Raw genomic sequence first — 61881 nt, 5'->3', positions numbered from 1 at the left:
TTTATAATACATTCATACAGTCAGTCTTGATATGGGTTTCTTGGCAGACTTCTCTGCTTTAATCTTTCCAATTATCAATCACAATATATGCATTCTCAATGAGGATATATAGGAACTAGTGCTGAACAGAAGGATCTTCAGGGTTCTGACTTTTAGAATAGTCAGGAAATACATCACTTGGGTCCTCTGAACCATGTTTCCCATTGATCAGCCAGCCAGTTATACAGTAACAGAGCCCAAAGCTTTCTCAATCCTTTGAAGCTTAGTCATTTTCTTTTTTTTTTTTTTTTTTTTTTTTTTTTTTTTGCATTTTTCTGAAGCTGGAAACAGGGAGAGACAGTCAGACAGACTCCCGCATGCGCCCGACCGGGATCCACCCGGCACGCCCACCATGGGGCGAAGCTCTGCCCACCAGGGGGCGATGCTTTGCCCATCCTGGGGGTCGCCATGTTGCGACCAGAGCCACTCTAGCGCCTGGGGCAGAGGCTACAGAGCCATCCCCAGCGCCCGGGCCATCTTTGCTCCAATGGAGCCTTGGCTGCGGGAGGGGAAGAGAGAGACAGAGAGGAAGGTGCTGCGGAGGGGTGGAGAAGCAAATGGGCGCTTCTCCTATGTGCCCTGGCCGGGAATCAAACCCGGGTCCTCCGCATGCTAGGCCGACGCTCTACCGCTGAGCCAACCGGCCAGGGCATTTTCTGAATCTTAGAAAATGGCCACATTTGATGGTGCTAGCAGAGTGCAGAGTGCCCAAACCTCCCGGCCTCATAGAAAGAACCTCTCTACAAACCTCCCATCATAGGTGGGCGACCAGAGGAGCCAGATCAATACCAGTCACCATGGCTGGTGTTCTCAGGTGCTGCCCCTAGGTGCTCAGGATGATTCACTCTGACCTTCCACTCAGCTCAGTAGACCTTGTGTCTTCTCCAGGGCCTTGCACAGAACTGCCACTCAGAAAAGAGCTGCTGAATGAATTGTGGTTGCAGGATGTTTTAAAGCCCTTTGAACATAAAAATAAATAAATAAAATGACTCTTCTGTGGGTAAAACTTTTATCATCCTCCCATTCGTTTGATGAGAAAGATCTAGAACAATGAGATTAAAATCTAAAACTTTTGGAAGAATTATTCACATTCTCTATGGTTTTATAAGATTGCTTCTTGTCCCCTAGAAATAACATGTTCCAGTGGATGTGGTTGGCCTAAAACCAGCCTTGATTCTCTAAAATTTGGTGGTGTTCCAAATGCATACTAAACACTAGCTATGCATTATGCAATATAGAGAGAAAACAGAAATCATCTAAATCAGCATGTTCTAGATATGTCTTTCAGAACCAGTAAGAGAATACATGATCTATTTTCTTTCTCAAGTTGCAATATAGAAGAAAAGAAAAACAGTTATACTGGCTCAAAGAAGTTTTATAAGAAGAAAACCTGCGTACTTTGATTAACCCCTTCATATTTCAAACTCTTTGAATGCAGAACACTTTTCTTTGTGGAATGCCACATGCCCTGTGTATTAGTAAGCTGCTGCAACAAGGAGACCCAACTATATAATGGCATAAGTTGATTTCTATCTCAGGTAACTGTCCAGGGCAGGGAGAAAAACTGCTCTGATCCATACTGTTGGTTGGAATTCCCATTCCCATCTGGTTTCTTCACCACCCCTATAACATCATCTTTATCTGTCTGGTCAAAACTGGGTCACAGGCCTATAGCCAATAATATGTATTGCATACTTGAAAGCTGCTGGCCCTGGCTGGTTTGCCCAGTGGATAGAGCAGTGACCTTATATACAGATGTCCTGGGTTTAATTCTCAGCCAGGGCACTCAAGAGAAGTGACCATCTACTTCTCTTCTCCTACCTCTCCCCTTCTCTTTTTCTTCCCCTTCCACAGCCAGTTGCTCGATTGGTTTGAATGTCAGTCTCAGGCATTGAGGGTTGGTCTGTGCATAAGCTTCAGGCACTAAAAATAGCTCTGTTGATTTGAGCATTGGCCCAAGACAGGGGTTGCTGGGTGGATCCTGGTCAAGCACATGCAAGAATCTGTCTCACTATCTCCCTTCCTCTTACTTAAAAAAAAAAAAAAGAAGAAAGAAAGAAAGAAAGAAAGAAAGAAAGAAAGAAAGAAAGAGAAGTAAATGAGGGAGATAAGGATGGAGGGAGGAAGAGAAAGAAAGTTGTTGAGAGTAAATTGTGCATTTTATACTTTAAATACATGCAATTATACTTGTCAGTCATTCTTCAATAAACTTTGAAAAACTATAGTTCTACTAAAAGAAACAAAACAAAACAGAAAACCTCCTCCCCCAAAAAACTGGGTCACAAGCTTATATACATTCCAGTTCACAAGTAGAGAAGAAATAGAAGGATCACATGTGCAATATTTTAAGACTCAGTCTGCAAGTAGCACGTATCACCTTCTGTCAAATACTATTGGTGAAAACTTTGTCATATGGTAACTCCTAGTTTCAAGAATGGGTAGAAATTCTAGACCAGGGGTCCCCATACTACAGCCCATGGGCTGCATGTGGCCCCCTGAGTCCACTTATCTGGCCCCCACCACACTTCCGGAAGGGGCACCTCTTTCATTGGTGGTCAGCGGTGTTGCTCACATACAGTACTACTTCCATTTTGTTTTTTTTACTTTAAAATAAGATATGTGCAGTGTGCATAGAGATTTGTTCATAGTTTTTTTTTATAGTCTGGCCCTCCAATGTTCTGAGGGACAGTGAACTGGCCCGCTGTGTAAAAAGTTTGGGGACCCCTGTTCTAGACCCTAAAAATGGAGGCCATTTCCCATCTATCAATCCATTAATATGTATCATAGTCAACCAACCAGCTTGCAGTAAAGCAAGGACTAGAACCCAGCTCTTCCAGCCCCTGGCCCAGAGTTCCCATTGCCACACCAGCATTTCTTAGCCAATGCACATGGAGTCCTCCTGTATGCCAGGCTCCATATCAAAGTACAAAGATAGAAGAAAGTTTTTTAAAACACAGTCTCATAGTTACATATTTACTCTGGCTTTATAAGTGGATAAACTTTCAGATGTCACTTTAATGGTCATATCTTATAACTTGGCATGATACTGCTTTCAGTAGTTCACTGATGAACACTTGGGCTGTTTCCAGATCTTTGCTATTGTGAACAATGCTGCCATAAACATGGGGGTGCATTTCTTTTTTTGAATCAGTAATATGGTGTTCTTGGGGTATATTCCTAAAAGTGGGATGGCTCAGTCAAAAGGCAGTTGCATTTTTAATTTTTTGAAGAATCTCCATACTGTTTTCCATAGTGGCTGCAACAGTCTGGATTCCCACCAGCAGTGCAAGAGAGTTCCCCTTTCTCCACATCCTTGCCAGTACCTATCTTGTGTTGTTTTGTTAATGAGAGCCATTCTGACAGGTGCATGGTGGTATCTCATTGTGGTTTTAATTTGCATTTCTCTAATGATTAGTGATGTTGAACAGTTTTTCATCTGTCTATTGGCCATCTGTATGTCCTCTTTGGAGAAGGGTCTATTCATTTCTTTTGCCATTTTTAATTGGATTATTTGTCTTCCTGGTGCTGAGTTTTACAAGTTCTTCATAAATTTTGGTTATTAATTTCCTATCAGACATATTGTCGAATATGTTCTCCCATTGTGTGGTTTGTCTTTTTATTCTGTTCATATTGTCTTTAGCTGTGCAAAATGTTTTTAGTTTGATGTAGTCCCATTTGTTTATCCTGTCTTTTATTTCACTTGCCTATGGAGATAAATCAGCAAATATATTGCTGCGAGAGATGTCGAAGAGCTTACTGCTTATGTTTTCTTCTAAGATGCTTATGGTTTCACGACTTACATTTAAGTCTTTTATCCATTTTGAGTTTATTTTTGTGAATGGTGTAAGTTGGTGGTCTAGTTTCATTTTTTTGCAGGTAGCTGTTCCAATTTTCACAACACAATTTGTTGAAGAGGCTGTCTTTACTCCATTGTATGTTCTTACCTCCTTTGTCAAATATCAGTTGTCCATAAAGGTGTGGGTTTACTTCTGGGTTCTCTGTTCCGTTCCATTGATCTATATGCCTGTTCTTATGCCAGTATCAAGCTGTTTTGAATACAATGGCCTTGTAGTATAATTTGATATTAGGAAGTGTGATACCTCCCACTTTATTCTTTCTTTTCAAGGTTGCTGAGGCGATTTGTGTTCTTTTTTGGTTCCATATAAATTTTTGGAATATGTGTTCTATATCTTTGAAGTATGTGATTGGTATTTTAATTGATATTGCATTAAATTTATAAATTGCTTTGGGTAGCATAGACATTTTGATGATGTTTATTCTTCCTAACCATGAGCATGGGATATGCTTCCACTTGTTTGTATCTTCCTTGATTTCTTTTATCAATGTTTTGTAGTTTTCCGAGTACAAGCCTTTAACCTCCTTGTTTAAATTTACTCCTAGGTACTTTATTTTTTGTTGCAATAGTGAAGAGGATTGTTTCCTTAATTTCTCTTTCTGACAGTTCATTTTTGGTGTATAAAAATGCCTCTGATTTCTGTGTAGTAATTTTATACCCTCTCACCTTGCTGAATTCATTTATCAGGTACAGTAATTTTTGACTGAGACTTTAGCATTTTCTATATACAGTATCTGCAAATAATGATAGTTTTACTTCTTCTTTTCCAATTTGGATGCTTTTTATTTCTTCTTCATGTCTGATTACTGTATCTAGGACTTCCAGTACTATGTTGAATAAGATTGGTGAAAGGGGGCACCTCTGTCTAGTTCCTGACCTTAGGGGATTGCTTTTAATTTTTGCCCATTAATTATAATGTTGGTTTTGGGTTTGTCATAGATGACCTTTATCACGTTGAGGTATGTTCCCTGTATTCCTACTTTGCTGAGAGTTTTGATCATAAATGGGTGCTGGATTTATTCAAATATTTCTTCTGCATCTATTGAAATTATGTGGTTTTTTTCCTTCCTTTTGTTTATGTGATGAATCACACTGATTGATTTACGAATATTGTACCATCCTTGCCTCCCCAGAATAAATCCCACTTGGTCATGGTGTATGATTTTTTTCATATATTGCTGGATCTGGTTTGCTAATATTTTGTTGAGGATTTTAGCATCTAAATTCATCAGGAATATTGGCCTATAATTTTCTTTCTTTTTGTTGTCTTTGCCTGGTTTTGGAATCAGAATTATGCTCGCCTCATAAAAGGAGCTTGGAAGTGTTCCTTCCTCTTGAATTTTTTGAAATAGCTTGAGAAGGATAGGCATTAGTTCTTCTTTGAATCTTTGGTAGAAGTCACCAGTGAAGCCATCTGGCCCAGGGCTTTTGTTTGTTGGGAGTTTTTTTGATGACTTTTCAATCTCATTTATTGTATTCGATCTGTTTAGGTTTTCTGATTCTTCTAGGTTGATTTTTGAAAGATTATATGTTTCAAGAAATTTGTCCATTTCACCTAGGTTGTTTAATTTTTTGGCATACAGTTCTTCATAGTATTTTCTTACAATATTTTGTATTTCTGTTGTGTCAGTTGTTATTTCTCCACTCTCATTTCTAATTTTATTTATTTGAGTTCGCTCTATTTTTTTCTTGGTGAGTCTGGTTAAAGGTTCATCAATTTGCTTATCCTTTCAAAGAATCAGCTCTTGGTTTCATTGATCCTCTATATTGTACCTTTAGCCTCATGTCATTCATTTCCACTGTGATTTTTTTTTAAAATTAATTTTAATGGGGTGATGTTGATAAATCAGGGTACATATGTTCAGAGAAAACATCTCTAGGTTATTTTGACATTTGCTTATGCTGCAGTCCCATCACCCAAAGTCCGATTGTCTTCCATCACGTTCTAACTGGTTTTCTTTGTGCCCCTCCCCTCCCCCAAACTCCTCCCTCTCTTCACCCACCCCATAACCCCCACACTCTTGTCCATGTCTCTGAGTCTCATTTTTATGTCCCACCTCTGTATGCAATCATATACTTCTTAGTTTTTTCTGATTTACTTATTTCAGTCAGTATAATGTTATCAAGGTCCATTCACATTGTTGTAGATGATCCGATGTCATCATTTCTTATGGCTGAGTAGTATTCCATAGTATATATGTACCAAAGCTTTTTAATCCATTAGTCTACTGATGGACACTTAGGCTGTTTCCAGATCTTTGCTATTGTGAACAATGCTGCCATAAACATGAGGGTGCATTTCTTCTTTTCAAACAGTGCTATGGTGGTCTTGGGGTATATTCCTAAAAATGGTATAGCTGGGTCAAAAGGCAGTTTGATTTTTAACTTCTTGAGGAATCTCCAAGGTGTTTTTCACAATGGCTGCACCAGTCTGCATTCCCACCAGCAGTGCAGGAGGGTTCCCTTTTCTCCACATCCTCGCTAGCTCTTATTCTGTGTTGTTTTGATGATGAGCGCCGTTCTGACTGGTGTGAGGTGATATCTCATTGTGGTTTTAATTTGCATTTCTCTAATGATTAGTGATCTTGAGCATTTTTTATATGCCTATTGGCCATCTGTATGTCCTCTTTGGAGAAGTGTCTATTCATTTCTTTTGTCCATTTTTTGATTGGATTGTTTGTCTTCCTGGTATTGAGTTTTACAAGTTCTTAATAAATTTTGATTATTAACCCCTTATCAGACACATTGTCAAATATTCTCCCATTGTGTAGTTTGTCTTTTTATTCTGTTCTGATTATCTTTAGCTGTGCAAAAGCTTTTTAATTTGATATAGTCTCATTTGTTTATCCTGTCTTTTATTTCACTTGCCTGTGGAGATAAATCGGCAAATATATTGCTGCGAGAGATGTCAGAGAATGTACTGCCTATGTTTTCTTCTAAGATGCTTATGGTTTCATGGCTTACATTTAAGTCTTTTATCCATTTTGAGTTTATTTTTGTGAATGGTGTAAGTTGGTGGTCTAGTTTCATTTTTTTGCAGGTAGCTGTTCAATTTTCCCAACACCATTTATTAAAGAGGCTGTCTTTACTCCATTGTATGCTCTTACCTACTTTGTCAAATATCAGTTGTCCATAGAGCTGTGGGTTTATTTCTGGGTTCTCTGTTCTGTTCCATTGATCTATATGCTTGTTCTATGCCAGTACCAGGCTGTTCTGAGTACAATGGCCTTAGAGTATAACTTGATATCCGGACGTGTGATACCTCCTGCTTTATTCTTCCTTTTCAAGATTGCTGAGGCTATTTGTGTTCTCTTTTGATTCCATATAAATTTTTGGAATATGTGTTCTATATCTTTGAAGTAAGTCATTGGTATTTTAATTGGTATTGCATTGAATTTATAAATTGCTTTGGGTAATATAGACATTTTAATGATGTTTATTCTTCCTAACCATGAGCATGATATATACCTGCATTTGTTTTTATCTTCCCTGATTTCTTTTATCAATGTTTTATAATTTTTTGAGGTCAAGTCTATAATCTCCCTGGTTAAATTTATTTCTAGGTACTTTATTTTTTTTGGTTGCAATGGTAAAGGGGATTGCTTCCTTAATTTCTCTTTCTGACAGTTCATTGTTGGTGTATAAAAATGCCTCTGATTTCTGAGTATTAGTTTTATATTCTGCCACCTTGCTGAATTCATTTATTAGGTCTAGTAGTTTTTTGACTGAGACTTTAGGGTTTCTATATACAATATCATATCATCTGCAAATTTTACTTCTTCTTTCCCAATTTGAATGCCTTTACTTCTTTTTCTTGTCTGATTGCTGTGGCTAGGACTTCCAGAACTATGTTGAGTAAGAGTGGTGAAAAGGGGCACCCCTGCCTTGTTCCTGATCTTCAGGTGATTGTTTTTAATTTTTGCCCATTGAGTATAATGTTGGCTGTGGGTTTGTTGTAGATGGCCTTTATCATGTTAGGTATCTTTCCTGTATTCCCACTTTGCTGAGAGCTTTGATCATGAATGGGTGCTGGACTTTATCAAATGCTTTTTCTGCACCTATTGAAATTATCATGTGGTTTTTCTCCTTCCTTTTGTTTATATGATGAATCACATTGATTGATTTGTGAATATTGTACCAGCCTTGCCTCCCAAGAATAAATCCCACTTGATCATGGTGTATGACTTTTTTTTATATATTGCTGGATCTGGTTTGCTAATATTTTGTTGAGAATTTTAGCATCTAAATTCATCAGGGATATTGGCCTATAATTTTCTTTCTTTGTTTTGTCTTTGCCTGGTTTTGGAATCAGAATTATGCTCGCCTCATAAAAGGAGCTTGGAAGTCTTCCTTCCTCTTGAATTTTTTGAAATAGCTTGAGAAGGATAGGAGTTAGTTCTTCTTTGAATATTTGGTAGAAATCACTTGTGAAGCCATTAGGCCCAGGATTTTTCTTTTTGGAGAGTTTCTTGGTAACTGTTTCAATCTCATTTGTTGTAATCAGTCTGTTTAGGTTTTATGATTCTTCCAGATTAATTTTTGGAAGATTATTTGTTTCAAGGAATTTGTCCATTTCATTTAGGTTGTCTAGTTTTTTGGCATACAGTTTTTCATAGTATGTTCTTACAATATTTTGTATTTCTGTTGTGTCAGTTGTTATTTCTCCACTCTCATTTCTAATTTTATTTATTTGAGTTTGCTCTCTTTTTTTCTTGGTGAGTCTGGTTAAAGGTTCATCGATCTTGTTTATTCTTTCAAAGTACCAGCTCTTGGTTTCATTGATCCTTTGTATTGTATCTTTAGCCTCATGTCATTTATTTCCACTGTGATCTTTATTATTTTCTTGCGTCTACTACCTCTGGGCTTTACTTGCTGTTCTTTTTCTAGTTCTTTTAGATGCAGGGTTAGGTTGTTTATTTGAGCCTTTTCTAGCTTTTTAAGGTATGCCTGTAGGGCTATGAACTTCCCTCTCACTACTGCTTTTGCTGTGTCCCATAAATTCTGAGTTATTGTATGCTCATTATCATTCATTTCTAGAAAATTTTAAATTTCTTCTTTGATCTCATTGTTAAACCATTCATATTTAATAACATGGTATTTAATTTCCAAGTGTTAGAGTATTTTTCAGTTTTTCTGTTTTGGTTGATTTCTAGTATCATGCCATTGTGATCAGAGAAAATGATTGATATGATTTCAATCTTCTTAAATTTGTTGAGACCTCTTTTGTGCCCTAACCTGTGGTCTATCCTAGAAAATGTACCGTGTGCACTTGAAAAGAATGTATATTCTACTGCTTTAGGGTGAAAGGTTCTGAAGATATCTATTGAATAGAGTTGATCTAGTGTGTCCTTTAAGTCTGCTGTTCTTTGTTAATTTTCTTTCTTAAGGATCTATCTAGTGATGTTAGTGAGGTATTGAAATTCCCTACTATTTTAGTATTGCTAAATGCTTGCCCTTTATGTCCATCGAAGTCTGCTTTATGTATTTAGGTGCTCCTATATTAAGTGCATAGATATTTATAATGATTATATCTTCCTATTTGATTGCTCCCTTTATCATTATGTAGTGACCTTCTTTATCGCTTACTATAGCCTTTGTTTGAAAGTCCATTTTGTCTGATATAAGTATTGCAACCCCAGCTTTTTTTTTCATTTCCATTTGCATGAAATATTTTTTTCCATCCTTTTATCTTCAGTCTGTGTGCATCTTTTGATTTAAGGTGTGTGTTTTGTAGACAGCATATGTATGGGTCCTGTTTTCTTATCCACACAGCTACCCTATGTCTCTTGATTGGATCATTTAATCCATTAACATTTAAGATTATTATTGATATGTAGTTGTTTTTTGCCATTTTATTCTTTAAAGCTATCTTCCTTTTTTACTATATTCTTTTTCCCCTTTGTTTTATATACAACAGGCCCCTTAACATTTCTTGCAACATTGGTTTGGTTGTAATGAATTCCTTGAGGGTTTTTTTTGTTTGTTTGTTTTTTGGTGTTTTTTTTTTTTTTTTTTTTTTTTTGTCTGGGAAGCTTTTTATTTCTCCTTCAACTTTAAATGATATCCTTGCTGGATAAAGTAGTCTTGGTTGTACGCTCTTGTTCTGAGTTATTTTGAATTTTTCTTGCCATTGCCTTCTGGCCTCAAATGTTTCTGTTGAGAAGTCGAATGTCATCCTTATGGGGACTCCTTTGTAGGTGATAGCCTTTTTTTCTTTAGCAGCTTTTAATATTTTCTATTTATCTCTTAGCTTTGCTTTTTAATTATAATATGTCTTGGTGTGGATTTCTTTGGGTTTCTCTTTAATGGAATTCTCTGTGCTTCTTGAACTTGTGTGACTTTTCCTGCATCAATTTAAGGAAGTTTTCAGCTATGATTTGATTGAACAAGGTTTCTATTTCTTGTTCTTTCTCTTCTTCTTCAGAGACCCCTATGATGCAGATGTTATTTCCTTTCATGTTGTCAAAGAGGTTTCTTAGAGTTTCCTCAAACTTTTTGTTTCTCTTTTCTTTTTGCTGTTCTGCTTCTGTGCCTTAGTTTATCTTGTCCTCTAACTCACTGATTCGACCCTTAGCTTCATCCATCCTGCTTTTAATTCCTTCCATTGTGGTATTCATTTCTGATATTGTATTTGTCATTTCTGACTGATTCTTTTTTATTATTTCAATGTTCTTTTTTTATATTTGCTATCTCTTTATTTAGGTGCTCATTATTTTCATCTATTGCTGTTCTAATATCTTTGAGCATCCTAACAATCATTATTTTAAACTCTGCATCCCATAATTTGTTTATATCTGACTCATTCAAGTCCTTTTCTGGGGATTTCTCTTGATTCATTTGGGTTGCATTTCTCTGCCTTCCCATTCTGTCTGTGTATAAGAAGGGTGTGGCCACAGGAATTCAATGGTTGTGGCCTCTGTGTTCGCTAGGTGTGGTCTGTCCACAGGCTCACCACCCCTCTGCTGCTACCTCAGGCATTCGGGTATGGGTGTTGCTGGTGCTGGCCTGCTGTGACAGTCACTGTGGTTTCTGCCTCTCCTCCAGGGGTGGAGCTGTGTTCATGTGCCTGGGCTACAAGCCCTGGTGGGCCTCAGCCTTTACCCTACCCCCTCGGGTGGGGCTGCGCTTGTGCGCCAGGCCACAAACCCTGGCTCCCAGGCTCCCAGATGGGTCTGCACACCCCTGCTCAACTGTGGCTCTTTGCCGGTTCTCTGGCTTTTGCCTTGCCCCTGCAGGTGGGATTGCAGGCAGGACTGCTCTGACTCATCCAGCCTGCAACAGGGTCGGACCACTTTTGTGCGCTACTTCCTCCCCCACTGGGTGGGACCGAGCTCATGGTGGGCCTCAGTTGTGGCTGGCCTAGCTTCCTCCCCTGCTGATGGGACTGCACTTCCATGTCCCGCCACTGCCCACCCTCCAGCGAGCCCTCAGCAGTGTGGGTGGGGACGCTGCTGCTCAGACCTTAGCACTCAATACTGTATTCCTGATGGCTCCCTCCTTCTAAGCAACTCTTCTCTGAGTGCCATGGGGGAGCTTGTTTGGCTGGTATCCTACTTCCCTTTGCTGGTATTGGTGGCTCCAGGGAAAGTTTCACTTTAGATTTGGGAAGTGACTCAACCCAGGAGTTAGGGTGGCTGTCCCTCAAAGTGTTTCTCCCTGTGCCTCCTAGATTACTCTCTCTTCCTGCTACTCCAGTCCTCTCATCTCTCCCCATCTCACGTGACTGGTTGTGAAAGAAGTTTCCTGCGCAGACCCTTTAAGATGAATCCTGGGTCTGAGAAATCTGTCTCTTTCTCACAAACAGTATCCTTGCTTGTTTTGCAACTAAATACTGTCCATATGCCTCTTCTAGTCCCTGGGGCTGTAGGCTGGTGCTTTGGTCTTGGGGCCCAGGACCCTCCCCTCTCTGCTAAACTCACTTCCCGCCACACAAGTCCCTCCAGGCTGCTGTTTGCATCCAGGAGCTGGGCAGCCCTTTCTGCATTTCTGCTTTTCCAACCAGTTTCAGTGTGGCTTCTTCAGTGTTCCTTGGTTAAAGAGTCCTCTTAGTTTAGTCCAAAGTTGATTTTTTCCAGATGATGGTTCTTAAAATTAAGTTGTAATCCACTTTGGTTCTGGGAGGTGGAAGTTGGTATATCCACCTACTCCATCACCATCTTGCCACCCAGAATTAAACATTTCTTTGTGAACTCATTCTTGTCTAGTTGTTCCTTGCATTCTGTGGTCAGAGAGCAGTTAATGAATGGGAGGGTGTAACTGAAACAGTTGTGGCAATCTTCTTCATACCTGTGAAGCAGCCAGATCCCCATGGTGGAGAAGTTCTTACAGTACTTGTCCCATTGGTCCATCAGTCTAACCATGCTGGGCTGCAATAATGGGATTCTTATGCTCTGTTCCCAGTGTGCTTCATCTTGTTGAATGTTGTATGTGTTGTGTTGACTTCCTATCATATTCCCTAAGAAATATCCCTTGGGTTGGTCTTAGAAGGAATGAACATTTTTTGCCCATTGGTAATGAATAGAAGATGCTAACAGTTACTTCCTTCAGCTTCCTTGAGTCCATGTTTCGCCAGCAGAGGGAGTAGCATTGCAACACTGATGCTGCAGATGTATTTCCTAAGTAGTTGAATTAATTCCAGATTTTCTTTCAGTTGAAGCAGGAAAACCTATATGACCTTACTCAGTCAGGAAAACTGCCACTAAGGTACCACCAGCAGACAGTGAGCCAAAGACTGCCAAATGTACTTGAAAGCCAATTAGAAAGCCTCTCTCACTTCCAAAATTTCCACCCTACTAGAATTAGAAAATTCCACTGTAAAAGAATACTCACCAAAGACTGTTGTAGAGCTCCCTCTTTCCAGCCCATAAAATTCACTCTCCTTCTAACCCACTTTCAGCCTCCACTGGAATAAAAGTGATGGCAGTGACTCCCTTACAATTGTTAGCTTTGAATAAGTAGCATTTGATTAACTCTACAGGTAGTCTTTGCTCTTTTGACAAAATGATTACAAGTTGGTCAAACAGTGAATTGAAATAAAATGAAATCACAAACATTTTAGAAGAAAACATTTTCTTTTTTAAAATTTAATTTATTGATTTTAGAGGGAGAGGCAGGGAGAGAGAGAGAGAGAGAGACAGAAAGATTGACCTATTCCTGTATGTGCCCTGACTGGGAATTGAACCCGCAACTTTTGCATATCTGGATGACATTAACCAAATGAGCTACCCAGCCCATGCAAGTAGAAGAAAAAATTAAAAAAATATCTTTGGCCCTGGCTGGATAGCTTAGTTAAGAGCATTGTCCAGAAGCACAGAGATTGCTTGTTCGATCCCCAGTCAGGGCACCTACAGGAACAGCTCAATGTTCCTGTCTCTCTCTCCCCCTGCCTCTCTCATCTAAAATCAATTTAAAAAAAAAATAATAACTTTGGAATGGAAGGAATCTTTCAGGCAAAACACAAAATCCAAAAGCCAAAAAGAAAATGGTAAAAAATTAAACAGGAGACAAAATATTTTTGTATAAAATATTGTTAAAAGTAAAAGATAAATTTTCCAAACATATAACAAAAGATAACTTCCTCAATATACAAAAAACTTTTAAAAATTAATAAAAATTACTCAATAAAAATGGACAAAGGAAGTAAACACACATCATAGGAAAAAGGAAAATAAATAAATACAAATGACCAATATATATGAAAAGAAGCTTATCTTCACACATAATCAAAGAGTTACAATTAAAATGAGATATTTTAAAAAATCTGTTAGAATGTCAAATATTTCAATGTTTGACAGTATGCAATATTGGTAAAGGTATAAGGGAACAGGTACTCTCATACAACAATGGGAGCAAGATAAATTACTATTAAATTTTTGAAAGTCAATTTACAACAACTATCAAAATTTAAGATGTGCATATGCCTTGATCTTGTAATTATACTTTTAAGAATTTATTTTATGAGTGAAGAGATATATGAACAGGGATATTCAGGTTTTTATGTGTAGGGTTTTGTTTGGACATAGTTTTTATTTTGGGGGAATAAATGCTCAGGAGTATGACTGCTGTTTATTTTTTTAAAGAAACTGCCAAACTAGACCCTGGCCAGTTGGCTCAGTGGTAGAGCGTCGGCCTGGCATGTGGAAGTCCCAGGTTTGATTCCTGGCTGGGCACACAGGAGAAGTGCCCATCTGCTTCTCCACCCTTCCCCTTCTCCTTTCTCTTTATCTCTTTCTTTTCCTCCCCCAAACATGGCTCCATTGGCGGAAAGTAGGCCCGGGCACTGAGGATGGCTTCATGACCTCCATCTCAGGCACTAGAATGGTTCTAGTCGCAAAGGAACAATGCTCCAGATAGGCAAAGTATCGCCCCAAGTGGACATGCTGGGTCAATCCTGGTTGGGCTCATGTGAGAGTCTGTCTCTCTGCCTCCCTACTTCTCACTTCAGAAAAATACAAAAAAATAAAGAAAAGAAAAGAAAAAGAAAAGGAAACTGCCAAACTATTTTCCAGAGTGGTTACACTATTTTTTATTCCCACTGGCAAATGATCAATAATCCATTTTCATTGTGTCATTTCCCAATTTAGTATTCTCAATGATGTCTTGATTTTAAAAAACTTTGTGCTCGCCTGACCAGGTGGTAGTGCAATGGATAGAGCGTCGGTCTGGGAAGCAGAGGACCCAGGTTCGTGACCCTGAGGTCGCCAGCTTGAACGCGGGCTCATCTGGTTTGAGCAAAAGCTCACCAGCTTGAACCCAATGTCGCTGGCTCCAGCAAGGGGTTACTCAGTCTGCTGAAGGACCGCGGTCAAAGCACATATGAGAAAGCAATCAATGAACAACTAATGTGTTGCAACGTGCAATGGAAAACTAGTGATTGATGCTTCTCATCTCTCTCCGTTCCTGTCTGTCTGTCCCTGTCTATCCTTCTCTCTGACTACTCCCTGTCTCTGTAAAAAATAAATAAATAAATAAATAAAATTAAAAACAAAAAACAAAAAACTTTGTGCTCTCTATTTTCCCTACCTTTTAAGAAAATCATTCAAAGTCCATAGTTTATGTTAGAATTCACTCTTAGTGTTGTATATTCTATGGGATTTGATAAATGTGTGACACGTACTCACCATTATATTGTTTCTTACTTTTTCCAATTTTAGCCATTCTAGTAGATATGTAGTGGCATTTCATTTGTAATTTTATTTTATTTTTTTATTAAGTGAGAGGCAGGGAGGCAGACAGACAGGTTCCTGCATGCACCCTGACCAAGATCCACCTGGCAAGCCCCCTACAGGGCAATGCTCTGCCCATCTGGGGCTGCTGCTCTGTTGCTCAGCAACAGAAGCTATTGTGGTGCATGAGGCAAGGCCATGGAGCCATCTTCAGTGCCTAGGGCCAACTTGCTCAAACCATTTGAGTCATAGCTGCAGGAGAGAAAGAAAGGGGGGGGGAGGAGTGGAGAAGCAGATGGTTGCTTCTCCTGTGTGCCCTGACTGGGAATTGAACCCAGGACTTCCAGCATCAGGCTAATGTTCTACCACTGAGGAAACCAACCAGGGTCTCATTTTTGTTTTTGTTTTTTTTAATTTAATGAGAAGATGGGGAGGCAAAGACAGACTCCCTCATGTGCCCCAACCAAGATCCACTCAGAAAGCCCACTAGGCGGCAATGTTCTGCCCATGTGGGGTGTTGCTTTGTTGTTCAGCAACTGAGTTCTTAGTGCCTGAGGTGAGGCCATGGAGCCATCCTCAGTGCCCAGGGCCAACTTACTCCAGTTAAGCCATGGCTGTAGAAAGGGAGGAGAAGAAAAAGAGAGAGAAAGAGAAAAAGAAGTCAGGGGGAGAAGTGGATAAGCAGATGGGCGCTTCTTCTGTGTGCCCTGACCAGAAATTGAACCCGGGACATCCACACACCAGGTTGACACTCTATCACTGAGATGAACCAGATAGGGCTAAATTTGTGGTTTTAACCCTTTGAATAGTATGAACATTTATGTACATCCTCGTGCCTCCTGACCATCAAGAGCAGGGGTCTCAAACTCGCGAACAATTTTGTGCGGCCCGCAGACTAATCCACGAAGTTCAAAATATTTTGGATAAAATTAAGTAAGCCTAGGGGCCTACTTGTATTTTTCATTTTTCTAGCATCCTAGCTAGATATTAGCTTAGTTAACAGCAGTTGTGATGCGAACTACAGTTTCTGGTCGTTTTGTGACACTGAGTAAACTGCACGTACGATTGTGCTTGTTGTACTGATTTTTTTTGTTTGTTTTCAACTGCAGTGAGAAAAGTGTTGTGTAACAGTTGCCTTTTGTAGACCTAGTGCAGCCCGCCCAACGGCTGTGATCTTGCTCTGCGGCCCACATGCTGAGTTTGAGACCCCTGATCAAGAGTATGATCAATTTATTTTAAAATTGTGTAAGGCAGCATTAAAAACGGCAAATGTATGTTCTTGTTTCCATAAATTGGTTATCAAATAAACATAATTTTAAGTTAATAAAACTGTAACTGTAACTAATTTCATTTTTTTAAAAAAACACACCTCACTCCCAGGGGTCAGCAAGCATAAAAAAAATCATTACTTGTGAAAAAAAATCATTACTCAAAGAGTTAATTTGCATTTCCCTAATGGCTAATGATGTTGAACATCTTTTCAAGTGCTTATTTGCCATCAGTATATCATATTTCATAAAATATCTTTTATGTCTGTTGCCCATATCCTAATTGGTTTAATTTTTACTGTTTAGTTTTGAGAGTTCTTTATATAATCTAGATACAAATAATTTGTCAGACATATGATTTACAAATATTTCTTCCACCCTGTAGCTTTCTTTTAATCTTCTAAAAGGGTCTTTCACAGAACAAAACTTTTAATTTTGATGAAGTCTCATTTACCACATTTTCTCTTTAATGGATCCTGCCTTTGGTGTCATATGTAGAACTCTTCTCCAACTCTACTTCCCTATATTAGTTTCCTGGGGTTGCCATAATAAATCACCATAAATATTGTGACTTAAAGAAGAGAAAATTATTTTCACTTCTTACTGTGGCAGAATCTTCATTAAGTATTATTTTAAAAATATATTTTTTTTATTGTTTTTTTTTGTTTGTTTGGGGGTTTTTTTTGTTTTTTTACAGAGACAGACAGAGAGAGTCAGAGAGAGGGATAGACAGGGACAGACAGACAGGAATGAAGAGATGAGAAGCATCAATTATTAGTTTTTCATTGCACGTTGCAACTCCTTAGTTGTTCATTGATTGCTTTCTTGTATGTGCCTTGACCGTGGGCCTTCAACAGACCAAGTAACCCCTTGCTCGAGCCAGCGACCTTGGGCTCAAGCTAGTAAGTTTTTGCTCAAGCCAGATGAGCCCACGCTCAAGCTGGCGACCTCGGGGTCTCGAACCTGGGCCTTCTGTATCCCAGTCTGATGCCTTATGCACTGCGCCATCGCCTGGTCAGGTTTAATATATTTTTTAATTTTTTTAAACTTTATTTATTTATTCATTTTAGAGAGGAGAGAGAGAGAAGGGAGGAGCAGAAAGCATCAACTCTCATATGTGACTTGACCAGGCAAGCCCAGGGTTTTGAACCAGCAACCTCAGAGTTCCAGGTCGAAGCTTTATCCACTGTGCCACCACAGGTCAGGCTAAGTATTTTTTTAATAAATAAATTTTTATTAATTTTAATGGGGTGACATCAATAAATTGGGGTACATATATTCAAAGAAAACATGTCCAGGTTATCTTGTCATTCAATTATGTTGCATCACCCAAAGTCAGATTGTCCTCTGTCACCTTCTATCTAGTTTTCTTTCTGCCTCTGCCTCTCTCCCTCCCCCTCTCCCTCCTTTCCTCCCCTTGCCCCCCATAACCACCACACTCTTGTCCATGTCTCTTAGTTTCATTTATATGTTTCACCAATGTGTGGAATCCTGCAGTTCTTGTTTTTTTCTGACTTACTTATTTCACTCCATATAATGTTATCAAGATCCCACCATTTGTTGTAAGTGATCCGATGTCATCATTTCTTATGGCAGAATAGTATACCATGGTGTATATGTGACACATCTTCTTTATCCCCAGTCTTCTATTTTTTTTTTTACAGTGATTAAAGCCTTTAAGCAAACTCTTGGCCAATACAGCAAGAATCCATAAAAGAGTATGCTCCAATGTATGCTCTTACCTCCTTTGTCAAATATCAGTTGTCCATAAAAGTGTGGGTTTATTTCTGGGTTCTCAGTTCGGTTCCATTGATCTATATGCCTGTTCTTATGCCAGTACCAGGCTGTTTTGAGTACAATGGTCTTAGAGTATAACTTGATATCCGGAAGTGTGATACCTCCTGCTTTATTCTTCCTTTTCAAGATTGCTGAGGCTATTCGTGTTCTCTTTTGGTTCCATATAAATTTTTGGAATATGTGTTCTATATCTTTGAAGTAAGTCATTGGTATTTTAATCAGCATTGCATTGAATTTATAAATTGCTTTGGGTGATATAGACATTTTGATGATGTTTATTCTTCCTAACCATGAGCACGGTATATGCCTGCACTTGTTTGTATCTTCCCTGATTTCTTTTATCAATGTTTTATAATTTTCTGAATATAAGTCTTTAATCTTTCTGGTTAAATTTCTTCCTAGGTACTTTATTTTTTTGGTTGCAATGGTAAAGGGATTGATTTCTTAATTTCTCTTTCTGACAGTTCATTGTTAGTGTATAAAAATGCCTCTGATTTCTGAGTATTAATTTTATATTCTGCCACCTTGCTGAATTCATTTATCAGATCTAGTAGTTTTTTGACTGCGACTTTAGGATTCTCTATATACAATATCATCTGCAAATAATGATAGTTTTACTTCTCTTTTCCAATTTGGATGCCTTTTATTTCTTTTTCTTGTCTGATTGCTGTGGCTAGAACTTCCAGAACTATGGTGAATAAGAGTGGTGAAAGGGGGCACCCCTTCCTTGTTCCTGATCTTAAGGGGATTGCTTTTAATTTTTGCCCATTGAGTATGATATTGGCTGTGGGTTTGTCATAGATGGCTTTTATCATGTTGAGGTATGTTCCCTGTATTCCCACTTTGCTGAGAGTTTTGATCATAAATGGGTGCTGGATTTTATCAAATGCTTTTTCTGCATCTATTGAAATTATCATGTGGTTTTTCTCCTTCCTTTTGTTTATGTGATGAATCACATTGATTGATTTGCGAATATTGTACCAGCCTTGCCTCCCAAAAATAAGTCCCACTTGATCATGCTGTATGATTTTTTTCATATATTGCTGGATCTGGTTTGCTAATATTTTGTTGAGGATTTTTGCATCTAAATTCATTATGGATATTGGCCTATAATTTCCCTTTTTTGTGTTGTCTTTGCCTGGTTTTGGAATCAGAATTACGCTCGCCTCATAAAAGGAGCTTGGAAGTCTTCCTTCCTCTTGAATTTTTTGAAATAGCTTGAGAAGGATAGGCGTTAGTTCTTCTTTGAATATTTGGTAGAATTCACTTGTGAAGCCATTAGGCCCAGGACTTTTCTTTTTTGGCAGTTTTTTTTTTTTTTTCATTTTTCCAAAGCTGAAAACAGGGAGGCAGTCAGACAGACTCCCGCATGTGCCCAACTGGGATCCACACGGCATGCCCACCAGGGGGCGATGCTCTGCCCCTCTGGGGCATTGCTCTGTTGCATCCAGAGCCATTCTAGTGCCTGAGGCAGAGGCCATAGAGCCATCCCCAGCACCCGGGCCATCTTTGCTCCAATGGAGCCTCGCTGCAGGAGGGGAAGAGAGAGACAGAGAGGAAAGAGAGGGGGAGGGGTGGAGAAGCAAATGGGCGCCTCTCCTGTGTGCCCTGGCCGGGAATTGAACCTGGGACTCCTGCACGCCAGGCCAGCGCTCTACCACTGAGCCAACCGGCCAGGGCCGGGAGTTTTTTGATAACTGTTTTAATCTCATTTGTTGTAATTGGTCTGTTTAGGTTTTCTGATTCTTCCAGATTAATTTTTGGAAGATTATATGTTTCAAGGAATTTGTCCATTTCATCTAGGTTGTCTAGTTTTTTAGCGTACAATTCTTCATAGTATTTTCTTACAATATTTTGTATTTCTGTTGTGTCAGTTGTTATTTCTCCACTTTGTTTCTAATTTTATTTATTTGAGTCCTCTCTCTTTTTTTCTTGGTGAGTCTGGTTAAAGGTTCATCAATCTCGTTTACCTTTTCAGAGAACCAGCTCCTGGTTTCATTGATTCTCTGTATTGTTTCTTTAGCGTCTATGTCATTTATTTCTGCTCTGATCTTTATTATTTCCTTCCTTCTACTACCTCTGGGCTTTACTTGCTGTTCTTTTTCTAGTTCTTTTAGATGTAGGGTCAAGTTTTTTATTTGAGCTTTTTCTAGCTTCTTGAGGTATGCCTGTAATGCTGTAAACTTTCCTCTCAGGACTGCTTTTGCTGTGTCCCATAAATTTTTTTTTTCTTTTTTTTTCTGGAGCTGGAAATGGGGAGAGACAGTCAGACAGACTCCCGCATGTGCCCGACCGGGATCCACCCAGCACGCCCACCAGGGACAATGCTCTGCCCACCAGGGGGCAATGCTCTGCCCCTCCGGGGCATTGCTCTTCCGTGACCAGAGCCACTCTAGTGCCTGGGGCAGAGGCCAAGGAGCCATCCCCAGTGCCCGGGCCATCTTTGCTCCAATGGAGCCTTGGCTGCGGGAGGGGAAGAGAGAGACAGAGAGGAAGGAGGGGGGGTGTGGAGAAGCAAATGGGCGCTTCTCCTATGTGCCCTGGCCGGGAATCGAACCCGGGTCCCCCGCACGCCAGGCCGATGCTCTACCGCTGAGCCAACCGGCCAGGGCGTGTCCCATAAATTTTGAGTTGATGTATGCTCATTATTGTTTGTTTCTAGGAATTTTTAAATTTCTTCTTTGATCTCATGGTTTACCCACTCGTTATTTAATAACATGCTATTTAGTTTTCAAATGTTTGAGTATTTTTCAGTTTTTCTGTTGTGGTTGATTTTTAGTTTCATGCCATTGTGATCAGAGAAAGTTCTTTTTTTTTTTTGTATTTTTCTGAAGCTGGAAATGGGGAGAGACAGTCAGACAGACTCCCGCATGCGCCCGACCGGGATCCACCCGGCACGCCCACCAGGGGCGATGCTCTGCCCCTCCAGGGTGTCGCTCTGCCATGACCAGAGCCACTGTAGCGCCTGGGGCAGAGGCCAAGGAGCCATCCCCAGAGCCCAGGCCATCTTTGCTCCAACGGAGCCTTGGCTGCAGGAGGGGAAGAGAGAGACAGAGAGGAAGGGGGGGTGGAGAAGCAAATGGGCGCTTCTCCTATGTGCCTTGGCCAGGAATCGAACCCTGGTCCCCCACACACCAGGCCGATGCTCTACCGCTGAGCCAACCGGCCAGGGCCCAGAGAAAGTTCTGGATATGATTTCAATCCTCTTAAATTTGTTGAGACTGCTTTTGTGCCCTAACATGTGGTCTATTCTAGAGAATGTACCATGAGCACCTGAAAAGAATGTATATTCTGTGGCACATATACACTATGAAATACTACTCAGCCATAAGAAATGATGACATCGGATCATTTACAGCAAAGTGGTGGGATCTTGATAACATGATACAAAGCGAAATAAGTAAATCAGAAAAAACCAGGAACTGCATTATTCCATATGTAGGTGGGACATAAAAGTGAAACTAAGAGACATTTATAAGAGTGTGGTGGTTACGGGGGGAGGGGAGAAAGAGAGAGGGAAAGGGGGGAGGGGGAGGGGCACAAAGAAAACTAGATAGAAGGTGACAGAGGACAATCTGACTTTGGGTGATGGGTATGCAACATAATTAAACGACAAGATAACCTGGACTTGTTATCTTTGAATATATGTATCCTGATTTATTGATGTCTTCCCATTAAAAAAAATAAAATTGTTAAAAAAAAAGAATGTATATTCTGCTGTTTTAGGGTGAAAGGTTCTGAAGATATCTATTAAATTGAGTTGATCTCATATGTCCTTAAAGTCTGCTGTTTCTTTGTTAATTTTTTTTCTTGAGGATCTATCTAATGATGTTAATGGGATTTTGAAATCCCCTACTATTATAGTATTGCTGTTGATCTCACTCTTTAAATCCATCAAAGTCTGCTTTATATATTTAGGCACTCCTATATTAGGTGCATAGATATTGATAATGGCTATATCTTCCATTTGGATTGCTCCCTTTATCATTATATAGTGACCTTCTTTATCTCTAAGTATAGTCTTTGTTTTAAAGTCCATTTTGTCTGATATAAGTATTGCTACCCCAGCTTTTTTTTTCATTTCCATTTGCGTGAAATATTTTTTTCCATCCCTTTATCTTCAGTCTATGTGTATCTTTTGATTTAAGGTGTGTCTCTTTTAGACAGCATATGTATGGGTCCTGTTTTCTTATCCATGCAGCTACCCTATGTCTTTTAATTGGATCATTTAATCCATTTACATTTAAGGTTATTATTGATATGTAATTGTTTATTGCTATTTTATTCTTTAAAACTGTATTCCTCTTTTGCTATATTCTTTTTCTCCTTTGATCTGTTTACAGCAGGTCCCTTAGCATTTCTTGCAGCCTTGGTTTGGTTGTAGTGAATTCCTTGAGTTTTTCTTTTTTCTGTAAAGCTTTTTATTTCTCCTTCAATTTTAAATGATAGCCTTGCTGGATAAAGTAGTCTTGGTTGTAGGCTCTTGTTCTGCGTTACTTTGAATATTTCTGGCCATTCCCTTCTGGCCTCAAGTGTTTCTGTTTAGAAGTCAGAAGTCATCCTTATGGGGGCTCCTTTGTAGGTGATAGTCTTTTTTTTGTCTAGCAGCTTTTAATATTTTCTCTTTATCACTTAGCTTTGGTATTTTAATCATGATGTGTCTTGGTGTTGATTTCTTTGGATTTCTCCTTAATGGAGTTCTCTGTGCTTCCTGAACATTTGAGATGTTTTTCTGCCTTAATTGAGGGAAGTTTTCAGCTATGATATGCTTGAACAAATCTCTATCTCTTGTTCTTTCTCTTCTTCTTCAGGAACCCCTATGATGCAGATGTTATTTCTCTTCATGTTGTCACAGAGCTCTCTTAGAGTTTCCTCGGACTTTTTGAGTCTCTTCTTTTTTCTGCTCTGCTTCTGTGCCTTTATTTATTGTGTCCTCTAACTCGCTGATTTGATTCTCCGCTTCATCCATTCTGCTTTTAATTTCTTCCATTGTGTTCTTTATTTCAGATACTGTATTTGTCATTTCTGACTGATTCTTTTTATTATTTCAATGTCTTTTTTTATATTTGCTATCTCTTTATTTAGGTGTTCATAATGACCATCTATTGTTGTTCTAATATCTTTGAGCATCCTAACAATCATTATTTTAAACTCTGTATCTGGTAATTTGGTTATATCTGATTCATTCAGGTTCTTTCCTGGGGATTTCTCTTGGTTTATTTGTGTTGTGTTTCTTTGCCTTCGCATTTTCTCTGTGTAAAGGAAGGTTTTGGCCACTGGAGTTCACTTATTATGGCCTCTGTTTCCTAGGTATTGTCTGTCTTCAGGCCTACCACCCCCTCTTCTGTTGCTGCTGGGGCTTTTGGGTTTGGGCGTTGCCGGTGCCTGCCCACTGGGGCTGTTTCTTTGGTTTCCACCTCTCCTTCACGGTAGTGGCTGTGATCACGTGCTTGGGTGCACAAGCCTTGGTGGCCTTGGCCTTTGCCCCACCCCTGTGAGTGGCGTTATGCTTGGCCCTGAGGGCAATGGCAAGCACCTTTGCTCTGCTGTGGGTTTCTGCCTGTTTCTGGGATTTTGCCCCGCCCTTGCAGGACGAGCCCACTCATGGAATGGCTGCTAGCCTTGGCTCTACCGGCCAGGCAGGACTGTATGCCCATGCTCAGCTCAGTAGCGAAACTCTGCCTGTTCTGGGCTTTTGGCTCCACCCCCATGGGAGGAGCTGGCTCCCAAGTCAGACCACAAGCCTCAGTTGCATGGGCAGGGCAAGGCTGTGCTCCTGTGTCCTTGCTCAAGGGCTGGTCTCTACTCCTTCTGGGGTTCCCACCCTTCTCCTGCAGGTTGGATTACAGGCTGCTGGCAGCTGGTCTTGACCGCTTTTGCACGCCTACTTCTCCCCAGCCAGGCAAGACTGAGTTCACACGTGAGCCCAGTGGCGGCCAGCAGGCTTCCGCCCCTGCCAATAGAACTACGCATCCATGTCCTGCCACCGCCCACCCTCCGGCGAGCCCTCAGCCATGTGGGGTATGGGTGCTGCAGCTCAGACCCTAACACTCACTGCTGTAGACCTGAAAGCTCCCTCCTTCTAAGCAACTCTGCTCTGAGTGCCGCGGGAGAGCTTGTTTGGCTGGTGTCCTGCTTCCCTTTGCTGGTATTGCTGTTTCCGGGGAAATATTCACTTCAGATATGGGGAGTGACTTGTCCCAGGGGTTAGGGTGGCTGTCTCCCAAAATGTTTCTCCCTGTGCCTCCTAGATTACACTCTCTTCCTGCTACTCTGGTCCTCTCCTCTCTCCCCGTTCCCCAGAGCCCTGGGTGAGTAGTTGTGAAAGAGGTTTTCTGTGCGGCCCCTTTAAGAAGAATCCTGGGTCTGAGAAATCAGACTCTTTCTCACAAACAGTATCCTGACTTGTTTCCAGCTAAATACTGTCCTTACACCTATTCTAGGCTCTGGGGCTGCAGGCTGGGGCTTTGTTCCTGGGACTCAGGACCCTCCCCTTTCTGCTAAACTCACTTCCCACCACGTGAGTCTCTCCCAGCTGCCGTTCACTCTGGGGAGCTGGGCAGCCCTCTCCGCATTTCCTCTTTTCTTACCAGTCTTGGTGTGGCTTCTTCAGTGTTCCTTGATTGAAGAGTCCTCTTAGTTTAGTCCAAAGTTGGTTTTTCCAGATGATAGTTCTTAAAATTATTTTGTAATCACTTTGGTTCTGGGAGGTGGATGCTGGTACGTCCGCCTACTCCAGCACCATCTTGTCTTCCTTAAGTATTTTAATGTATACTATTTCTGTCCTCTCTCTAAATATAATAATTATTCTGAAGCTGTGCCCTCCCCTTTTTTACTATTAGCTTTGTTTCCTTGGGTTTAAATTCTTCTCTTTGTTGAAGTTGTGGCCTATGTCAGATCATGTCTGTTGGTACTTAACCCTACACAAACTTTGCTGTAATCCCTTTTGTATTCCTGAAGCTGGGTGTCTGAAATGACATATCCTATGCTCCCTTGCTAGATGAGTACTAGTTATGGAAGACAGTCATGCAAGATTGAAGGTGCTTCAGGTGGGGGTCCTGGCATTGACAGTGGCCCTTCTGCTGTTCAGTGCATTGTGGAACCTCTAGCAGGGGTAGTCAAACTTTTTATAAAAACCACCCGCTTTGCCTGACCAGGCGGTGGCACAGTGGATAGAGTGTCAGACTGGGATGCAGAGGACCCAGGTTCGAGACCCCGAGGTCTCCAACTTGAGCGCAGGCTCATCTGGTTTGACCAAAATTTCACTAGCTTGAGCCCAAGGTCGCTGGCTCCAGCAAGGGGTTACTCGGTCTGCTGAAGGCCCGTGGTCAAGGCACATATGAGAAGGCAATCAATGAACAACTAAGGTGTTGCGACACGCAATGAAAAACTAATGATTGATGCTTCTCATCTCTCTCCATTCCTGTCTGTCTGTCCCTGTCTATCCCTCTCTCTGACTCACTCTCTGTCTCTGTAAAAAATGAATAAATTAAAAAACAAAACAAAAAACTGCTTGCTTTTTGCAGTACTGGTCAACCTAGTCCCTACCGCCCACTAGTGGGCGTTTCAGCTTCCATGGTGGGTGGTAGCAGAGCAACCAAATGGTGCCGTGATTGGCCCACCATGAAAACTGGAACTCCCACTAGTGGGCGGTGGGGACCAGGTTGACCAGCACTGCAAAAGTAAGCAGTTTTTATAAAAAGTTTGACTACCCTACAAGCAATGAGTCCAGACTCATGGGCTACCGCTTGGGGGCAGTAGCTGCTTCCTGATCTTTGGGCAACACTATTTCCCTTCCTTTACTTCTTACGCCTTTCCAAAACTATTGTAGCAAGTTCCTTGACTAATACAGTATTTTGATATTGGGAGTAGGCCAAGGAGACAGGCTATCATAGATATAAATAAAGGTTGCTTATCTGAACTTGTCTCCTTGCCAGTAGTAGTGAGTCACCCTCAGTCTAAAGCATGAGTGACAAAATAGATACTTCAATTAGTGTCTGAGGTTGCCTTGAATGAAGTGCAATTATAGCCAAATCTCTGGAAAAGATAAAGGAATATTTTCCTTTCTTGACATTTCTAGAGATTCGGAGCCTGGAATGGAAGACTTCAAGTTATGTATGTTCTGCTGTCTTGCTTCAATCTTTTGTATTATTTTTCAAAACAGTAATTATACTTATTATTAAATTAAGACTGTGTTCTAAAAACCACAATAAGAAAAAATATATGGCCTGACCAGGTGGTGGCGCAGTGGATAGAGCATCAGACTGGGATTCTGAGGACCCAGGTTCAAGACCCCGAGGTCGCCAGCTTGAGCGTGAGCTCCTCTGGTTTGAGCAAGAGCCCACGAGCTTGAACCCAAAGTCACTGGCTCCAGCAAGGGGTTACTCGGTCTGCTGAAGGCCCACGGTCAAGGCACATATGAGAGGGCAATCAATGAACAACTAAGGTGTTGCAGCGTGCAATGAAAAACTAATGATTGATGCTTCTCATTTCTCTCCATTCCTGTCTGTCTGTCCCTGTCTATCCCTCTCTCTGACTCACTCTCTGTCTCTGAGAAAAAATAAAAATAAAAAATAAATAAATAAATAAAAATAAAAAATATATGGCAATATTTAACCATACTTAATGGAAGCTTAGGCATGTGGCTTGCTATTTTAGCATTCTAATTCACATGCTGAAGGAGGTTGATCAGTAGCCACAATCCCAAGGAGGAAATGATCACTTAAAAATTTTATTTTTTATTTTTAAATTGAATTTATTGGGGGTGACATTGGTTAATAAAATTATATAAGTTTCAGCTGTACCATTCTATAATACATCTTCTGTATATTGTATTATGTATTCACCACCCCAAGTCAAGTCTCCTTCCATCACTATTTATTCCCCTTTACCTTCTTCTACCTCCTCTACCCCCTTTCCTTCTGGTAATCACCATAATGTTGTCTGTGTCTATGAGCATTTTTTTGTGTGGCAGAAACAGAGAGAGAGTTGGAAAGAGGGACAGACAGACAAGAAGGGAGGGAGATGAGAAACATCAATTTTTCATTGCTGTTTCTTAGTTGTTCATTGATTGATTTCTCATATGTGCCTTGATGGGGGGGAGCTACAGCAGACCGAGTGACCCCTTGTTCGAGCCAGCAACCTTGGGCTCAAGCTGGTGAGCCTTGCTCAAACCAGATGAGCCCACACTCAAGCTGGTGACCTCAGGGTTTCGAACCTGGGTCCTCCACATCCCAGTCTGATGCTCTATCCACTGTGCCACCGCCTGGTCAGGCTGTGTCTATGAGCTTTTTAAAAAATTTGTTTAATTCCTTCACTTTTTTCACCCAGCTCCCAACCCCCTTCTCTTATAACAGCTGTCATTTAGTTCTCTGTATCTGAGTCTGCTTCTATTCACATTTTTAAATTATTTCATTCTAGTAACAGTTCTGTCTTGGGAAAAAGACTAGCCTCAAGGCATTTCTGGCTGAATCTTTTCCAGTTACAGTCTCTAAACCAGTATACCACAGAATTGCTTCTTTCCACATGATGGCCTTTGTGGTAGGTGGCAGATTTCCCTGAGACTTCAAAATAGCAGGCTTTCACAATGTCCGTGGCTGACAGCCAGACCCAGCACAGTCTTGGTGTGATTTTTAGGGCTAAAGTTATTGCACCTTGTGCAATAGCTAAAGCCTGCAATAACTAGCTGAAATCCTTAAGGTTGGTCAAAAATACTTTTCATGCCAACCTGAAAGCTATCCTAAAATACATGCATGAATCTTAAAGTCTCAGAGTATACCTGGAGGGGTAAAGAACATGAAGTATTAGAAAGCATATGAAACAGGGCTTCTGTCATGAGTGTCACACATAGGGGACAGCCTGATTGCTCTACATGCAGAATTAACATCGAGATTTTGGAAGCATAATATTTTGGTGATCGGTGGTCCTGGCACCTGTGAAAGAAAGAAAGAAAGAGAGAAAGAGAGAGAGAGAGAAGGAAGGAAGGAAGGAAGGAAGGAAGGAAGGAAGGAAGGAAGGGGAAAGAGAGAGAGAGAGAGAGAGAGAGAGAAAGAAAGAAAGAAAGAGGGAAAGAATACAGACTTTATAGTCAGATGGGTCTGATTTCAAATCCTGAATCTGTGCCTTGGACAAGTCACTTACCCTCATTGAACTCCAGATACTTTTTTTTGTAAAATGGGAAACAATCTTAGCTATTTGCTAGGGAAGATGATAGCCATCCACTTATTCTTTGATTCAACATTTATAATTGCCTACCTTGTACCAGATCTTATTCTGAGACCTAAGTAGCACAATATTGAACAGGCAAAGTGAAATTTACATTCTAGTAAGGAGAGAAAGATAGTAACACGACCAAAAAATAAATTTAAAATGTTACAGTAAAATTGAAACAGGGATGAAACTGAGAGTTGTTACAGTTTCTGTGTGTCTTCTCCTTGGTTCAATCTACCTGGTAAACTGTATAGATTCTAATTTTTACAGGCCCCTTAGGAAGCATCTCATGACTAATTTTAATGGCCTAATGTGACTTTTCTGGAAATATATGCATTCAGCAAGTTGTGAAATAACATTGTTTCATTCAGTGTTCTGTTGTAACATTGATGAGATGCTGTACTGTAGGAACTTAACTTTTGCTTATATCAATTAGACCAGTGGTAGTCAACCTGGTCTCTACCGCCCACTAGTGGGCGTTCCAGCTTTCATGGTGGGCGGTAGCAGAGCAACCAAAGAATAAATAAAAAGATAGATTTAACTATAGTAAGTTGTTTTATAAAGATTTATTCTGCCAAACTTAGCAAAAATCCAACATAAAGTACTTGGTAAGTAATTATTATTATATGCTTTAATTTGTTGTAACTCTGCTTTATAAATTTTATAAAGTAAAGTTACTTCCCTACTTTATAAATCACCATTACTGTGGAGGCGTTGGACGGTTAGAAAATTTTACTATTAACAGATATACAAAAGTGGGCGGTAGGTATAAAAAGGTTGACTACCCCTGAATTAGACTATAGTAAAATTGGTTTTGTTTCACTTCACTTCACTTAAGGTTGCAGAACCTATCGATGAGGTTAAGTGAGGACTTCTGTTAAGTATCAGCAGAAGAACAAGGCCACAGGTCATACTTTTACTTTACTGTGCTGGTGGATTTAAGGCTCAGTGTAGCAGAGGGGGTGGTATGTGGGACAGGCAGATACTTACCTGCCCAGCCTCTGCCTGAGAACGTTGTGTTTCTGAATGTCTTATAGAAGTTATTCCTGGGATCTTAAGCCCTTACTGGGATCATGATTTAATGCATAAGAATTTGTGGCTTACAAGAACCAACTTTGATCCTGCCCTTCAAAAATATAACACGAGTTTGCTAAGAAAGAGTCCAAGGTGATGGATGTTGCTATTTTAAGCTTAAGCCTTCTAGGAACACCAATGTAAGTGGCAGCCTTGGTCCTCAGGCTGCCACAGCCCAGAGCTGGGTTCCCTAATAGGGGGATAAGGCACATGTGTAAGGTACTGGCTGGTAAAAGACAATGTACATGAGGTTGCCGGTTCAAAGCTCTGGGCTTGCCTGGTCAAGGCATATATGGGAGTTGATGCTTCCTGCTCCTCCCCCCTTCTCTCTCTCTCTCTCTCTCTCCTTTCTAAAATGAATTAAAAATATATATTTAAAATAAAAAAAGACAATGTACACACACATGAAAAGTTAGCTTTCAAAGCCTTATTTAGAATTTTGGAAAACCATATTCTTTTTTTTTTTTTTTTTTTTTGTATTTTTTCTGAAGCTGGAAACGGGGAGAGACAGTCAGACAGACTCCCGCATGCGCCCGACCAGGATCCACCTGGCACGCCCACCAGGGGGCGATGCTCTGCCCCTCCGGGGTGTCACTCTGCTGCGACCAGAGCCACTCTAGCGCCTGGGGCAGAGGCCAAGGAGTCATCCCCAGCGCCCGGGCCATCTTTGCTCCAATGGAGCCTTGGCTGCGGGAGGGGAAGAGAGAGACAGAGAGGAAGGAGGGGGGGTGGAGAAGCAAATGGGCGCTTCTCCTATGTGCCCTGGCTGGGAATCGAACCCGGGTCCCCCACACGCCAGGCCGACGCTCTACCGCTGAGCCAACTGGCCAGGGCCTGGAAAACCATATTCTAACGTCACATTTTCTGAAGGTGTTCTGTTATATTGAATGTGAGTCGCATAAGGATGGGGGCTCTATAATCTTTTAGAATTTGGGGTCTTATGGGGCATAACCTGGCCCTGCTCCACAGCACTCAGAAACTTCCCCGCACCTCAGTGCTCAGAATTAACACACAAAATCTCTCACAAATCTAGGGGTCCAGGCCAGAGTATTACTCTATTGCAGCCTGCTTTGACTATTTCCATTTCTGTGGCCTATGGCCACACATTTTCACACTTCATCATGTACAATGACCAGGAATATGCTGGTGGTAATTGGTACCTCTGACTTTTAGGGTGTATCTATGGGGAGAGGGAGATCTCCTGGGCCACTGGTGGATCATTTTACATAAAGAAGTTTCTCCTGCAAAGTAAATACACTGCTTACAAAAATTAGGGAATCAGAGAACGTGCAGATACTCCAGTACTTTCAGCCTTTTGTACAGTACATTTTCACCAATGAAATGAAGTTGGTTTTGCACCGCATTTGCATAATCAAACAACTTTCTTTGACTTGTCATTTGCTTTTCTGATGTTCTTGTTTAATAAAAAAAATCAAATGCTTCTTTTTTTTATTGCTTCATATTCATTTTGAAATATCCCCTAATTTTTGTGAACAGTATATATTGTTTTCCTGCTTCTGGTCTTGACCCTTAGCCCATCTTCTGTTGCTGTTATAAGAAGCAAAAATAAGGGCCAAGGTCTAGGAATGTGAGTGTTTGACTGAAGTTCCACTTGGCATCCCAAGGCCAAGCTGAGATGACCCATTTCCCTGGAGTAGAGACCTGGGCCAGCTGCCATGGTCAAAGCGCTGGCACATTGGTTTCTGGCCCTCACTGGGTTGACCAATAGGAAAGGAGAACTGTGAGGTGGGGACTGTCTGCCTTCATGAGTATCAGGCTGCTGGAAACAATCATCTCCTTCTCATTTCCGTTCTGACTGTCGCCTGTGGGTCTGATCCCACACCTGAAGGTAAGAACAATTCGATCCAAGTTTGAGGCTGGGAGTGGGCATGACTTCTCTGCAGCGGGGCCCCTGGCTGCAGTGCGCCCACACTCTCCTGTGGCAGAGGGCGGTGGTGGATACAGCCACACTCCAGCCAGGTGGTGGATACAGCCACACTCCAGCCAGGGCAGCTTCCTCAGTTCTCTCACAACTCCAAGAGAAAGGGGACTGTTTCTCTAGTCAAAGTGTCTGAGACACTCTGGGATTTTCCCCAGTTGACTCTGTGGCAAGATGCCTACCCAGAGAAAAACTTAGGGTCAGTGAGGTAGGAGGGATGGTCCAGTGATAGAGTCCAATTAGATAAGAGGAAAAGGGGATCAATCACTTCTCACAGAAAGAAGCACAAGAATAGGCAGCTGAGGAAAAGCCTGAGCCCCAGCCTCAGACTGAGTGTGAAATCTACCTCTACCAGGTGATTCTACTCTGCAAGTATTACTGAGCAGATCCTCGAGGCCAGACACTAGGTCGGATTCACAAGATACAAAGATGAATGAGACATCGTTGTTGCCTACGGATCTGGGGTATCTGTCAATATGAGAATATCTACACAGATGTGGGGATCTCTCACAGGGTAATTGAGAGTTTCAAATAAGACAAAGTGAGCAAAGGGCCTGGCATATACTGAGAGCTTATGAAACATTTTTAACAGACATTTTCTGACAGTAACAACTGGCCTTTGCAAAGCTCGGTTCTGCTCATCATCCCAGGGGGCACAGTGTCCAAGGCATCCTGGTTGTTTTCAGTTGTAGACACAGAGGTCAGAGTGTACAGGAGGCATTTTAGAAACCAGGCTCATCCTCTTGCATCAGAGGATGGGTTCCTGGTCTGGGAAGGATAGGGTTCTCAATTCAAGCCTTGCCAAGGGTGCAGCCACCTTACTGCTGGTGACTTTTTTTTTTAAGTAAGAGAGGAGATATAGAGACAGATTCCCACATGCACCCCCATGGATCCACCCGGGAACCCCATCTGGGGCCAATGTTCTGCTCATCTGGGGCTGTTCACAACAGAGCCATTTTTTTTTATCTCCTGAGGCAGAGGCTTGACAGAGCCATCCTCAGGGTCCTGGCTGATGTGCTTGAATCAATCAAGCCATGGCTGTGGGAGAGGAGGAGAAGGTGAGGAGAGGAGGGAGAAGCAGATGATTGCCTCTGCTGTGTGCCTTGACTGAGAATCCAACCTGAGACTTCCACACACAGGGTCAATGCTCTATCTCTGAGTCAACCAGCCAGGGCCTGGTGACACCTTTATTAGGGGTAAGGCTGGCTCCTTCTGACAAGTTTGGGGAGCAGGGGAGCCCTTTATGCTGGGAGAATATGCCCAAAGAAGTATGAGGGTGTTAACTTTGTTCTTGAAGTAGAAGAGAGGAAAGGAAGCTCTGCAGCTTCATTGCTGGTCCCGGTTGCCCCCTCCTTTCATTCTTGAGGAGTTGTAAAGACAGACAGGGAATTTGCTTCTTGTCCTAAGGTGCTTGCCGGGACAAATTCTCCATCTCCTTGTGAAGCGAGGAGAGCCACAGCCCCAGACACCTGGCTGAGATCAGGAGGTAGAAGCTCCAGGGACAAGAAGCTTTCAATCAGAAATTCCTTCACATGGAGAGAAGAGAGGAATTTCTAAAAATGCAGCGTGCAAATGCTCTGCTTTACCAATTTTTTAAATATATTAGTAAGCATGCATGCATGCATGTGTGCCCGTGTGCACACATGTGTGTGATTTGGGCGTGGGGACGGCTCTCCCAGGGCTAAGTGAAAGCTTTCAGGTAATCCTCTTGGAAGCTGAAGTAATTTCTGCTTCTTCCATTGAAATTGCCAGTATTCCACCATTTCTGACATTTTAAAATGCCAAGCTTATATAATTCAAGCCAAGAGCTGTATGATTTCAAGCCAGCATCTTGGTCTCCCAAGAGTCTCCGATTCTTCTATATAGTAAAGTCAAAAGCTGGGCTATGGGGAGGATTAAATGAAATAAGACTTAAAGTGCTTCATGTAATTTATACTCCAAAGTACTCTTGCCAATTTAAAAGTGTTCTCATGTCAGCCTTGGCTGGGTGGCTCAGTTGGGTACAGTGTTGTCCTGATATGCTAAGGTTGTGGGTCCAATCCCCAGTCAGTGCACATACAAGAATCAGCCAATGAATGCATAAATAAGTGGAACAAATCAATGTTTCTCTCTCTCTCTTCTCTCCTCCCCCCAAATCAGTAATAATAAAAAAAAATCAAAGTGTTCTCATGTCCTTCATCTTGCATGATCTCATTTAGCCGATTAAGAAGCTGAGTCTGAGAAACCTTTTTTTTTTTAATTTTATTTATTCATTTTTAGAGGGGAGAGAGAGACAGAGAGAGAGAGAGAAGGGGGAGGAGCTGGGAGCATCAACTCCCATATGTGCCTTGACCAGGCAAGCCCAGGGCTTTGAACCGGCAACCTCAGCGTTTCCAGGTTGACGCTTTACCCACTGTGCTACCACAGGTCAGGCTGAGAAACCTTTTAAGGGCCGTGTAATGTGATGGAAAGCTCACTGGTTAGAAGCCAGATGGGAAGCCACAGAGATCATCTCCTTAATCTCTGTTTCCCCATCCCTAAAACTGCTCCATGGAATTCTGTAAAAATTAAAATAAATAATAAATAAAATAAATACTTTGTAAAAGCTCCTAGTGTGGGAGCTAGCTTCCAAAAGGATCTAATAAATGCATCTCTTTCCTTCCCCTTAGCCTCCCATTTGTAAAAGTAGGGCTGGGGTAAGATGATTTCTAGGGTCCCTTTGTCTCCCAGGGACTTTGTAAACTGTGCATTAATGCCTTTTCCTGCTGGAAGAGTTGGCACCAGGTCTGGTGACTTCTTTCCCCTATACTGTACTGTCCCCTGCCAGTCCCAAAGGAGACCTCATCTTTGTATTTCACAAAATTTTGCTGTTGTTACTGAAATTCCAGCAGGTCAAAGTGGAATTTCTCATATATGTTAACATATGAAAATGAGAGGTCATTATATGGCCCTTGAGGATCCAAAGACCATCATGATCCTCCCCTTGTAAGATTCTAAAAGCAAACAGACCTGTGTGTGGTGTGCCCGCAAGGCCAGGGCAATAGAAGGGACTTAGCCTTTGAATTCAGAGGCGCCTCTGCATGCTTTCATTTGTTTTCCTTGGGCAGCAGTTACCGAATATCTCTGGTTCTCAGATTTTTCTTGTGAGAATTGAGTCCTACTTTCTAGAGTGGTAGGGGATGAAGTGAGATTAAAGGAGTGGTCCATAAATATTTGTTTGCTTCCTTTCTTTTCACTTATATATGTGAAACACTATCAATTTATAAAATACTTTTTATACTTGTAGTCAACTGATTTGTATAATAATAATGTGAATTAAACTAGATTTGGATTGGCCCTGGCCGGTTGGCTTAGCGGTAGAGTGTCGGCCTGGCGTGCGGGGACCCAGGTTCGATTCCTGGCCAGGGCACATAGGAGAAGCACCCATTTGCTTCTCCACCCCCCCCTTCCTCTCTGTTTCTCTCTTCCTCTCCCACAGCCAAGGCTCCATTGGAGCAAAGATGGCCCGGGCGCTGGGGATGGCTCCTTGACCTCTGCCCCGGGCGCTAGAGTGGCTCTGGTCGCAACAGAGCAACCCCCCGGAGGGGCAGAGCATCGCCCCCTGGTGGGCAGAGCGTCGCCCCTGGTGGGCGTGCTGGGTGGATCCTGGTCGGGCACATGCGGGAGTCTGTCTGACTGTCTCTCCCTGTTTCCAGCTTCAGAAAAATACAAAAACAACAACAACAACAACTAGATTTGGATTAATATCATTAATAATCACATTTGTAGACAAAGAGCTTGATGTCTAAGAAGTGAGGTGGAAACAGGAAAGTCACCCAGTGAGTTAATGGTGGAGCTATGCCTAAGAGTCCAATATTGGGCTTTGGAAGGCCAGAGTTTGATTTCAAGCTTTTCTGTGTGTAGTTCTGGGATCTTAACCTTAACAAGTCCCCTAACCTCCTTGTAGCTCACTTTCCTCATCTTTAACATGGATAGAATCAGAGCTAACAATTATTGAGCACTGACGAGTGTCAGGCACTGTTCTAAGGACATTATATGGATTATGCTATGTAAGCCTTCAACTAATATATAACTAAAATACGTTACAGGTAGGAACAAACTATTTTCACCCAAGCACTGAGATCATGGAGCATACGCTCCTTATTTCTGCTTCATACTGTCTCAAAATTTGAGAATTAAATGAGATAGTGAGATAAGGATTTTCTATAAAACAAAAATTTATAAGTGGAACTTGGCATTGAGATTCATAATCCATGTAAAAGTTATCTTGGCAAAAAAAAAAGTATGGACATCCTTGGTTTGAGTGCCAGTCAAGGCACGTAAGGGAAGCAACCTCTGCTTCTCTCTCCCTCTCTCTCCCCTTCTCTTCCTTTTTCCCTCCGTGGTTTGACTGATTCAGGCATTGGCCCCAGGCACTGACAATGGCTTGGTTGGTCTGACCATGTCATCCTCAGGTACTAAAAATAGCTTGGTGCTGAGCATCAACCCTAGATGGGTTGCCTAGTGGATCCTGGCTGTTGGGACATATGTGGGAGTCTGCCTCACTATCTCCTCTCCTCTCACCTAAAAGAAAAAAAAAAGAAAGTTTTCTTTATATGCACAATTGAGTCTTAGATCACAATTTTATTTAATAATTTTTCTGGTCCTGGCCAGTTGGCTCAGCAGTAGAGCGTCGGCCTGGCGTGCGGGGGACCTGGGTTCAATTCCCGGCCAGGGCACATAGGAGAGGCGCCCATTTGCTTCTCCACTCCCCCCCCCTCCTTCCTCTCTGTCTCTCTCTTCCCCTCCCACAGCCAAGGCTCCATTGGAACAAAGATGGCCCGGGCACTGGGAATGGCTCATTGGCCTCTGCCCCAGGCACTGGAGTGGCTCTGGTCGCGGCAGAGAGATGCCCCTGGTGGGCAGAGCGTCGCCCCTGGCGGGCGTGCTGGGTGAATCCCGGTCGGGCGCATGCGGAAGTCTGTCTGACTGTCTCTCCCCGTTTCCAGCTTCAGAAAAAATACAATAATAATAATAATAATAATAATAATTTTTCCCCTATGGAAACAGAAGTTTCAAAATGAAAGTATAACAATTACTATGTCTAAGCAAAGAGCATAGATAATTTTGGAATAATTTTTTAAAACTCAAGCTACCCTGCACTGGCCAGTTGGCTCAGTAGTAGAGCATGGGCCTGGTATGCAGGAGTCCCGGGTTCAATTCCTGGCCAGGGCACACAGGAGAAGCGCCCATCTGCTTCTCCACCCCTCCCCCTCTCCTTCCTCTCTGTCTCTCACTTCCCTCCTGCAGCCAAGGCTCCATTGGAGCAAAGTTTGCCGGGGCGCTGAGGATGGCTCTGTGGCCTCTGCCTCAGGCTCTAGAATGGCTCTGATTGCGGCAGAGCGACGCCCCAAGATGGGCAGAGCATCGCCCCCTGGTGGGCGTGCCGGGTGGATCCCGGTCGGGCGCATGTGGGAGTCTATCTGACTGCCTCCCCGTTTCTGGCTTCAGAAAAATACAAAAAAACAACAACAACAACAACAAAAAACCTCAAGCTACCCTGCACTGACTGTCAGTTGTTATCAATTACTGATTTTCCACCAAGAACTAAGTTAGAAGACAGTCTTCTTCAATCAGTCTGACCAGGCAGTGGTGCAGAGGATAGAACGTCAGACTGGCATGCAGAGGACCCAGGTTTGAAACTCCGAGGTCCAAGTTTGAGTGCAGGCTCATCTGGCTTGAGCGAGGGGTCCCTGGCTTGAGCCCAAAGAGCACTGTTTTGTGCTGGTCAAAGGCACATTTGAGAAAGCAGTCAATGAACAACTAAGGTGCTGCAATGAAGAATTGAGGTTTCTCATCTCTTTCCCTTCCTGTCTGTCTGTCCCTATCTGTCCCTCTCTCTGTCTCTCTCTGCCTATGTCCAAAAAAAAACTTTTTTTCAGTCAGAATGGGTTCTTCCCCCACCCTCCTTTCAGTACCTCCATCCAATGCCATTGACATGGAACCCCATTGTCCCTGTTAGTGGAAAATATCTGTCTGTCACACTGAAGTATTGGGACAGAATGCTATCTCTTGGGCTGGGAGAATGCACTCCCTTCAACAGTTTTGTTGTAAGCCCTCCATTGCCTACGATCTTTGGGGTCCTCTGTACCTATCTCCACCAGCTGTCTGTCTGTGGGGGAAAAATCCCCACAGCCTCATAAAATCTGCTCTCCTCCTTTCTGGAGAAAACAAACTCAAACCTCTCAGAGGTCTTCTCAGGAGTTTTAGTGCTAACCCATAATAAGAAAGTGGAGGTGACAGATAATGGGAAAGTTTATGGACATATGAAGTTTTAAAAGTCTCAGCAAGTATTCTTCCTAAATACAGATGGGCCTGGCTGGTCTCTCCTCTTTGGCTTCTCATCAACTCACCTCTCTCTTATGTTGGGACAAGCTAAACCTAAGCAGTCTTATTTAACTCCCAGCAGCTACTGAGAACACTCTCCTGAGTCCTCCAAATCCAGTAGAGGGCGACAAAGGCACATGTAGATGGTAAGAGTGAGCCTTGACTAGAGCCTCATGACCATGAAGGGGTAGCATCTTTGTCAGCACTTGTCTTGGTTGCTGAGTTATCGATCTGTCTTTCTTTTCATCTGTCCATCTCATTCTCAATTCTCACTTATCATATTTGAACTTGATAGTTGATAAGTGATGCATCAGGTCATGAAAGGATTAAAGATGTCTTTAAACAAAACAAGTAGACACAAAGAAAGAAATAGAAAGAAATCATTTGAGTATTTTATTTATGTATGTATTTTTTTCATTTGAGTATTTTAGATCACAGTTTTCACCAAAACAAATATTAAAGATAGATTAAAGAGTGAAATTTAAAATTTATCAAACAATAGAAGAAAACAAAATAGTATATTTACCAAACCCTAGCATGGGTAGGGACTGTTTAGCATTTAGAAGCAATATCTATCTATTTATCTAACTATATGTGTATATAGTTAGATAAATCAACAAAGTTGATTATATAAAAACTAAAACTTCTGTCACCTAAAAATCAAGATAAACAAAAGAATACTCTTCATACAAGAGAATATAATCATAACATATGTGACAAAGTGTTGGTAAAAGAGCTCACACAAATTAATTCAAAAAATACATTCTGTCCCTTGCCCTGGCCGTATAGCTCAGTTGGTTAGAGTATCGTCCCAAAGCTCAGAAGTTGATGGTTCAATTCCCGGGCAGAGCCCATAGAAGAACAGATCCTGTCTCTTCCTCTTACCCTTCCTCTCTCTCTAAAATCAATAAAATATACATTTTTATAAAGCACATTTTGTCCCTAATAACATAAATGACAAAAAAACCCACAAAACAAACACTAACAGAAGTATCATGAAAGAGGAAATTAAATTGCAATAGAAAATTAAATTAGACAATAGGCCTTTAATAAAATGTGTAGCTCACTAATAATCAAAGTAGTGTGGTACTATTTCTTTTGTTTACTCAACTAACTACAACAAAAAGTGTCTTTAATGATTATATCCAAAACTGGTGAGAGTAGTTAAGACAGGCTCTTCCACACACACACTGACATACTACTGAGTAACAATATGACAAACTGTAATTTGAGAAAATACATCAAAAGCATGTGATATGGGGACATGAGAAGAGGTGTGGCTCAAAGTAGCCCAGGCAAATGGTCAGTGGACATTCTCTTAGAATGTGTCTCTAGTCGTTTGACTAACCCAAGGCAAGGCTGTATGAGTGTGCGTGTGCGTGTGCGTGTGTGCATGCAATGTGCATAATATACCAAACGGCCTAACGTCACCTAAGGGAAGGGCAAAGGAAGAAAAAGCATGGGAGAAAAAAGAAGAGAACAGACATGGAAAATAAGAGAAAGGGAAGTGAAAAAGAAAATGGAAAGACCTGAGAAAGAGAAGTTAAATGGAATGAAATGATCTGAGCCAACATTCTTGGAAAGCTCAAGGGAAAGAGTCTTGATAAGTTGACTCTTGGAGCTTTCTCTGTGCCTGGTCTTGTGCTCAGATACAAGTAAATTGGGGGAGAGTTATTGTCCCCTCACTGAACTCAGAATCCTGTCAAGGGAAGAAGATTGCATACAAGGAATACAGTATGCTAAATAGTGTAAACGTCAGGGCAGAAAAAGATCTAGGAAGATTGAAATAAAAGAGTCTTCCCGGAAGAGATGAGTATGGGGAGAGCAGGTCTCAGAAGTGGACTCTGCTGCAATGGTGAGAGTCTTGCTTAGGTTCCGAATAAGTGTGCTGTGTGGGGTCTGTTCTCTCATGGCTGATCTGTTCCAGGGCTCAGGATGCTGTTGCTACGAGCTGTTCTACTGCTGCTAGTCCTGCCCAGCCATCATCTGGATGCCACTACCGAAGAGCCTGGAGTCCCGCTTCCCCTGCCCAAGGGGGTCTGCAGTGGTTGGATGGCAGGCATCCCAGGGCATCCTGGCCACAATGGGACCCCAGGCCGTGATGGCAGAGATGGCACACCTGGAGAGAAGGGAGAGAAAGGAGATGCAGGTAAGAACAAGTTATTTGGCCGTCTCCACCAGACTTCTCCTGGGTAGGGGAGGGCTTCTGGAGCTATACAAAGATGTTAGTTATTGAGTAAAGCCTAGATATAGGGAAGAAGCAAAGTATTTTTTTATGTGGCTAATAAGAAACCTGAAGTGGATTTTGGGTTGGTCTTCCAGTGGTGAGAATAGGTGGTGCCTGTAGAATCAAGTATCCTTGACTCTGCACTACCAACATTTTCTCCCCTTTCCCTTTTCCACCCCCGCCTCATGCATCCCTATTCCCTATCTGTTCATAGTCCTGTTTCTATTCATTCCCCCTTGCATCCAGTGGCATTCAACAGCACTTGATGCACTCACTCCTCCTGCGGGTCACAGTCCTGCTCCTGGAGAACTCTTGGTTCAGTTAAGATAAGTCTAATGTACAAGACTCTATGAGAGGTTCCTATAAGGAAGTCTACTCCAAATATGCCAAATTAAATGTGGACAAGCGCCAAAGCCTGGAAGAGAGGTGTGAATGCCCTCAGTGCAGACTTGGATTAACAATGAAAGCTTTAAGGAGGAGGACGGGCTTATTAAGCTAGGTCTTAAAAGATGAATGAACAGAATAAAGGAGAGAAAGCATCTTACAGAAAAGGGATAGAAGAGCAAAAGTATGATTGGTTGAGCCAACACAGCACATAGACTTGACAGGTAGAGGGGTCAATGATGGAGATTTACAGGCCATAAGGTTGAAAAATACTTATGGGGACCTGACCAGGTGGTGGCGCAGTGGACAGAGCATTGGACCGGGATGCAGAGGACCCAGGTTCAAAAACCCAAGATTGCTGGCTTGAGTGCGGGCTCATCTCGCTAGAGCATGGGCTCACTAGCTTGAGCACGGGTCACTCGCTGGCTTGAGCCCAAGGTCACTGGCTTCAGAAAGGGGTCATTTGCTCTACTGTAGCCCCCTTCTGTTGGTCAAGGCACATATGAGAAAACAATCAATGAACAACTAAGGTGCCGCAATGAAAAATCAATGCTTCTCATCTGTCCCTTCCTGTCTGTCAGTCCCTCTCTCTATCTGTCTCTGTAAGAAAAAAAAAAAAAAAAGAAAAGAAAGAAAAACATTTTGGGGAGCTTGCTTGGGGAGATGAGGAAATGGGAGTTATAACTCTCCCCTTTGGGAGTGCCCATTGGTTCTTTGCTCTGAAAGTGAAGCAGGTTGTATGTAAGGTCTATAGGGACAGTTCTTTATGTTGGAATCAACTTGGGTGGGAGTTCTGTTTCTTGTGGTCACTGAGGTTTTCTCGTTCTTTAGGTCTTGCTGGTCCGAAGGGTGACACTGGTGAAACTGGAATATCTGGGGTTGAAGGTCCCCGAGGCTTCCCGGGAGTCCAAGGCAGGAAAGGAGAACCTGGGGAAAGTGCCTCTGTATACCGTTCGGCATTCAGTGTGGGACTGGAGAACCGGCTCACTGTCCCCAATGTTCCCATTCGCTTTACCAAAATCTTCTACAACCAGCAGAACCACTATGATGGCACCACTGGCAAATTCCACTGCAACATTCCTGGGCTCTACTACTTTTCTTACCACATTACAGTCTACCTGAAGGATATGAAGGTCAGCCTCTACAAGAACGACAAGGCTGTGCTCTTCACCTTTGACCAATACCAGGACAAGGACTTGGATCAAGCCTCTGGCTCTGTGCTCCTCCATCTGGAGATGGGTGACCAAGTCTGGCTCCAGGTGTACGGGGATGGGGAGCACAATGGGCTCTATGCAGATAACGTCAATGACTCCACCTTCACAGGCTTCCTTCTCTACCATGATACCAACTGATGAGCAGTAACCCAGAGCCTCCACCGGGCCAAACAATCCAACAAAGAATAGTCATTCTTATTTAGTCGGAGAGTTCTGAACATTATTCATGCATTTACCCATCAACTCATCCATTACCTTTTTAAAAAAGTCATATACTATGTTCTCAGTCCTAAAACAAGTCTGTTTCCTGGCTTCAAGGATCTGGTACATAGTGGCAATAAAAGAATAATAGCATGTACTGGGGAGCTTCACTTACATGACAAGATAACTGACTACAAGAAAATATTTGATAGTCCATTGTTACTCCTCATGTTTATGCCAATCCTGTGAGGTACACAGAAAAGATATTATTCTCTTCTTTTTCACTTGGGATCCTTAGGCTTAGAGAGTTAAGTTAATACCTGAGTTCACACAGGTATTAAGTGGTGGAGCTGGAAATCACGCTAAGGGCCATGGACCTTTTTTGTTATACTGTGTCTTCTTTTAGGAATACTTGGCTTTTTTGAGATGTTGGTAGGAGGGGGTCTCTCATCCTTCTCACCCGAGGGCTTCTGGTCTTCATCACTAGTAGAACTCCCTCACAGCAGATGGTTCTACGACCAGGTCCCGTTTCAGCTGGGCCACTCAATGGCCCCTGCATTTCTCTTTCCTCATGCTCTTCTCTGTAATGCAGAAAGATAGCTCCATTTCCACATGCTGAAATCTTCCCTGCTCCTCAAAGCCACCTGGTCAGCTTCCAGGAAGCTTCTCTGATCTTATACCCTTCCCTGCAAACCTCCTTCGCATGCTGTACCCCTGTGCTTCTTCATGTGTTATCCTGGATGACAGTCATGGAAGACATTCTTCTCCCACCCTCCCAGGCCAAGAATGGCTTCCTGGAAAGACCATGTTTCCTTCCCATCTGAGTCCACTTGCTGGTCCTTGATGAATGCCTCATGAAGACCAACTTCTTGAATTTCACATCTACCCAGAATCAACTCCATTTCAACCTCTTCATACCTACAAAACATTATCTACAAATTCTTATCTATAAAAATATTGTTAGTTTAGGAACTCCTTGATTTTTCAGTACATAATTCTTTTTTCTACTGTACAGTTTGAATACTTTTCAGAGTGGTTTAGAATGACTTTGCTTTCTAGAACTCTTGAAGAATTTTTCCTCAAGGAGGTAGCTTGAGCTTGAAGCAAAACCCACAGAGGAATTGGAAAACCATTCCTTCCTTGAGTACCAACTTGGTCTGGGAAGACCTGGGCCTTCTGAATCTACTCTTGTCCTTTAAGAATTATATATATATAAAAAAAGGAAAGAAAACAATAATTGTCTGAGATAATATGATAATTAGCTTGATTGTGGTGATTATTTCACAATGTATATTTATATTGAATTATCAAATTGTGCACCTTAAATATATCATATATAACTTTTAATTGTGAAATATTCCTCAAAAAGAAAAAAAGAATTACAAGTAGGTGATACTGGTAAACATACTCTCAAGAGACAATAGCTTGACTAATGCTCTTCAAATGTTTTAACAAAAGCAAAGTTAATAGCGTTCTGTATAAATATAGAAGTGGAAGACCTATTTCTTTTGCTTACAGTTTTAAATTCTGAATGATTCTTTTTTATACTTGTGTTGCTATTCATTAATTGATTATTATTTCTACATATAAAACCTTTTTAAAAAATTATTTTCTACAAGTAAGATACTGTCCAGCATTAAAAGTAAAAGCATTTGTATCACATGCCTTTTGTTTTTATTTTTGGAGAAAGACACAGGGTTTACAGAGGGTTGAAGGAGTAAACCTTGTCAGAACTCTGGGTTTTGAACGACAGAAAATCCAACTCAAACTAAAAAAAAAAAAAAAATTCCCTGCATAATGGAGAATACCAGAGCTGTTTTGTCAAATACAGGCTCAAATGTTACCATTAAAGACCCTTTTCGGCCCTGGCCAGTTGGCTCAGTGGTAGAGCGTTGGCCTGGCGTGTGGGGGACCCGGGTTCGATTCCCGGCCAGGGCACATAGGAGAGGCGCCCATTTGCTTCTCCACCCCTCCCCCTCTCCTTCCTCTCTGTCTCTCTCTTCCCCTCCCGCAGCCAAGGCTCCATTGGAGCAAAGATGGCCCGGGTGCTGGGGATAGCTCCTTGGTCTCTGCCCCAGGCGCTAGAGTGGCTCTGGTCGTGGCAGAGCGACGCCCCGGAGGGGCAGAGCATCGCCTCCTGGTGGGCAGAGCGTCGCCCCCTGGTGGGCGTGCTGGGTGGATCCCGGTCGGGCGCATGCGGGAGTCTGTCTGACTGTCTCTCCCTGTTTCCAGCTTCAGAAAAATACAATAAATAAATAAATAAAGACCCTTTTCTCTCAGTCTTCCTACTCTGTCTTCAACAGTGTAGGCTTCACTCTCAAGCTACACCATGCAGTTCTGGCTCTCCCTCTTGATATTGAAAAAAAATGTAGCCTGCCTCTCACCACATCATCTAGCCAAAGGGACATCCTTTTTTCTGGTGCATCCCAGGAGCAGAACGAAGTTTTCTCTTTGGAAGCCTCAGCAAGTATGTCATTGCATCTCATTGGCTTTGGCTAAGTTGTATGCCCATCTCTGACCAATCACTGGAGTCACGAGAATGGACTATACTTATAGATTCTAGTTGATCATGGCTCAATATGGGGAAGGAATATTTTCCCTAAAACAAAATCTGGATACAGTTACCAGAAGTGAAATAACAGATGATGAATATAAAAACAACATTTGTGCCTTGGCCAGTTGGCTCAGTGGTAGAGCATCTGCCCAGCGTGTGGAAGTCCTGGGTTCAATTCCCAGTCAGGGCACACAGGAGAAGTGAACATCTGCTTCTCCACCCCTCCTCCTCTTCCTTCTCTCTATCTTCTCTTCCCCTCCCACAGCCATGGCTCAGTTGGAGCAAGTTGTTCCTGGTGCTGAGGATGGCTCCATGGCCTTGCCTCTGGTGCTTAAAGAGCTTGGTTGCCAAATAACAGAGCAACAGCCCCAGATGAGCAGAGAACATTGCCCTGTAAGAGGTTTGCTGGGTGGATTCTGGGAGTCTGTCTCTTTGCCTCCTTGCTTCTAACTCAAGAAAAAATAAATAAAAATTTAAAAATCTGTTCACAATACTGTTAATGTTATGTTTGAGTTTCCTAAGGTTTCTCAGAAAGATAAGGAAAATTGATTATCTTTAAAATTTCATTAAATAGATAATGTCTAACCGTGCTCACAGTTGTGCATCTGGCTAAAATGGGATCCCCTCAGCCCTAGACACAATGTCACATTCTCTCTTAACTCTCTAAAGGAGGTTAATTTCTTTGTGGAAACATAGAGAGCCAATCTTCATAACACCTCCTGAGAGAAACTGTGGCCAAGATTTTTGGATTAATGGTTCTATGAGATTCAACTGTAAGTGTGGATTTTTCTATTTCTCTTCAGTTCTGTCAGCTTTTGCTTTAAGTATTTTGGAACTGTCTTGTTAGGTACAACCACAGTTAGTATTACATTTTCTTGGTGAACTTGCCCTTTGTCATTATATGATGTCTGTCTTTTTATCTCTGGTAATTTTTCCTATTCTGAAGCCTAGTTTTTCTGAAATTAATATAGGCACTCTAGCTTTCTTTTCATTATTGTTTGAATGGCATGTCTTCTTCCATCATACTACTTTAAATCTATTTGTATTATTATATTTAAAATACATTTTTTTATAGGTTGCCTGTGATTGGGTCTTCTTTTTCACCCAATCTGAAAACCTCTTTTTTTAAAAATTTTTTTAAATTCATTTTAGAGAGGAGAGAGAAAGGGAGAGAGAGAGAGAGAGAGAGAGAGAGAAGGTGGGGAGAGCTGGAAGCATCAACTCCCATATGTGCCTTAACCAGGCAAGCCCAGGGTTTCGAACCAGCGACCTCAGCATTTCCAGGTCGATGCTTTATCCACTGCGCCACCACAAGTCAGGCTGAAAACCTCTTTTAATTGATGCTTAAACAATTTAACATAATTGTTGTTATGGTTGAATTTAAAGCTATTGTTTTTTTTGTTTTCTATTTACCCCTGTGGTTTATTCTTTTTCCTGGCTTCTTTTGGATTATTTGAATATTTCACAGTGTCTCATCTTAATTTATTTGTTGGCTTTTTGGCTGTATGTCTTTGATGTGTTTTTTAGTAGTTGCTCAAAGGATAATAATATATATACCTAACTATTCCCTGTCTACAAAGAACTAATATTTTACCATTTCAAGTAAAATATAGAGGCCTATAACCACACAGGTTATGTTACAGTTGTCATATATATTAAATCTAGCTACATAGAAACATTATAAACAATGTTATAATTTTGGCTTTCAATAGTTATATTTTGGAGAATATAAGAAGACAAAAGAACTCTGTTTATACAAATAAGATCATTTTTCTTGTTCTTACTTAATTACTTAAATTTATATTTTCCTCCAGTATAAATTCCTCATTCGGAAAAATTTTCTTTAACATTTTATTTTTAAATTCTAAATTTTTTTTTTTTTTTTCTGAAGCTGGAAACGGGGAGAGACAGTCAGACTCCCGCATGTGCCCGACTGGGATCCATCCGGCACGCCCACCAGGGGCAACGCTCTGCCCACCAGGGGGCAATGCTCTGCCCCCTCCGGGGCGTCACTCTGCCGCGACCAGAGCCACTCTAGTGCCTGGGGCAGAGGCCAAGGAGCCATCCCCAGCGCCCGGGCCATCTTTGCTCCAATGGAGCCTCGGCTGCAGGAGGGGAAGAGAGAGACAGAGAGGAAGGAGGGGAGGGGGTGGAGAAGCAGATGGGCACTTCTCCTATGTGCCCTGGCCGGGAATCGAACCCAGGTCCCCCGCACACCAGGCCGACGCTCTACCGCTGAGCCAATTAACATTTTATTTTTAAAAAGTTTGCTGGTGACACATTCTTTTAGTTTCCTTTCCTCTGACAATGTTTTTATTTTGCCTGTATTCTTGAAGGTTATTTTTGTTAAATATAGAATTCTGAGTTGACAGTTCTTTACTTTCACCTATTTATTTACTTATTTTATTTTATTTATTTATTTATTTATTTATTTATTTATTTTCTCGTGCTTTGAAGATGCCTCAGTCTTTGGGCTCTATGGTTTCTGACACAAAATCTATAGTCTTAGTTTCCCTTATGTATAATTGATTTTTCTTATGGCTTCTTTCAAGATTTTTTCTTCACCTTTGGTTTTCAACAATTTGATTATGGTGTGCTTGGGTATAATTTTTTTTTTTTACCTGATTAGAATTTATTAAGTTTCTTAAATCTGGAAACATATGTCTTCCCCTAAATTTGGAAAGTTTTCTGACATTATTTCTTTAAACGTATTTTCTGAATCAATTTATTTTTTCCTACTGAGATTCCAATAATATGAATGTTAAATTGACAAGTCTCTGAGGTTCTCTTAATTTTTTTCAATCATTTTCTTTCTATTCTTTTATTTCTTTACTTTTGAGAAAGAGGAAGGGAGAGGAGGGAAGAGAAAGAGAGAGAGAGAAAAGCATTGATTCATTGTTCCACTTAGTTGTACATTGATTGCTTCTCAAATGTGCCTTCACTAGGGCTCAAATCAGTGACTTCAGGTTTGAGCCGGCACCCTCAGGATGAGCCAGTGACCCCAGGATCAGAATCAGCAATGCCAGAATTGGGATTGGTGACACTGAGCTGAAAGTGGCAACCTGGGCTGGAACTGGTAACCCAGGCAGAGATCCATGCCCACAGTGCTCCCAGCAGATGCTCTATCCACTGTGCTATGATCCAGGACCTCTTCCAGTTCTTTAACTGCATGATTTCTATTGCTCTATCTTGAAGTTCTCTTCCTCCATCATCTCCATTCTGCTATTTGAGTTCATCTGGTACATTGTTAATTTCAGATATTGTATCTTACAGTTTAAAATTTTCATTTAACTTTTTCTTTAAAAATTATCTTTCTCTGCTGAGAACTTTTATCTTTCCATTTACTTCAAAAATGTTCATCTTTACCTCATAGTTATAATAGATGTTTTGTTTTTTTTTTTAGACTGCAATGAAAAATTTTTTTATTATTATTAAATTTAATGCAGTGACATTGATAAATCAGGGTACATATGTTGAGAGAAAATATCTCTAGATTATTTTGCCATTTGATTGTGCTGTATACCCCTCCCGCAAAGTTAAATTGTCTTCTGTCACCTTCTATCTGGTTTTCTTTGTGCCCCTCCCCTCCCCTAACCCCTCTCTCCTTCTTCACCCCCTCCCCCCCTCCCCCAACCCCCCCGCCCCTGTTGCCATCACATTCTTGTTCATGTCTCTGAGTCTCGTTTTTATGTCCCTTCTATGTATGGATTCATCTCAGTTTTTTTTCTGATTTACTTATTTCACTCCGTATAATGTTATCAAGGTCCATCCATGTTATTGTAAATGATCCGATGTCATCATTTCTTATGGCTGAGTAGTATTCCATAGTATATATGTACCAAAGTTTTTTAATCCACTCGTCCTCTGACGGACACTTGGGCTGTTTCCAGATCTTCGCTATTGTGAACAATGCTGCCACAAACATGCGGGTGCATTTCTCCTTTTCGAGCCGTTCTATGGTGTCCTTGGGGTATATTCCTAAAAGTGGGATAGCTGGGTCAAAAGGCGGTTCGATTTTCAGTTTTTTAAGGAATCTCCATACTGTTTTCCACAATGGCTGCACCAGTCTGCATTCCCACCAGCAGTGCAGGAGGGTCCCCTTTTCTCCACATCCTCGCCAGCACTTATTCTGTGTTGTTTTGTTGATAAGCGCCATTCTGACTGGTGTAAGGTGATATCTCATTGTGGTTTTAATTTGCATTTCTCTAATGATTAGTGATGTTGAGCATTTTTTCATATGCCTATTGGCCATCTGTATGTCCTCTTTGGAGAAGTGTCTATTCATCTCTTTTGCCCATTTTTGGATTGGGTTGTTTGTCTTCCTGGTGTTGAGTTTTACAAGTTCTTTATAAATTTTGGTTATTAACCCCTTATCAGACATATTGTCAAATATGTTCTCCCATTGTGTAGTTTGTCTTTTTATTCTGTTCTTGTTGTCTTTAGCTGTGCAAAAGCTTTTTAGTTTGATATAGTCCCATTTGTTTATCCTGTCTTTTATTTCACTTCCCCGTGGAGATAAATCAGCAAATATATTGCTCCGAGAGATGTCGGAGAGCTTACTGCCTATGTTTTCTTCTAAGATGCTTATGGTTTCACGGCCTACATTCAAGTCTTTTATCCATTTTGAGTTTATTTTTGTGAGTGGTGTAAGCTGGTGATCTAGTTTCATTTTTTTGCAGGTAGCTGTCCAATTTTCCCAACACCATTTGTTAAAGAGGCTGTCTTTACTCCATTGTATTTCCTTACTTCCTTTGTCAAATATCAGTTGTCCATAGAACTGTGGGTTTATTTCTGGGTTCTCTGTTCTATTCCATTGATCTTTATGCCTGTTCTTATGCCAGTACCAGGCTGTTTTGAGTACAATGGCCTTGTAGTATAACTTGATATCAGGAAGTGTGATACCTCCCACTTTATTCTTCTTTTTTAAAATTGCTGAGGCTATTCGTGTCCTTTTTTGGTTCCATATAAATTTTTGGAATATGTGTTCTATATCTTTGAAGTATGTCATTGGTATTTTAATTGGTATTGCATTGAATTTATAAATTGCTTTGGGTAATATAGACATTTTAATGATGTTTATTCTTCCTAACCATGAGCACGGTATATACTTCCACTTGTTAGTATCTTCCTTCATTTCTTTTATCAATGTTTTGTAATTTTCCGAGTACAAGTCTTTAGTCTCCTTGGTTAAGTTTATTCCTAGGTACTTTATTTTTTTGGTTGTAATTGTGAAGGGGATTGTTTCCTTAATTTCTCTTTCTGACTGTTCATTGTTGGTGTATAAAAATGCCTCTGATTTCTGAGTATTGATTTTATATCCTGCCACTTTGCTGAATTTATTTATCAGGTCCAGTAGTTTTTTGACTGAGACTTTAGGGTTTTCTATATACAATATCATATCATCTGCAAATAATGATAGTTTTACTTCTTCTTTTCCAACTTGAATGCCTTTTATTTCTTCTTCTTGTCTGATTGCTGTGGCTAGGACTTCCAGGACTATGTTAAATAAGAGTGGTGAAAGGGGGCACCCCTGCCTTGTTCCTGATCTTAAGGGTATTGCTTTTAATTTTTGCCCATTGAGTATGATGTTGGCTGTGGGTTTCTCATAGATGGCTTTTATCATGTTGAGGTATGTTCCCTGTATTCCCACTTTGCTGAGAGTTTTGATCATGAATGGGTGCTGGATTTTATCAAATGTTTTTTCTGCATCTATTGAAATTATCATATGGTTTTTCTCCTTCTTTTTGTTTATGTGATGAATCACATTGATTGATTTACGAATATTGTACCAGCCTTGCCTCCCCAGAATAAATCCCACTTGATCATGGTGTATGATTTTTTCCATATATTGTTGGATCCGGTTTGCTAATATTTTGTTGAGGATTTTAGCATCTATATTCATCAGAGATATTGGCCTATAATTTTCTTTCTTTGTGTGGTCTTTGCCTGGTTTTGGAATCAGAATTATGCTCGCCTCATAAAAGGAGTTTGGAAGTCTTCCTTCCTCTTGAATTTTTTGAAATAGTTTGAGAAGGATAGGAGTTAGTTCTTCTTTGAATATTTGGTAGAATTCCGTTGTGAAGCCATCGGGCCCCGGACTTTTCTTTGTTGGGAGTTTTTTGATAACTGTTTCGATCTCCTTTGGTATAATTGGTCTGTTTAAGTTTTCTGATTCTTCCAGATTGATTTTTGGAAGATTGTACGTTTCAAGGAATTTGTCCATTTCATCTAAGTTGTCTAGTTTTTTGGCATACAGTTCTTCATAGTATTTTCTTACAATATTTTGTATTTCTGTTGTGTCAGTTGTTATTTCTCCTCTCTCATTTCTAATTTTATTTATTTGAGTCCTCTCTCTCTTTTTCTTGGTGAGTCTACTTAAAGGTGCATCAATCTTGTTTACCTTTTCAAAGAACCAGCTCCTAGTTTCATTGATCCTCTGTATTGTTTCTTTAGCCTCTATGTCATTTATTTCTGCTCTGATCTTTATTATTTCCTTCCTTCTACTACATTTGGGCTTTACTTGCTGTTCTTTTTCTAATTCTTTTAGATGCAGGGTTAAGTTGTTTATTTGAGCTTTTTCTAGCTTCTGAAAGTGTGCCTGTAGTGCTATGAATTTCCCTCTCAGCACTGCTTTCGCTGTGTCCCATAAATTTTGAGTTGTTGTATGTTCATTGTCATTCGTTTCTAGGAATTTCTTTATTTCTTCTTTGATCTCATTCTTAATCCATTCATTATTTAACACCCTGCTATTTAGTTTCCATGTGTTTGAGAATTTTTGAGCTTTTCTGCTGTGATTCATTTCTAGTTTCATGCCGTTGTGATCGGAGAAAGTGCTTGATATGATTTCAGTCTTCTTAAATTTGTTGAGAGCACTTTTGTGCCCTAACATGTGGTCTATCCTAGAGAATGTACCATGAGCACTTGAAAAGAATGTATATTCTGCTGCTTTAGGGTGAAAGGTTCTGAAGATATCTATTAAATCGAGTTGATCTAGTGTTTCCAATAAGTCTGCTGTTTCTTTGTTAATTTTCTTTCTTGAGGATCTATCTAGTGATGTTAGTGGGGTATTGAAATCCCCTACTATTATAGTATTGCTGTTGATCTCGCCCTTTAAATCCATCAAAGTCTGTTTTATATATTTGGGTGCTCCTATATTAGGTGCATAGATATTTATAATAGTTATATCTTCCTGTTGGATTACTCCCTTTATCATTATGTAGTGGCCTTCTTTATCTCTTACTATATCCTTTGTTTTAAAGTCCAATTTGTCTGATATAAGTATTGCTACCCCAGCTTTTTTTTCATTTCCATTTGCATGAAACATTTTTTTCCATCCTTTTACCTTCAATCTGTGTGTGTCTTTTGTTCTAAGGTGTGTCTCTTGTAGACAACATATGTATGGGTCCTGTTTTCTTATCCACGCAGCTACCCTATGTCTTTTGATTGGATCATTTAATCCATTTACATTTAAGGTTATTATTGATATGTAGTTGTTTATTGCCATTTTCTTCTTTAAAGGGTATTCCTTTTTCTTTTTTTTTTTTTCTGTATTCTTTTCCCACTTTATCTGTTTACACCAGGCCCCTTAATATTTCCTGCAGCATTGGTTTGGTTGTAATGAATTCCTTGAGTTGTTTTTTGTCTGGGAAGCTTTTTATTTCTCCTTCAATTTTAAACGATAGCCTTGCTGGATAAAGTAGTCTTGGTTGTAGGTTCTTGTTCTGCATTACTTTGAATATTTCTTGCCATTCCCTTCTGGCCTCAAGTGTTTCTGTTGAGAAGTCAGATGTCATCCTTATGGGAGCTCCTTTGTAGGTGATAACTTTTTTTTCTCTTGCAGCTTTTAATATTTTCTCTTTATCGCTTAGCTTTGGTATTTTAATTATGATGTGTCTTGGTGTAGGTTTCTTTGGGTTTCTCTTTAATGGAGTCCTCTGTGCTTCTTGGATTTGTGAGAGTTTCTCTTGCATTAATTTAGGGAAGTTTTCAGCTATGATATGATTGAACAAAGTCTCTATCCCTTGTTCTTTTTCTTCTTCTTCAGGAACCCCTATGATGCGGATGTTATTTCTCTTCATGTTGTCACAGAGCTCTCTAAGAGTTTCCTCTGACTTTTTGAGTCTTTTTTCTCTTTTCTTCTCTGCTTTCATGCCTTCATTCCAGTTGTCTTCCAACTCGCTGATTCGATCCTCTGCTCTATCTATCCTGTTTTTAATTCCTTCCATTGTGGTCTTTATTTCTGATATTGTATTTGTCGTCTCCAACTGATTCTTTTTTATACTTGCTATTTCTTTATTTAGGTTTTCAAACTCCCCCTCCATTGTTGTTCTAAGATCCCTAAGCATCCTTACAATCATTATTTTGAACTCCGCATCTGGAAGTTTGATTATTTCCATATTACTCAGTTCATCTCTCGAAAGTGTCTCTTGTGGTTTCATTTGGATTGCACTCCTTTGTTTTCTCATCTTCTTCTTCTTTTTTTTTTTATTTGTAGAGTTGATTGAGTCTAGGCTTGGTGTTGTCTGCCTCCAGTTTTCAGTTGTGTTATTTTTAGGTCTTTGTGGGTTGGTATCAGCTATTATTTGTAATCCACTTTCGGATTTGGGCAGCTTTGAAGTCTTGATTTGTTTGTTTTCTTAACAGGTGATAGTCTTGTTAGCTGATCTCAGCAGGGGGCTTCCTTGAAACTGTAACCAGGAATGCTGTGGGTGTAACCTGAGACGCTGAAGGTCTCTTCCTCCAACTAATCTCACTGGGGGCAGGGTTTTTTCTCTCAGCTTCAGTAGGGGGAGGTGTATCTCAGATCTCCATGGAGACCTGAGTTACTGCCCCTCCTCCCCACTTCTTGTTTTCAGCTGTGTCTTGTTGTGCTGATTGGAGCTGGATAGATGTCCGGAGATCTCTGATCCGGAAGCACTTCAGCTCTGTTTTGTGAAAGGTTCAGTCCCTCCCCCAGCTATGGCCGCCTCCAGCACGAATGAGTCAGCTTTTTTATTTTGTTTCTTGCATACCTTAGCCCCTCACAGTCTGTCCCTCTCCCTGTCTTTTCCACTTGGGAGATAAGCTGGTCTTTTCAACCCACCTTGCTCCCTGGTCGCCAGGTAAGTGGCTGTGAGCAGTAGTTTCTGCTCTTTTTCCTCTGTGAAATCCTCTCTGGGCTCTCAGCCTCACCCCCCTCCTTCCCTTCCTGTAAGCAGAGGAGATTCAGGCACTCCTTACCAGGATTATTGTGGCTTCCTCTTTGCTCCTTGGTTTTTGAGAGCTGTTCTTGCAGTTCAGTGTTGGTTTTTCATGCTGATTTTTTCTAAATTGATTTGTATTCCAGTTTGGTGTTGAGAGCTGGGTGTCTGTGCATCCGCCTACTCCGCTGCCATCTTCTCTCTCTCATAATAGATGTTTTTAAATGATGTTTGGCAATTCCAGTTGGAGTAATACTGAGGTTGGCATCTGTTGACTTTTCTCTTCTCCTGAGTATTGGTCATATTTCCCTGGTTCTTTGGGCATTAAGTAATTCTGGATTGTATCCAGAATATTTTGAACATTATGTAATGAGGTTCCAGGTTTTGTTAAAATCCTCTAGAAAATGTTGGTGTTTTTTCATGTTATTTTTTATTTGTTTGTGTTAGTAGGTAATGATTCAGAGTACAAATTGTGTCTCACCTTTTGTGACTCCAGTGTTGATTCAGTTTTCAAGCCTTTGTTATGCTACTTGGATCTGTCAGAGTTCAGTCTGGGACTTGGTTGTTCAGTTCTTGAAGACTTCACTATGCTTATTTGAGTTTGTTCTGCATGTGTACAATTGAGCATTGCATCTAGGACTTTATGTAGGACCTATTCAGAATTCAATAATATCCTTATCCAGCTCTTTCCTCTCTACATTTCTCCATATTCTCCATCCCCCAGAAACCCTGGCCAAGAAGCCATGATTCCCTCTAAGTTTTAAGTTTCCTGTTTAGTTCCCTCTAAGTTTAGTTTCCTATTCTCCTGTTCTATGTGACTGGGGTTGCCTTTGTGGAAAAAGCAGCAAGAGAAAAGAAAGAAAAGAAAATAACAAAGAGTATCTCACATTCTTTGATCAGCACAACTCCTTTTGCATAGAGATGGATTTTCTTTGGGAATTTTAGATCCTGTGTTGCCTCTGCTGCTATGGCAATGCAGCTTAGTGGTGGGGCTGGTCTCATGGAAGAGCTAGGAGAGAAAACAGAACTAAAACATAAAAATAATGTCAGCGATTTTTCTTTCTTTTTATAAGAACAGAGAAAGAGTCAGAGAGAGGGATAGATAGGGACAGACAGAAACAGAGAGATGAGAAGCATCAATCACCAGTTTTTCATTGCAACACCTTAGTTGTTCATTGATTGCTTTCTCATATGTGCCTTGACCACAGGCCTTCAACAGACTGAGTAATCCCTTGCTCCAGCCAGCAACCTTGGGTCCAAGTTGGTGAGCTTTTTGTTGTTGTTGTTCAAGCCAGATGAGCCCGCGCTCAAGCTGGCGACCTCGGGGTCTCAAACCTGGGTCCTTCCGCATCCCAGTCTGGTGCTCTATCCACTGCGCCACCACCTGGTCAGGCTCAGCGATTTTTCTTAAACTCTGTCATGCAAGGGTTGCTTTTTCATAGTTATCTGCTCATCAAGAGTAGATTTCTGCCTGACCAGGCGGTGGCGCAGTGGATAGAGTGTCGGACTGGGATGCGGAGGACCCAGGTTCGAGACCCCGAAGTCACCAGCTTGAGCACAAGCTCATCTGGTTTGAGCAAAAGCTCACCAGCTTGAACCCAAAGTCACTGGCTCAAGCAAGGGGTTAATCGGTCTGCTGTAGCCCCATGGTCAAGGCACATATGACAAAGCAATCAATGAACAACTAAGGTGTCGCAACAAAAAAAATGATTAATGCTTCTCATCTCTCTCCATTCCTGTCTGTCTGTCCCTATCTATCCCTCTCTCTGACTCTGTAAAAAAAAAAAAAAAAAAAAGAGTAGATTTCTGGAGTTTTTCTAACAGTGCCTAATACAGTTTCAGGACTTGACCTGCCTTCAGGTCAGATCCATGAGATTAAAAAAAAACTCCATAGGCCCTGGCCAGTTGGCTCAGTGGTAGAGCGTCGGCCTGGCGTACGGAAGTCCTGGGTTCGATTCCTGGCCAGGGCACACAGGAGAGGCACCCATCTGCTTCTCCACCCCTCCCCCTCTCCTTCCTCTCTGTCTCTCTCTTCCCCTCCCGCAGCCGAGGCTTCATTGGAGCAAAAGATGGCCTGGGCGCTGGGGATGGCTCTGTGGCCTCTGCCCCAGGTGCTAGAGTGGCTCTGGTCACGACAGAGTGACGCCCCGGAGGGGCAGAGCATCGCCCCCTGGTGGGCGTGCTGGGTGGATCTCGGTCGGGCGCATGTGGGAGTCTGTCTGACTGTCTCTCCCCATTTCCAGCTTCAGAAAAATACAAAAAAACAACAACAAAACCTCCATAAAACTTACTCAGGCTAAGGGTTGTTATTTTTCTTCAATATGACTGTTATTGTTTACTTTTCAGACTTTTCATGTATTTGGGAGTGGTTTATTTTTCTTTGCTTTTTATCCAGGTTTTGATTGTAATAAGTGGATAAGATAAACTATAGTTGACTTACATCATCTTGGCTGGTACTGTACATTCCATGCCGCACAATAATCAAAGAGGAAAATAAAGAGGATGGATTAAGGAATAGGAAATATATAAAATGTACTCTGAATGCCTGGCCTGTGGTGGCACAGTGGATAGAATGTCAGCCTGGAACACTGAGGTTGCTGGTTCTAAACCCTGGCCTTGCCCGGTCAAGGCACATGCAACAGCAAGCAACGAACTTTACTAAAGGGAAGCAACTATGAATTGATACTTCTCATTCCTCCTCCCTCTCTTTCTTCTCTCTCTGGAAAATCAATAAATAAAATCTTAAAAAAATAAAATAAAATGTACCCTGAAAATGATGGAAGTCAAAGAAAATAAATCCAATCATGAGATAAACCATTGTTCCATGCTGAAGAGAGAATCTGGAGGGTACTTGAACTCCTTGACCAAGGGAGGTTGAGACCAAATAAGGTCTTGCTTGTAACCCCAGCCTCTGATTTATCATTTGCCTAGAAGAGAGAATAAGAGTACATCATATGCTGTGCAAAGACTAATGTAGTCAGCATGGCCACATCCACAGAGCAGAAATATTTATCTCCAAATTCAGAGAGAGAGAATAAGAACTTTGGCTCCCAGAAGCTTTCCACATTTTGGTTCCAGCCCATAGGTCCCTTGAGACATTGGTTCTTAGATTTTGCACCATTTCCCCTTTTATGTTAGGCTACCTTCAGTTGATTTCTCTTACATCCAAAGAATACAAGGGATCAGGAATTAGTCTGTGACTGTGCCCAAGGCCCAGACTGACGCCTAGTTACCTAGAATAGGTGGTAATGCAATTAAGTCATTAGGCTCCATGAAATCAAACCCAGAATTCTAGTTTCATTTGTACTTATTTTACCAGTAATCAACTTTCTAGCTTGGAAATTTCTTGTGGACAAAACTTTTTCATCTTTGAATTTTATTTTTTTTAGATTTTATTTATTGATTTTTAGAGTGAGAGAGAGAGGAGAGAAGTGAGAAGCATCAACTCATGGTAGTTACTCTCTGTATGTGCCTTGACTGGGCAAGTCTAGGGTTTCGAACCAGGGACCTCAGTGTTCTAGGTCAATACTTTATCCACTCAGCCACCATAGGTCAGGTTCATGTTTGAATTCTTTACAGAGAATATTCATTCATTCAGTAAATATTTATTGAGTATCTATTATGTACCAAGCATATAATCACTTTTTTTTAAAATTATAAACTGGTAAATCATAGAGCAAGGATTCATACTCAGATGTGCCTAACTCCAAAGCTCATGCTGTATAAAGAATGAACCACAATTCCACTAGTCTTTTCTTCTTCCTAGTTTTAAGACATTTGGGGGACAGGGTATTTATACAGCCTGTATCCCTAATGTCAGTAATCTTGTAAATAAATACTAGTAGTGAAAAAGCTTGCCTTTGTAAAAATAAGTCACTGAATTTATTTTAAGAGGAAAAGTCTGGTTGTTAAAAGGAAATATGAGGGCCTGACCAGGTGGTGGCGCAGTGGATAGAGCGTCGGACTGGGATGCGGAAGGACCCAGGTTCAAGACCCCGAGGTCGCCAGCTTGAGTGCGGGCTCATCTGGCTTGAGCAAAGAGCTCACCAGTTTGGACCCAAGGTCGCTGGCTCCAGCAGGGGGTTACTCGGTCTGCTGAAGGCCCACGGTCAAGGCACATGTGAGAAAGCAATCACTGAACAACTAAGAAGTCGCAACGCGCAACGAGAAACTGATGATTGATGCTTCTCATCTCTCTCCATTCCTGTCTGTCTGTCCCTGTCTATCTCTGCCTCTGTAAAAAAAAAAAAAAGGAAATAAAAAAAGGAAATATGAGGATGGCCCTGACAGGTGACTCAGTGGATAAAGCAATGACTCAGCATGCCAGAGGTTATGCCAGGAGTGGCCAACAGTTTTTGCCCCCGGGCCAGATTAGAAAGAAAACTTTTTTCACAGGCCGGATGTAATTTGTTTATGAATAAATGTAAGTTAGTGAAAAAAATTTTAATGTACAATATTATTTTAATAAAAATATAATTACATATCATATAAATATCCAAACTGTATCGCGATCAATCAAAACAATATTTAATTAATGGAATGAGCTTGAAGGGGTTATATTGCAAATAAAACAATTATTTCATTTTAATAACAGCCTGGACACGTTTTCAGTTATCAACTGCAGCTATTGTCTATGCTACAATGCCACTTGATTCAGTACACTTGACCACAAAAATAATGAATTGTTTGACCTTGGGTGCGCAATAGCAAACTCCACCTAAAAGAATGTGGGTTTCACATTGCTGCTAAACATCAAACAGTTCATATCAAGTACAGACGAGTACAAAAGTTGTAAATCTTTATAATGAATTTTTTTTAAAAAATAAAGAAGTATTGCGAATCCATTCGACCAATTTTTGAAAGTTAACTCTAGATTAGTCACACGTGGAATTCTTTTTCATGTATCACTATCTTCTTAAATATCTTGATTTCCAATAATCAAAGATGCTTCCACTTCTGAGTAGCTGAGATATTAAAGTAGCAGAGAACATTAAAAATGTAATTGCGGGCCTTGGCTGGTTGGCTCAGTGGTAGAGCGTTGGTCTGGCGTGCAGGAGTCCGGGTTCTATTCTGGGCCAGGGCACACAGGAGAAGCACCCATCTGCTTCTCCACCCCTCCCCCTCTCCTTCCTCTCTGTCTCTCTCTTCCCCTCCTGCAGCCAAGGCTCCACTGGAGCAAAGTTTGCCCGGGTGCTGAGGATGGCTCTGTGGCCTCTGCCTCAGGCACTAGAATGGCTCTGATTGCAACAGAGCGATGCCCCAAGATGGGCAGAGCATCGCCCCTTGGTGGGCATGCCGGGTGGATCCCGGCTGTGTGAATGCGGGAGTCTGTCTGACTGCCTCCCCCTTTCCAGCTTCGGAAAAATACAAAAAAAAAAAATGTAATTGCGGGCCGCATAAACTCATTACATGTGCCAGATCTGGCCTGCGAGCCATATGTTGGCCATGCCTAGGTTATGCCTTCAACCCCCAGTCAAGGCCCCTACAAGAAACAATCAATGAGTACACAACCAAATAGAACAATTAAGTGAAACAGCTGATGCTTCTTTCTCTCTTTTCTTTTCTTCTTCTTTCTGTCTCTCCCTCCTCCCTTCCTCTCTCTCTCTCTCTCTCTCTTTCAAATCAATGGGAATTTTTTTTAAAAAAGCAGTATTTCTGGCATAAGAATAGACAGATTAATGGAATATATGTTGCTCAAAATTAGATCTTAAGATATGCAAAAGTTTCATGTGATAAAGGAAGCTTTATATAGTTCAGTTATTTAAAACAAAGGAACTTTCTTGGCCTTCTCTCATGTATGTTTGAAAAAGATTACAAATAGGTCAGATAATTAAATTAACTAAAATTAGGAAATGAAATTATTTTAAAAACTCTATAAAGCACATAAAAGTGACTACCAAGTCTAAATAGAGTAGACCTTCTGAGTTTAAAATGAGAAAATAATCAATATAGGAAAACATAAATAAATGTGATACATAAAACTTTAAACTTTAGTGCTTTAAAAAAATGGGCATAATTACAAGGCAATTAGTAAGCCTGTTGTTATTTGTAATAAATATGGCACATTAATGCCCTTATTAATGAAGAAGGCAAACAAATGATAAGAAAAACTCAATGTCCCCAATAACCACATGGGCAAGAACACAAAGAAATAAACCAGAAGAAAGAAAATGTAACTAAATTATAAATTTAGGTAACTTATAAAAATACGCACTATTTCTTTCTGTCGAATAAATACAGATTAAAACAACAATGTTATGCCATATCTTCTCAACCATACAACTGATAGAAGATTGTTTTAAGTGGTAATATTTAATGTGTTATGCTATGGGGACATGAATTTGGCATCTTTTCATACTCTTGCTGAAATAATGATCCAACTCTTTAAAAATAAATTTGTCACATTTTTATCATGGACCTTTAAAATATTAATACATTTTGCCTAATAATTAAATTCCTGAGATTATATATGAAGGAAATAATTCTAAATGGGAGGTAAGACTTGGTACAAAGATACTTGCTGTGGTATCATTCATAATGGAGAAAAATTGGAAACAAATTAAATATTCAATAATGGAAGAATAGTACAGTTGCATGATAAAATATTTTACATTCATGAACAATGATATTTTCAAATAATTTTTTTTTTTTTTGTATTTTTCTGAAGCGGGAAACGGGGAGGCAGTCAGACAGACTCCCACATGTGCCCGACCGGGATCCACCCGGCACACCCACCAGGGGGCGATGCTCTGCCCCTCCGGGGCGTCGCTCTGTCCTGGACAGAGCCACTCTAGCGCCTGGGGCAGAGGCCAAGGAGCCACTCCCAGCACCCGGGCCATCTTTTTGCTCCAATGGAGCCTCGGCTGCGGGAGGGGAAGAGAGAGACAGAGAGGAAGGAGATGGGGAAGGGTGGAGAAGCAGATGGGCGCTTCTCCTATGTGCCCTGGCCGGGAATCAAACCCGGGACTCCTGCACGCCAGGCCGATGCTCTACCACTGAGCCAACCGGCCAGGGCCCAAATAATTTTAATTACCAAAAAAATGTTTATATAATTATGTTACAGGGGAAAAAAAAGAATGTCAAATTGTGTTGTATGATTGTAAGTATGCCTGGAAAAATTTGGAAGAAAAGCCCACATAAGTACTAAAAAAAATACTTGTCACCCTGACTGGGTAGCTTAGTTGGTTAGAGCATCATCCCAAAGTGCAGAAGTTGCTGGTTCAATCCCCAGTCAGGGCACATACAGGAACAGCTCCATGCTTCTGTGTTCCTCTCTCACTCTCCCTTATTCTCTCGCTGAAATCAATAAATAAAAATTAACAAGAAATTCTGCTGGAGACACTTACCACCCCCCAATGCATTTAAGAAAATAAATTAATTAAACTGAATAAAGTAAAATATTTTTTAAATTGTCATTTAGTAGTAGAAATACTAACTCAACAAAGCGATAATTCTTACACCTGAAAGGGATACACAGAAAGACAAAAAGTGTCAAACCAAGCAATAAAGTGAAAGCTATTTAGAGGTAAAGCTCTACTGTTGGAAAAAAATGTTAAGTCCTGAGTTATGAAATAGAAAATAAAGGTTTGAATTAAAATGCTGACCCATCGCTCACAAACAAACCAAGTGAAGCAAAACAAAACAAAAACATGAGAGTGGGCTTCTAACAGCACAGTGTCAGGGGTTCAGATAGAGATATGGTGACCATCCCACTGGTAAAGCTTTCTGAATAATGTTTTCTTGCACGGGGAACTACAGTGGTCCCTCGTCTATCACAGGGGTTAGGTTCCAGAACCCTCGCGATAGATGAAAATCTGCGAAGTAGCGACCTTATATTTATTTTATTATATATATATTTTAAGACTTTATAAACCCTCCCCACACTCTTATAAACCTTTCCCACACTGTTATTAATGTTTCCCACACTTATTTTGCTTATTTTACCACAAAAATAATTAAAATAATAAATATATAAAAATACCTATTGATATATTCTGCAAAATCCCGTAATATAGCAAAAAATCTGCGATACAAAATTAGATACATACAATTTAAAGATTCACAATACAGTGAGACCGCAGAAAGTGAATTACGATATAGTGAGGGACGGCTGTATTCTCAAAGAACAATAATACTTGAGGGCTTGTTAGGGTAAGTGAGCAGTGCTAGGAGCCATGACTCAGTACAATCTTACCCACAGCAATTCCTGTTGCTTTTCCTTGCTTAGTATTAATAATATCCCATTGTATGGATATAGCATAATTTGTTTATCCAGCCATCTGCTGTTGGACATTTAGGACTTTTCCAGTATTTGTGTATGACTCTTTTTGTAAAAGTATGTTGCTGTTTTCCTCAAGTAAAATACCTAGAAGTAGAATTTATGAGACAAATGGTAAGGGAAAATTTAACTTTTTAAAGAAGCAGTTGAAT

At 40.9% G+C, this 61881-nt stretch overlaps 1 protein-coding gene and 1 pseudogene across 1 annotated transcript; both read left to right on the top strand.

Moving 5' to 3' along the window:
• Nucleotides 1-27942: 27942 nt before the first annotated feature.
• LOC136312406 (U11 spliceosomal RNA) lies at nt 27943-28060 on the top strand (annotated as a pseudogene).
• Nucleotides 28061-31140: 3080 nt separating this feature from the next.
• Nucleotides 31141-43375, top strand: ADIPOQ (adiponectin, C1Q and collagen domain containing). The gene is made up of 3 exons (XM_066241878.1): nt 31141-31257; nt 39620-39841; nt 41135-43375. The coding sequence occupies exons 2-3, from the start codon at nt 39628-39630 to the stop codon at nt 41653-41655; spliced, it is 735 nt and encodes a 244-aa protein (XP_066097975.1). The 5' UTR covers nt 31141-31257; nt 39620-39627; the 3' UTR covers nt 41656-43375.
• Nucleotides 43376-61881: the final 18506 nt, after the last annotated feature.

This window comes from Saccopteryx bilineata, chromosome 8 (genome assembly GCF_036850765.1).
Source record: "Saccopteryx bilineata isolate mSacBil1 chromosome 8, mSacBil1_pri_phased_curated, whole genome shotgun sequence".
Classification (NCBI taxonomy): Eukaryota; Metazoa; Chordata; class Mammalia; order Chiroptera; family Emballonuridae; genus Saccopteryx; species Saccopteryx bilineata.
This window is presented reverse-complemented; position numbering and strand designations above follow the sequence as displayed.

What these genes read in the sequence shown, in the direction of transcription:
- ADIPOQ (XM_066241878.1), top strand. Translation starts at nt 39,628, where the DNA reads ATGCTGTTGCTACGAGCTGTTCTACTGCTGCTAGTCCTGCCCAGCCAT. An exon ending in GGGAGAGAAAGGAGATGCAG is followed by an intron (nt 39,842 to 41,134) that starts GTAAGAACAAGT and finishes CTCGTTCTTTAG; the next exon opens with GTCTTGCTGGTCCGAAGGGT.